Source organism: Ostrea edulis, chromosome 3 (genome assembly GCF_947568905.1).
Source record: "Ostrea edulis chromosome 3, xbOstEdul1.1, whole genome shotgun sequence".
Lineage (NCBI taxonomy): Eukaryota > Metazoa > Mollusca > Bivalvia > Ostreida > Ostreidae > Ostrea > Ostrea edulis.
In genome coordinates, this window is record NC_079166.1 from 49,226,406 (window position 1) to 49,298,494 (window position 72,089).

The window sequence follows — 72,089 nt, forward strand, 5'->3', positions numbered from 1 at the left end:
TTGTTGTTTTGGCATGCCCGTTCTTCATTTTGGGCAAATCTCCAATTACTTGGACACAAGGCTTCAGTGTTTCGGAAAAAAGGAGAGGGGGGGGGGGGGAGGAGGAGGAGGGGCATGAAATGGAAGAAAGTCTTCCCCCATGCAGGTAAAAACTTGAAAATCTAGGAACCACCCCACTACCTACTAATACATTGCGGGGGGATTGACATTGGACAAGAGGATACAGGTGTAATACTTCGCAATCCAATGAAAAAGAACCTAGTCAAACTGCCCAAGTTGCATTGCAACCCCTTCATTCTAAGGTTAAGGGGAGGGGGTATGTATGATATCAATTCAAAGCCCTGATCTTTTCAAGGATCAAGTTAACTAAATTTGTGGGCAATTGTTTGTTTCTCCATAGAATACAACAATAATTTTCCTGTCGGACCCCATAGTATCCGTTGGTGATCTCGGACCATGGCTGCTCTGTTACACCCTAAATCGTCGCCCCATCCCAAATCGTCTCTGGCGACGATTTGGGACTAGATTGCACTATCATTAGGGGCGACGATTTGGGATGTACTATTGTCGCCCGTCCTAAATCGTCGCCCGCTAATATTTTATTGAGGTTTTAAGGATAGATTAAACAGAAGTTATTTTATTGTACCCCTTCTTATATAGGGGTACATAGGTTTCACTTGGTCTGTTTGTCTGTCTGTCCGCACCCATATCTCTGGTATTTGTCGACCTAATGGACTGCAATTTTGTATGTAGATTACAAGTGACCCTCTGACATACCCTCCTCCTCCCCCCCCCCCCCCCCCCGAAATGAGAATTCTGGAACGAGAGCTTAAAGCATCGCGAACTGTGCACAATTTTCAGCAACTCTGCAATATTCCTGGTGTTTGTGAACCGATATGTGGGTTACATTTGTTCCTGGCATGTGCTTCCGGTCACATGAAATATCTTGATCGCGAGCTCAGAGCACCGCGAGCTGTAATCATAGCGAACAATTTTCGACTGTCACTCTGGTGTTTGTGAACCGATTGAGCTAAAATTTTGTATGTAGGTTATGTGGGACTAATCACATAGGTTTCATTTATTTGTTTGTTTACTTGTTTGTTCATTTACTTATTGAAAGAGAGAGAGAGAGAGAGAGAGAGAGAGAGAGAGAGAGAGAGAGAGAGAGAGAGAGAGAGGCAGGCAGTAAAACGTGTAAAGTGCGGACAAATTTCAACCAATGGACAGACGTTGTGAGGACAAGAATTGCACTATGAGGACAAATAAATAACCTCACAATTACGTCCTCATAAATGTGACCTACAGCATGTGAAAGATATAGATAAAAAATATTAGCTTAGTGAGGACAAGTGGTGTTAGGACATATCCTTTTCTCTCTCAAAAACCTTTTCTTCATAATTCAAAAGAGAGTATTAGATAAACTTTTATATATATCCCTATAGCTATACCTAACATAGTACTTTTTTGCCTTTAGAATAATATGTGTGTATTCTCCTCTACACATTGTGAGGACGTCCTCATTTAGTAGGTTTGGTCGGAGAGAGAGAGAGAGAGAGAGAGAGAGAGAGAGAGAGAGAGAGAGAGAGAGAGAGAGAGAGAGAGAGAGAGAAACGAGTTAAATTAACAAAAAATAGAGAAATAAAGAAGAAGCGTGGGTGTTTCTCGAGGTTTTCACGAGTGTCCAAACGGCAGGAGAGTGTCCAAACGGCGTCTAACAGGCGTAAATTAACATAATCTGAGGTCACTAACAAATCTGCGGTGCACAAGACTTAACAACCCCATGTTCAACAGAATGACCCTATAACAAAAGGCAAAACGATTTATTGATCAACACTACCAACAAATACAACTCTTTCAATAATAACAAAACTATTACCACCCAAAACAACAATAACAAATACTGTGATCATCATAAATCTTCTTCTTTTTTTTTTAAATATACAACAGAACAAGTAGAAGACGAAGTAGAAGATTAAAATGCTTGTAAGGTCCAGAGAACCTGAGCCACAGAAGAAGAAGGAGGAGGGGGAGGAGAAGTTAACAAACAGGGTCAGTTTGTATGTAAATGATGTTTCCAAATAGTTGCAGCAAGGGGGACAACAATTTGGGGTGTGGGGTTATGCTTCACGCTGGTGCACTTTCCATGTACCGTATTAATATTTGATAAATGAACTGTTCAAGAAATCTTGAACAATACAGATATTCATTATAATGAAATGCAACCCTAACTTTCCTTGAACGTCTAACTTCTGTCCTCTCACTCCCATTAATGTCTTCAACGAGCGCATTTATGATGAAGCGGCTGGCCATCTGTTCAAACTCATGTTCAGTTGCATAGTACTGCAAAGTTCCAAGATTCCAAGCCTTGATCTGTTAAACCTATCATCTCCCAAATGATGATTTGATTACTACGCAAAATGTAAAAGGGGTACTGGGAACCAGGTTTTTGTAGACCCCCCCCCCCCCCCCCCCCACTGTTTTCAACCCCCATTTGGCCTAAGATAAAAGAGGAGTTTGAGGAAGAAGAAAATGTGACAGACGGATTGACGGACCAGGGGTAAGGACAATATACCCGAACTTTCTTAAGAAAGTGCGAGTACGGTTAAAATGTGAACACGTGTATTTACATGTATGTGGTTTTTACCCAGATGCAAGTCGATACCGATGATGGATAGCAGGATAGGCAATCCTCTCAACTTATATCATAAAAGATGTTCTGTAAATCCAAATTAGCTTATATTATAAAACATGTTCTGTAAATCCGAATCAGCTTTTGATGTTATCGATTGCAATTCAGTTCATGCGTTAATCATAAAATCGAGCTCGTAAAAACGAAACCTCTGGAGTCTAAAAATCATCGACACAGATTCACATTTACAATGTCTAATAACCCCACGCACAATAAAACGTCAAACAGTGATTTAAAAAGTGAAACCTGCAATAAATACCTGGCAGACTTCTCACGAATCTGCTTGAAAACGCCACTTTTAATCTCTTGTTCCTGATAGCTGAAAGTAAATTTACCTTTAATTTAAGGGTCAACAATGATACATATGTACATAGATCTCGTGCTACAGGCAAATATCTTCTAGATCGAAGCTGTAACCTCCATCACGCATGCGTACTCTAAAAGGGTGCTTGCCAACGAAAAAGCCGATTAACAATTTTAATCCAGTTGTAAAAAATCCCCTAATATTTGTATCTTTACAGTATTTGGCATTTACGTTTGTTTGAATCCTTAGTAATACATGTTCATTGCTGTGCCTCAAAGTATGCATACGCTGTGTTTGCCTGGTTGAAATAGTTCTGTGAAAATTAAAACTTGTACATCTTTGCGCTAAAAATTTCAGTGAGATTTTAAAAGTCCCTATTGATGTATATCAAAAGGATTTAAAATGAAGCACGTGTTAAACAAGTGGTTTGTCGGGTTCAGGAGCATTCTGGTACATAAAAATCAATCAAAATTCTTTGCTTAAACCATGGAGGTAGAAACAAATAAACGAATGGATTCTAATGTGGGAATTAAAATACTGAACAAAACTAAAAGTACGCCATTTCAGAAAAGAATAGCGTCGATTGCTTTTAAAACTGGAGATGATGTCACGGACTGGATGAACGCTGGTAACAGAGCTACCGCCAGCATCAAGACACCAAAGTATGGACTGCGCAGACGCCCGCCTAAACTTCCATCACCGCTGGTTCGACTACCACCCAGTAGCATCAGCGATACACCAACAACAATGACTACAGACTCCGCATCACGTTCTACGTATGTAACTCTCCGCGGGTCAAGCATAACTCCTTATGCATTTTTGAATTCAGAGACATCTCGAACAAAATCAACTATTGTTACAGACAACGAGATTTTGTCGAAAAAAGATGCAACGAACACAGACAGATCAACGAAAGCCAGCTTGAGTCAGAAGGAAGTTCTGGGACCAATAAAACCTGATGGAAAGCGGCTACCTCTCAAATCTCACACATCAATGGACAGACATTCCAATGGTTCTCTGGAAATCGCCAAAATTAGTGAGTCTGCACCGTTACAACGAATGGAGTCCAAAAAAAGCCTGGTCCACCCCACGGTAAGACTGCAAGTTTTGTAGAATATACAGGTTAATAAAATCGTGGATATACAGGCAAATAAAATCGTGGATATTAAGGCAAATCAAATCGTGGATATACCGGCTATTAATCAAATCGTGGATATACCGGCTAATCAAATCATGGATATACCGGCTAATCAAATCATGGATATACCGGCTAATCAAATCATGGATATACCGGCTAATCAAATCATGGATATACCGGCTAATCAAATCATGGATATTAAAATTTTCCAACTCTCATGTTTCATCTAAATTACGCACATGGTCTTGTATAGATAAGTAAGTTGTAAGAATGAGAATGATAGCTGTCAGATCGTTGAGTAAATAATTGTAGAAGGTCAAATAGTGTATCGCAGTGGCTTAATGGAAACAGTGTGTATCGCCAAGTATTCCACAACTCAAATCAATTGCTATTGATAAAAACACAGGTAATATATCTGGTCTGCACTGATAAAATGAAATAGACATTCTAAGTCTTGGGTTTTCGATAAGTAAAGCCCCATGGCCTCCCGCAGGGACACAGCCTAATCCAAGTGTGTTGCATTGGTGGTCAAAGAATTACAAGTACACTATTGTCAACAAAGGGAACAGATTTATCCAATCAAGTCTTGCTTTAGGACGGTTCAATGTTGACAAACGGAATTCAGATTTACCAAGTGTTTGTAACGATCCTTGGTCTTAAAAGAGTTTTAATACGCGATTATCCAATTACTACCAATAGTCTGAGTGGGCTCCCGACCTTTTGATTCGATGCAATTAGGAAATTGTTTACTTCGGTTGGTAATAAATTGTCACACATGCAGCAATTTTCATTTTATAGACATACAGTAAGGTAATAAATGAGGGTGCGATGAATTAAACTGCACCAATCTTACATTAATAACTATCTCATAATAGCTAATTGCAAGTAGTGTACACGAATAATAGTCAGTTGAAGTAGAAATTTGATCACATTGTGGTACAATTATAATACATTGGACTAAAGTACATGATTCAGACACAGCTGGTGTATTCACAATTAATAAAACAACAAATGAATTCGTCTGTTTGATGGTCAGCTGCCAATAGCATGGCGTTTTTCATTATTGCTCAATCTTCGGTCTATATAACAAGGTTACTGGTATTTAATTAATTAATTCTTATTTGATTAACATGTATCAGGTTGCACATAGCTTGTGAATTTGTATGGAAATATATATTATTTTTTATGCCACTTTTAAATTTTTGACTATCTTCGAGATAATATTCAAGATTGTCTGACACAAAATCTCAGATGGCGCACTTCAAAGCTCCTATTTCAGGTAAGGAAAACAGGACGGGTTTTAACAATTTAATCTGCAAGTGAAAAGTTTCAGACAGTTCGGTTTAAAAATAGCCTTCATGTGGATGGGTTGTTTTTTTTAAATTTTGAAATCCTTTTATTGTTAAAGGCGTGGTACAAAATTTAATCACAACTTTTTTTCAATCGTTTAAAAACATTCAGATAAGTCCTTTGTGACTTCATTGAACTGTGTACATGAAGACAAGTGTGATTTGATGATCATTTGGATTGAAATTGGGCACACGTAAAGTATTATATGTATGATAATAAAGCTTTTCACATTTTAGATGAATGACATACTGGGACATTAATTATAAATCTGTGTACTGATTATTCATTACCTTGATGCAAAATGTCAGAGTGGGTACTACAATTATTTTTACGGGGTTAACTCCCTTTGCTCAAACATTTCATCAGATTGACCCGTGTAACCTCTTTTATAGATTATGATAAGCAATTGTTTTATCATCATTTCACCATGAGCTGTAAGTGTTGTGAAATTGACATTTGTACTATTTTATACAACAACATGCATTTCCTATAGGGTTGAATGTTAAATTAATTAGGCAATATTTGTAAAGTACATAAATTTTCAAAACGTCCCTAATGAATAATTTTCTGTTACTGTTACATAGATCGAAATATTTCCTATGGAATGAAGGAGAATCGTTGATAAAGTTTGAAGTGCCATCTGTGTGGTTTTGATTTTAACATCTGCGACTTAATTTAAGATACAACAACTCTAACCTTGTTTCATCATTTTAAAGTCCAACGTTGAGAAAATGTTGCATTCAACGTTAAAATAGGTCTTGATTTCAATTTTGTTTGTACGTTCAACGTTAAAAAGATGTTGAATTTTCAATTTTGTTTCAATGTTGAATACTTGTTTATATATCAACGTGTATGTATTTCAACATTGGATAAACATTTAATTGCTAATGTTGGACATTCATTTCATATTTTCAACTTTGAAACCACGACGTTGTTTGTCTGCTGGGTGTTGAGTTCTTTAAAATGCTTGAGTTGAGTTTTTTTTCGTGTTTTTCATTAGATTAGCAAACATTGATTTACCTATCTTGAGGATTAAAATGCCATCATTAGATAGCAGAGTCAAAACACAAGTCGTCAAAGACGTCGGTGGTTTAAAAATCGGTTTTCGATCATTAATATGAAGGTTTTTCCTTTAGTTTGCGCATTTATCTCTCGGTTTCCATAAAAAGCACAGCATGGCACGCGTAACCTGGCCGCATATTGAGATTGCTTTGGTAGAAAAACGGGTCCAAATTCGTTTAGAAATTAAAATCGGTGTCTCATAAAACTTTAAATGAAGTTTGAATAGAGTCAATTTACTTATTCGTCCTCAACACTGCCAAGTCGCTACACGGAGTTATAAATAAATGCAATATGCACGGATAAAACAGTGAGCGTTTGTGACAATCCATCTCGTCATAAATCAAAATGGATACTAAGGAGGCTTTCTTGGTTGTGGAGAGTTCTAGAGCTGTATTATATGATACTAACAATCGCTGTCCGGAGTGCGTTCTACATAAATCACGGACTATGTTCCCGGATCTACCCTCACAGTATAACCCATCACTCACCACACCCGGATCTAAGGTACCCGTTTTAACTGTTTTTACAGTCAGCTTTTATTTGACCTTGTTATTTGAAATCCTAGATACTAAATATTCAATTGTAATTGATTTATACATGTTCAGTTCCTAAAACATGTACACGTTATCAATGCTGTTAGAATCTGTTTCAGTCCATATAGAATATGTAATTAAGTACAATATGTCTTCTTACAGCCCGTCATTTATACCCCAAGTCTTAGAACCTGTCATTTATATCCTGAGTCTTATAACCTGTCATTTATATCCCAAGTCTTATAACTCTTCATTTATATCCTGAGTCTTAAAACCTGTTATTTATATCCTGAGTCTTAAAACCTGTCATTTATATCTTGAGTCTTATAACCTGTCATTTATATCCTGAGTCTTATAACTCTTCATTCATATCCTGAGTCTTATAACTCTTCATTCATATCCTGAGTCTTATAACCTGTCATTTATATCCTGAGTCTTATAACATGTCATTTATATCCTGAGTCTTATAACCTGTCATTTATATCCCAAGTCTTATAACCCATCATTTATATTCCAAGTGTTATAACTCGTCATTTATATCCTGAATCTTATAACCTGTCATTTATATCCCAAGTCTTATAACCCATCATTTATATTCCAAGTGTTATAACTCGTCATTTATATCTTGAGTCTTATAACCCATCATTTATATCCCAAGTCTTATAACTCGTCATTTATATCCCAAGTCTTATAACTCTTCAGTTATATCCTGAGTCTTATAACCTGTCATTTATATCTTGAGTCTTATAACCTGTCATTTATATCCCAAGTCTTATAACCCATCATTTATATCCCAAGTCTTATAACTCGTCATTTATATCCTGAGTCTTATAACCTGTCATTTATATCCTGAGTCTTAAAACCTGTCATTTATATCCTGAGTCTTATAACCCGTCATTTATATCTTGAGTCTTATAACTCGTCATTTATATCCCAAGTCTTATAACTCTTCAGTTATATCCTGAGTCTTATAACCTGTCATTTATATCCTGAGTCTTAAAACCTGTCATTTATATCTTGAGTCTTATAACCTGTCATTTATATCTTGAGTCTTATAACTCGTCATTTATATCCCAAGTCTTATAACTCTTCAGTTATATCCTGAGTCTTATAACCTGTCATTTATATCTTGAGTCTTATAACTCGTCATTTATATCCCAAGTCTTATAACTCTTCATTTATATCCTGAGTCTTATAACCTGTCATTTATATCCTGAGTCTTATAACCTGTCATTTATATCCCAAGTCTTATAACCCATCATTTATATTCCAAGTGTTGTAACTCGTCATTTATATCTTGAGTCTTATAACCCATCATTTATATCTTGAGTCTTATAACTCGTCATTTATATCCCAAGTCTTATAACACTTCATTTATATCTTGAGTCTTATAACCTGTCATTTATATCCCAAGTCTTATAACCCATCATTTATATCCCAAGTCTTATAACTCGTCATTTATATCCTGAGTCTTATAACCTGTCATTTATATCCTGAGTCTTAAAACCTGTCATTTATGTCTTGAGTCTTATAACCTGTCATTTATATCCCAAGTCTTATAACTCGTCATTTATATCCCAAGTCTTATAACTCTTCATTTATATCCCAAGTCTTATAACTCTTCATTTATATCCTGAGTCTTATAACCTGTCATTTATATCTTGAGTCTTATAACTCGTCATTTATATCCCAAGTCTTATAACTCGTCATTTATATCCCAAGTCTTATAACCTGTCATTTATATCCTGAGTCTTATAACCTGGCATTTATATCCCAAGTCTTATAACCTGTCATTTATATCCCGAGTTTTGTAACATGTCATTTATATCCTGAGTCATATCACCCATCAGTTAATCAAGTTTCATTATGTTAAACCGCATCTTGCTAAATTATGTACAGTGCGTCATCATTTCAACTTTATCATACATGTATACTTGGTAATGATTATGCAGATTCTACACTGCGTGATACGGGTGACGTTACAATACCAACGACCGGTCCGAAAATCCATATCACATATCAAACCGGTGTGCAAAAATGCATATCAAGCCGGAAATTACGTATTCGCTCGTAATGACCAGTGTATCAAAGTTTTTACCTTAGTAAATCAATGTATCTAGGTGTTTACTGTAGAAAAACAATAAATCAAAAGTATTTACCTTACCCGTAGTTAGCTAATGTACAGTTATGTATGTATCAAATTAAGGTTTTACTGTTGTCAATCAAGTTTTTACCATTATAGTAAGTCAAAGTTTTTACCATAGTAAATCAAAGTAGGCAATGTGTCAGCTACATTGTATTTCTTGATATATCTTTAAAGTGCAATATATTGACCTGCATGTGACAAAAAGAACAGTACCATCATGTAAAATCAACCCTCTAACCCTATATCAGATTACCACCACATCCCCCCCCCAAACAATATTTATCAATAAGTATAAAAAAGTGCAGTATATGATAAATAAATTATTGCATGCTTAAATCCATATCATGTGTCATATCAGCCCTTGGGCTCCATATCAATCAACCCTCGGGCCTTCGGTGGTCGGGCTGATATGGGGCCACTCGGGCTGCTATGACATACGATATGGATTTTAGCATGTAATATTTTCTATGTATCAGATATTTTAAAAATGTTGTCAATGAATAATTTCCCACTGTACTTGATTATTTTGGATAATTTCAACGATTTTTTAGTCTCAAAGTTTCATGCTGTTTTAATAATTTAAACCATGTGACAACTTTGATTTGGTGATTTCTGAAGAGATAATTAGTATAAAATGTATTAATTCAACAGGTGGCATTTCCCGTTACTTAGTAATCTAGCCAGTAACACGATCTTGAACTTTGGAAAGCAATTAAATAATTTCTTTAATTTGCCGTGTGTTTCTACAAAGAATATTTAAGAGCTGAATGCCTCTTTAAATTCATTTCTTTTTGAAGTGCTCTTTTTCTATCTCTCTGCTGTGTGTAAAACGACACGTGCATTAGAAAATGTCCCATGCGTTATGAAATACACGTTAATCGCCTTGAATCGATTGAAATCAACCCGTTAGAAACTATTGTTACTTTGTACATATATAAAATGCTCCGTTTTATTTTTGAAAGCATATTGACCGTTATCTCTTTGGCGGTGGTAGTGTGTCGCCCCTAAACAAGTCTCGGAAACACCAATCTTTCCTACTGAAAGGGTTAATGACATAAACTCGTGTTCTGTAGCGGCGTTTGGGGTACTGCCTTGATACGGCGTACCACAGAACAACATGACCTCTGTTAAACCACACATATTAATTCTTAGTACGAGACGTTTTATCGAATATGTTGCGTAATAAATGCAATTCACCAATAGATAAGTTAGATTTATTCAGACCAATTGCATTGTAAAATCATAGCATGAAATTGTTGAACGAAGCCGAAAATGTGTTTAAATACTGAAGTTATATGGAAACTTTACATATCAAACATTAAACAATTATAGAAAAGGTGAAGTGCATAGAGGACATATATGGAGGAAATGTTTCATGAAAATATCTAATAAATCTTTAAGTAGACCGGTTACAAGCAAGCTAGAAATTAAGTTGCGCATTTCAATCAATATTTCCTTTGAAGTTTCGCCGTGATGTTTACATTCCTGGCAGTAACAACAAACGTCACTAGCAACTTTAAAATGAAAAGAAACTCGAAGGTCGCTTGGAAAATTTTCAGCTCTGTAATAATCTGTGTTAGAAATTATTCTTCTGTACATGTACATGCGGAAAGTTCCTAAATGAAACATTGTTTCATTGGTCTAATAGAATATAAAGATTAATAATAGCTTTGTTTCGTTTTCTTTGCATGTGAAAATTTACTGCATAAGAAAAAAAGAAGAAAAAAAAAGACGGACTTTTAAAATTATCTTTATCTGCTAATGATTTCTGAAAGCTTTCATTTTAACGTTCCTAATGTAATGAAACCAAAGTATATAAACACACAGGATTACCGAACTGAACCGATCCCAAAATATCTCTATGATACGACCGTGCAGGCATTAAAACTACGATTATCAATGTTGTTTACCTGCGGAGATTCTAGAAAGAAAAAAAAAATCAATCGATGGATCCTTGGTTAAAGATGCATCAAGCGTTAAAGTTCTGAAATATTTACATTTAAATTAAAGACCCCGGGTCTTATTCAAGACTATATGCACATATATATTGAAAAAGTTATTCAAAATATTTGCATACAACGATTTTTAAATAAATTCAGTTGGCAAAATTCCCCCAAGTGTTGAAAAGACGGCAAACTGAAAAGAGCCTTACACTCAACGGAATAAATGTTCTAGTAGATAAAACTTGAACCATACATCAATTTATAAAACAGTACATTATTGTAAGCCGCCATTCGATAACAGATATTTAACATTCGTCACAATCCATCGGTTTTAAAAACTTAAGATGTATGCTGAATGAGCAGGGAGGATAGCAGCGTTCAGTAGGGTCTGCGTTGTTAAGGGTTGCCGCTCGGAACAATGGTGATTTAGCACAAACAATGCAACTCCGATCTTGTTTCATCTCCTATCTTCATTGAACAAAGAACTTCATCACGATACGGTTGATAATCTAATCGTTTTATTTATGCACCGATTGTGTTCAAAGTTTTCATAGAGTCCACGTCTACTTTTGCAAAGGAATGGTTCGTTAGAAGACTTTTATTTTGAAGTATGGACTGGTATTCCATGTAAAAAAATATATACTAAAGGATGGATGAAGACGTGATTTTACGAAGAAAACTTACATTCAGAGTGAATCGTAATTCCATGAGATTTTCGGATTTAAACTACTGAACAAATTACTGAACGGATTCAGGGAAAATCTGATCAGAATGGAAGGTGGTGAGCTGGCCCTGAGTGTTTATGACTTGTATCCCACCAACGTGAATTCCAGCGGACCCATCACTAGCTTTATTCTAGAGGGAACTAAACTAAAAGTACCGGAGGTATATCTCGTACAACAGTAATAACATCTTAAAATACTCAAGTTAATTCCTGTTGATTATTAGAGTGAATTATAATAATGTGAAGATCTTTAAGTTCTGAATCATTCAACGCAAGTCCACTGAACTGGTGACCTTAGAAAGTACGCTAAATCTCTTCGCTTAATATTTCTTAGGATCTTTGGTCGTCCCATAGAACTAATCTGAAATCATTTAAATCCTTGAAGCCTATGTGCTTCAGACATGTACGAGTTTACTTATTATGACACTGTTTATTGAAACTCATAACATGCGGTTACTACATTTATGTATGCATGGCGAGAGTACATGTGCATGTATAGCTGAATATTTAAACTGAGTGACCTTGGGCGTGTCAAAGACCCTGTCTCACTACAATGTCTTAATTAAGCAACTTCTACCGAGGTATAAAGATTTTATGTAATACGCTAGCATGAAATTAACTAAAACAAGTTAAGAGCCTGTGAATACGCTGTTTAAAAGTTACGTATAATGTGTTCTAAACACGCTTTAAGTAAGTAGAGTAATTCTGAGGTCGTCTAGCAAACGTTAGAGACATCCACACATTTTAAAGAAACGTCCAATATAAGTCACAGATATGTTAGAAATAGGTTGCAAATAGGTTAGACATAAGTCCTACCTACGCTACACGAATTCCCAGCAGTTTTATGCATGCACAAAGTTTTGGTTTTGCATAACTTATATCACCTTATTTCAGCGAGCTTGTAACTTGTTGAAAACTTATTCATAACATAAAACAGCGTGTGTGCTCTTCATGCTATACATCGTAGTGGGACAGCCGCATAAACGCTCAATACCTTCACTGCAGCTCATTGATAGAACGCTCGCTTCATAACTAGATTCAAGCCCCTAAAACAAATGACCTTAATCGTGTAAAAAGTGTCCCGGCAAGCAATGACGAAGTGAATGACACCTTAAAAACTGAAATCTCACTTTAATGTTAAGCGTTGAGGTACCACCTCACGTAGGGTAGGCGTTGCCACGATACAAAATCCTCACTGCATTGGCCTGTAAAGTAAAATTTAATACTATAGCTAATTGTAATAAAAATTTTGATACTATAATTAGCTATAGTAAAAACTATAATTATCTGTAGTAAAACTGTTATACTATAATTAACTACATGTAGCAATAGTAAAAACATTGATACAGCAATTTAACCATAGCGCCAACTCAAAGCCTTCTTATCAGCCAATAATAATGTTAAATATGTTTATAGGAAATAGATTTTCTGTCCATTTTGAATACAGATGAAAAATGACAGAAACGTATTTCATATAGATGTACCATTATCATATAGATGTACCATTATCATATAGGTGTTCCATTATCATATAGGTGTACCATTATCATATAGATGTACCATTATCATATAGGTGTACCATTATCATATAGATGTACCATTATCATATTATAGGTGTACCATTATCATATAGATGTACCATTATCATATAGGTGTACCATTATCATATAGATGTACCATTATCATATAGGTGTACCATTATCATATAGGTGTACCATTATCATATAGATGTACCATTATCATATTATAGGTGTACCATTATCATATAGATGTACCATTATCACATGATGTTCTTTACAGTTTCGTCATATGTCCTACACCAATAGGACACGAACGTCCGTGGATGATGGAGAGTTTAATATTAACCCAGAGCCGGTGCCTTACCAACCTCAGAATTTTATGTATGTATATATCTATTTGTCTGCTGAAGAAACGGTCAATAGTGCATATTCGATAGGTAGAAATGGTAATCGAAACGGAGAAATGTGTAGGCAATCATGATCAGATACACTTATTCTTTATGATGTCTGTAGAGTTTTTTATATAGCTGTACAAGCCTCGTGGTTAATTTGATTATATTGAAGATATTCTGCAAAAAGCATCCAAATGAAATAATAATTTAGTCGGATCATGTTTGAATCATAACTAACACCGCAATGAAACAATTCCTTAGAGAGCGTTTAAATGACCACGGAGAGATATCATCTTGACCACAGAAGTATTCAAAATTCGGGCATTCTATACAGTTAACATGCGTGTCTTCATTAAAGTCGTTAGTTTATATCAACCTAGATCCTTTGTTGAAGAGGAACACACGTCTGACGTCGTGAAACATTATAAGACAATTAAAGTCTATTAACATTTTATAAGGGTATTTTGCTGTGAATAGACATGTATGTCTGCATTTTAAAAACTTTTCAGTCACACCGTACAGGATCAAAATATGTACATTTTCTTAAAGGACCATAACTTTGGTGGGGTTTTTTTGCTCTAAGAATAAGTTCAGAATTAAGTGGTGTAAAATATGGTGGGGGTGAAAAATTGTATAGATTTGGACTTTTTAAGTTTGTAATTTTAAAAAAGTATGTTCTCTACACTAGGTTTTGAATGTAATTTTATCTTATTTTACCAATGCGAGAATTGCATTGTTGACGGGTTTAGTAAACACCCTGTATGTACTAAGCCTTTCGATCTCTACCAGACAGCCCCAACTGCCCCGCATAGGGACGGAGTGAGTATAGCGCCTGACATGATTACATGTTGGATAGTTTGGTATTTAAGGTTTTAATAATCAAATGTTGTTCATGCCTGCATGTGTAAACGTCTGTAAGGGGAGGATGTTTTGGGGGTCAAAAAGTGATTTTATTTTCTGTACTAATATACAATGAATTAAAAGAAAAGATATATCTCAAGTTTTATTAACCCAAAAACAAATTAATTGCATCCGCATTGAAATTCATGTAAGCATTAGGCATGAGATTTTAAACTAAAATGCATGGTTTGATGTTCACCATACATGTACTGATAAACTGTAGTTGTTTGTCGTGAAAATAATCATTAGATTTTCTTTCAAAATGTTTTTTGTAAACTTTGATATTCTTCTTTATCCTATACATGTTTTTGTTGTCATTGCTGAAAAAAGAGGACTGATATTCTTGTTTTTTTGTTTCGTAAAATTATGTATGAATGACGCTTTTCAGAGACATTTTGCGTTTCTGCAGGTCTTCCACATTACTTAAGAAGGTTCCTATACCAAAACGTCATTTAGATTCCTTTGGAGGCTATGAATATTCATTAGGTTCTAAACGCGGGGTGATCCTACACACAGATCGCTACCAGGTGAGTGGTTTGTTTTATTATCCTCCTACAATGGAGTGGGAACGGATATAGCAAGTGACGGTCTGAGTGAGTGAATTCATAACGCCCAAATATTTCAAAAGCATCGGGCTCGATGTAACTTTCAGTTCTGAATATATCCAGTTGCCAGAGGATGCTTCTCTTTGCGCTGCTCATGTACAGTTAAAGAAGAAGAAAACATTATAATATTGAATTATCACGATTTTATTTCCAATCCTTGTGTTTCATAGAGAGACGGTGCTCTTGTGGTAAATATATGAATATGCTAGAATATTCCGTTAGTTCTTCGTAAAAGTTTACACTTATTTCGGGCGTTGTTGTGTTTTAGAGCTTGCTCTTAGACTTGCATGTTGTGACTCCGGCAGCTTTCAGAAAATATATGAATAGGACTTAATTCCCCGTCTGATAAAATAATCAAAACACAGCGAAAAATTTGTGATGAAATTCAGAATAATGTCTGTTTCTAAACTACATATGTAGTATTTATATACTTTCATGTATACCAATAACACATTTAAACAACATTTTTATCAAAGTTTAGACACCGTTTACACGCTCACAAGTACATAAGATTTTCATCCCTACAATGTGCCTGATACTTTAGTAAAGGTTAATGATAAAAAAAATAATCCACCGATATTTAACGTATCATTTGCGAATGTGGAACTACGACTCGTCCATCCGTTATTGATATAATGCTGACAATTTAGTTCACATGACCAAAAGTTCACATGACCATTATCCTAAACACAATGAGTCCCGCTTAATTCCCCCTCGTTTGATGTAATCAAAATACAGTGAACACTTTGTTGTTTGTAATTACATGTAAACTTAAATATAGAATAATTATCTGCTTTTGAACTTATGATGGTGCATGCCAATAATTACATAACTTTGCTGTAGAGTCTCCATAATCATTATAACTATGTACATAGACAGACTGTCTGACAGAAGGGCGTGTTTTACTATATGGCTCATAAATGTCCGCCCTAGCACTGCTCATGGATTCCAAACTGTCAACTCCCCTGTTAATTATTAATAGGTACCCGTTAGTATATAGTTGTTCTGTCAAGGAGTTGTGGAGAATACTCTTAACGATTCACTGCATGTACATACAGCCCCACCCTGGCTATAATGTCTTTGACGTAGAGACAATGACATGTTCAGTTGTTTGATATCCAGGGATAATGAAGGATTTGCCTCCTACAACCGGTCCCTAGCTTGAAGTCATTCGGAAACGCGGAATTTGCAATTTGTGTTGCCTCTAACTCCATCAATGCTATCTTTTGAATTTGGAAAAAATTGATCCAGCGGTATTTGAGAGAGAAAAAAGCTGAAACGTTAATGCTGGACGGACAAAATCAAATACCGATGTTTCAAAAAAGACCTAAGCCATGCAATAGAGTAACAATAAAAATGTCTAAAAATAGAAAGACAAAACATACATGTACAAGTACATGACACAAAGTGGATTTTGTTTTGGTTAAATAATACAATTTGAATATTCCATGTATATGAACATGATCGACGTTGTATCTCGTAACTAACAGAATTGATGGAATTAATGAATTCAATGCCATCTTATATATGTTAAATCAATTTTATCATTATTTCAAAGACAGAAAAAAACATTTTCTTCCCATTCACGAGAGAAATTGAACTTTTCTCCATCCAGTGCATGCTTTAACTATCATTTGACCTTTATATATTAATTCAATATTATCTTTGATCTAGCACAGGTCTTTGACAATAATTGTGAGAATGGACTCAAACATCTCCCGTTAAATAAAGTAAATTACATGTATTTCCAATTTATAATTTCTTTGTAACTTGTATATTAATAATTTCTTTTAAATTATGATATGGAATACATGAGACATCATCCTCTCCATTTCATTTGTAGTGGGATGCTCCAAAGTCCTTCGAGGGGTAGGTAGATGTCCGTGTTTTTGATGTGATTTTTAAGTGCCAATTTGGGTATTTATTACCATTGATTGATATTACCTACTCAAATAAGTGATATCACATATTCAATAGGAGAGATTACCTCACCAACTCCAATAGAAGATTACCACTTATTTAAGTTAGGAATAAATAATATTACATTTTCCTATAGGTAATGTTATCATTACTCATTGGAATACGTGATAACACCTACAGGACTTTATTTTAAATTGATGATATCACTTTTTGAAACAAGTGATACCATTTATTGAATAGGCGATGTTACATATTCAGATATGCGATATCACTTAATGGTACATGTAATAAATATCAAAACAACCACTGTGGGTTCCTTCTTCTGAGTCTCTTAGATGTTTCATTTCTTCAGCATGAGCCAGAGGGACAGACTAAAGGCAGAGTTAGAGTACATGGAAAGGTTGCGAGGGATCAAAAGACGGCGGGAAATGTTACCTCACCGAGCACAGCTGGACCTGCTAATGGGAGGAAAGAAAGTGGAATTCTCAGAGAGGTCAGTGCTATAGTGAAGTTTTCTAGAAAGACTATGGAACTTATACATGTATATAACACCAATACAGGACTACAGTTAAACACTTATCATATGTATACATGTATATAACACCAATACAGGACTACAGTTAAACACTTATCATATGTATACATGTATATAACACCAATACAGGACTACAGTTAAACACTTATCATATCTATACATGTATATAACACCAATACAGGACTACAGTTAAACACTTATCATATGTATACATGTATATAACACCAATACAGGACTACAGTTAAACACTTATCATATGAGAAAATTTGATAAATTACAATTCAACAAGTAAAATGTTGATCATCAATTTAACAAGTGGTTGGAAATGTTATGGCTTTTGTATAGCTTCTGAGATTAATGATTAACTTGCAGATTTGACATACAGAGGGAAATTCAGAAATTGAAGTCCCTGATTATGCCCAAAAACGCGAGAGATTTATTTCATGGAAGAGGTTTTCAGTTGCCAGAGTAAGTTTATTTCAATATTTTGTTTTTGAAAATTGTGAGACGATGTATCGTATATCCCAGTAATGTGAACTACATAAAATGGACACTTTCTGTATGTACAGTCAGCATTCCTCACTGAGGCCGCGTCAACCTCCAATTCTGGACTATGACAGCGACGAAGATAGTAAGTATACATCCTAATATATAATGACGTCATAAAACAATCCCTATGATAATATACAATATCTTGTTTTTATTAATTCTAAAGTTAACTACATTTTCATTGCATCTGCTACATTTCTTGTCTAAAACTTTAATCACTGTAAAAATCTGATAACTTTCTTTTCTCTAGAAATATAAGAAGTACATATCTTGTCTTGAACATAGAATAGTCTTCCATATTTCTCTTTAAAGGGACTGATTCACGATTTTCCTCCAAATTTTGTTTTCCCCTTTAAATGGTCAAAATGTTTAGAAGGTTTCACAAAAAATTAAGGTGATTCATCATGACAGAAGTTCATTATAGAGAGTTTATTATTTGTTTTGAAAACAAAAATTGAGGTGTGTTATTGTTTACGGGGTTTTCAAAATAAATGGACATTGATCCAAATTTATTATATATATATCACATCTCAAATATACTTTAGGTAAAATGTGTCATTTAAAAGTTAACATTTGTGATTGTACAAAATGAAGATGCTTTAAATTACAAAATTAACGTTTCACTGGTTTGTTTGTTTACGTAAAAAGACTGGAGTCAATGTTTACATGACACAGAATCAAAGCTAAAATATTGCTCGTATCCTTGCATCCAGACGGTCCAAATTTTGGTTATCAACATTAAATGAGCAATAGTTTTAATTTTCAACATCAAAAATGAAAAACATTTCTTTCGAAAAACGTGAACCAGTCCCTTTAATATCTACTCTTATTTTTAGTAGCAAACCTTTTCTTATGTAGAAGTGTAATTTCATGTTGTTTGTATAATTTTTTATCACCCAGCCCACCAAATACCATGTCTTGTGCATGTCTTATGTAAATATCACCCTAATTTTATATCATTAATATCATACATATTAATTAATTAGAAATAAATGCCCATAATCGACTCCAGAGGACATCTATTTTGATTTGAATTTTGTACAGAATTGCCAAAATTATGTATTAAATTTGACAATTGATGCTTTCAGCCTCGGTACCATCTAGTCACCGTCTAGGCAAACAGGTCATTGACCCAGATACTGGGTTACCGAAACCGAGACTGAAGCCAAACGCTGGTCAGCTTCCCAGAATAGTAAACAGGAATGTTATAGGTACTATATCAGTTTGTGACTTCCACGTTTCTTGAAGTGTTGATACAATAATGTTTGATATTTGTCCTCTTTAACCACACAAACGGTAACTACTGTCCTATTTCAATTTCAGTTTTTAATGCAGATCATACGCTTTGATTGTGCTTTACATTTAGTTCATTCAGAATGCAGCTCATGCTTCTTATGTGTCGTTTCGTATTGCTTTAGTTAAGTCTTGTTTTGTTTGAGCATCTTCAAAGAAGTACGTGTAGAAAAATCAAGATTCTTTAAAACACATGTATATTCATTGAGTTATGACTGTATGAGATCAATGCAGACGACAGATATTGTCACAGCTTTGAAGTTGAAGGTAGTATGAAATAATATCCCATCGATCATAGACGACTTAACCAAACGAAATTGAATAAACATCTAATGTAAATCGACAAGTATGCACACTCTTTTTAAAAACTGCATGTTAATGTCGTTGTCAAACAAATTGCTGTGTATTTGGACGACAAATAATACCAATAAGTTTGCAATAACCATGATGCTTTAAAAAGTAATGACATTAAAAATACTTATGATTTCATATTTATAGCAATAAATAGAATTTCAATGATTTTTTTTACAATCCACAATTCAATTAAAATTGATTTGTTGTAGTAGCACTGTTACATGTTTTGAGTAGCACGTGACTGACACGTGACTGTTCTCCTCCTTCAGGTTCTACTGAATCACCTCTTCTTCTAGCCAGAGAAAAGCGCACTGTAGATCAAATTAAGGCTAGAATTAGCATTCCCGCAGGTTTGATCACATGAACACACTTTTTTGACATTTTTTGCTTCCGAAGCACATTTGCCTTATTTTCACTGTTGATGAATTATGTAAATCATGTATGCATATTAATGATAATTATATAAATGCTTAATTACTCTTAAAATCTAATGTAATTTAAAAGTTAGTAGTCTTATTATAGCAATAGATTTTTTTTCATTATGTTGCGATAGTATACGATTGATGTGACAATAACACGGACATTGATCATCTAATATCATCCCACTCAGATGACTTAAGCACACGCCAAACAGACGGAGAGTGACCAAGCTGACTTCATTACTGTGTGATATACTTACGATTTGATTGTATTGGAACCTGAAACTGACCACTCCCTTTAGTTTGTGACGTCATTTCCTGTGTGTCTCCTTGTGAAGCTTGCTTCTGCTTTATTCATATGCAGCTTTGTTTCTTTTTGAATTCGAGATTTGTACAGTACATGTCGAGAGAGGAGACACATAACATCGTGTGCTGTGTGCTGTTTGAGGGTTAAAAGTGTATTGTATGATACGCTTGCTTACTGTCGGATCCTCTATCAACAAGTATAGCATACACATCATTCTGGTAACTCTTCACGTAATCACGGGAAAAGTATAACGATTCTATCGATGTAAAGTGATTGGACGACTAGCAAATCAAATTCCATTTCGATTTCAATGAGAAAATTGCGCATAACTCTGCAAAGATTGAGGCAACGTATTTTGCATAGTATGTGGTTTGACTACAGAGCTACAGAGAGGCCGGAGGCCGATATCTATAAAAACACACGATATGGCGCAGGAGGCACCCCGATTCTCGGAGGACGGTCCGTGGGGCACCCATGAACTCTTTGCTCGCCAAGGTACACTCATTTCATATTTTCCGAGACTTTGAAAGATGTGACGTGTAAAAGAAATGTAATTCCCCATGAAAAAATGTTTTCAAGTGATCTTTGTATCTATATATGTATATTGCAACATAGATGTATGGTGGTTTAAATACTTTTTTGTATGTAGAGATATATGTGATTAATAGAAAAATAATCTTCAAAGACAATTGATGATAGTTGCATTTCTTTTATATATTTATTTATGACTGTATATATGTAACTGTCTTTTGATATTGAAATTGTTATGTGAAACATCAAAATTAAATGCAAATTCATATCAGTGAAGTTTTCGTGCTTCCAAAGACGATTTCATGTAGTATTTTTTAAATAGGTCGAAAATATGGTAAGGCCGAACTTGTGTTCATTGTGTACAAGTGTTTTTAATGCAAGTTATTTGGATACATGTATCATCCATGAATTCCATATCTGCATGCTGAATGACCAAGCCTCACTAATCAGACATCTCTTGAATTTCTTTTCACCTAAATCATGCTGAAACGGAGAGATTCATTAACACTGCATGTACTTTGAATTCATCCTTTCGGATTGTTAAATCGTCTTTCAATTAGACGTCATTTTAATTGGAGTAAAAAGTAAATGTTTGGAAGTGTTCATTGAAAGTGTTCGTTGTATGTTCAGGTAACACCCTAACCTCCACCTCTGTATAGGACGTGGCTTCAATACAAAGCAGCATGTCATGCATGGATTCCAAATAACTCTGCAGTACTAACACTTAAGCTTCACTGTAGCTATCAACCTATTTGTATTTCTTTTTTGGTAGAAGTATTTTTGTACAGTTTTTGTTTTTAATACAATACAAATGAATATTTTGAAGGAAAAAATATATCATGTACATGTAAGTCATAGTACTTTTACATACTCGACCTAAATTCCTTTACAATCTTATAATCCTCAAATTCTTTTAGGTTTGGGGTATTTATAATGTTGTAAATTCAGATGGAAAAAAAAACAAAACAAAAAAAAAAACACCCAAAAAAGCTTGAACGTAGACGCCTAATAATTCCAATATTACAAGTTAGTAAATATTTTCAATAACTTTTAAAGCAAAGCGGTGATTTTTAAAATATAATTTTACTATTAATTCAGTAGAGTATTTTCAATCACTTTTTAAGTAAAGCAAGGTAAATGATATTTCTTTAATTGTCATTGGTTAAGTAATTCTTGATATGGTGATCAGATGTCGTTGTGCTCCAGCACTTTGAGTTGCCGATGTTGTTACAGCATGCATCTAAGCTTTTAAGTATGAATTGTCTGAAGGTGTTTTATAATCAGTTATACACAATATTGTACAAATTATCAATGTTCATGTAACTTGATGTATTAACATTATACTATATGGAATCTGGTGATAATGAAAAATACTTCTTTACAAGTGCATGAATGTTTTTCGGCACAATTGGATCAATATCTCGTAGTCTAACCTCTAGAAAACCTTATCCATTATTTAAGAAAGAAATCCTTTTAACTACTTGCATGGCCGCTGATTTAAAAATGTCTAATTAACCCTTCGATTTATACGCTTAACGGATTATAGTCACTCCATAATGCATTTAACCCGTGTTAAATCCAATAAATACTGCTAGACCAAATTCACAAGTGTCAGAAGGCCAGCCAGATGTCATGAAATGCGGAAGACGTTTGCAAGCATTTTCTGGAAAACATGAACAAGATGTCCAACTCTGAAAACGAGAAGAAGGGAGGGACCGCCGCATTAAGTAAACACGTAATTCTACTTCAGTTGTCTAGATGTAAGTATTGGCCTTTGTTTTTGACTGTTCAGAAGCATTCAATCATTCCACGCGCAAGTCTGCTACTGCGAAAGATTGCTTGGCTGAATACATCAACTTAGAGCTATGACTTCAGAGTAATAATTCCGCCATTACCAGTGCATGCTTTCCATGTTGCATTTAACCAAAGTAATAATTAATACAGTATCTATATTTAACAATATCCCATATTTATACTCCATTTAATGCTTGAATACTAACTATTCAATTAACATTGATCAAGTTACATCGCTTACCCTAACACTGGTGCTGGGTGAACCATCAGAGATGGAGAACGATTGTGTTCTCTCTAAAACTTCTTTACTTTTTCATAGAACAACGAGTGCGTATACATTTACTCTGGTCGTTGTTAGGTATGAGTCCTGCACATTTGAAGCGGTCAAGAACTAACATCCAATCAAAGATAGACTCCGTGGTAAATAGAAGTGCTACCTTACCTGAAACCACGAATAGTCAGCTCAAGTAAGTTAATGTATTATTTACATGTACATGTACCCCTATCTGAGAAATCAAATATATAGTGTGGTATTTAGTACGAGCAGCTAAAAAGAAATTAATAAAAGAAAAATTGTAAAGTAAACATTCCAAGGAACATTGTATATGATGAATTTGCAGCCTTACCACGAAAAATGACGCCGTGAAAAGAGTGGAGATTCCTTCTGCTGTTCATCCAAAATCACGTGGTACGGAGAAAGCGGAACCGATGTTAAATTACGGGAAAAATCCACTTGACATTGACAACTTGAAAGAAAACTTGTAAGTCTGCAAGTTCAGACACTTACAATTGCAATCTAAATCCATTGCACTTTTTTAAAGTATGTCATTATACTATAAGCTAAGCGTGCGCTTGACCTTGTATGGAATCAGAAAAAACCACATTCAATTTCATTTGTAACCTACTGACGACTAAATTCAATTTCATTTGTAACCCACTGATTGTAATTGTTTCCCTAACAGACCGGAGCAGGACGTGGCTGATCTGGAGAGAATAGAATCCCGGCTTTCGGGAAGGTCTAAACTTGCAGACAGTCCAATGAAGGCAGCCACACCAAATCCTCTTAAAGTACAGTAACCTTATGTATATAGCTTGTTAAAGCCAAGGACGTGTCTTAAAACAGATAGACTCATTCAGAATTGTAATAGTTTTGTTCAATAAATAAATCATGGTATTGTTAATAATTACAAAATGATTTATTATCTAAATTTATTAAGCTTCCATTCAAACAAAATTTGAATTGTTTACAATAGGGAAGTGAACTCTCTCGCTTACTGCCAGAAGAGCAGAAAGATGAGCTCAAGAAAGCATTTCACAAACTGGACACTGATGCAGACGGGTGTGTATTTGCATTTTGTGCATATAGTTACATTGTACTTTCATTTTAATATCTTCACTGTGTGTTCTCCGCTTCATTTCTATTGAAATCCATCGTTTGTCATTTGCGACTATGAAGACACGTTTTTCTTGTTTTGATACCTTTAGATTCGGTTTTTAGTGACATCTAACCACGCGTGAATATATACTTTTCAAAAACTCCGTATTGTTGAAATTGTTGGAAAATATGTTTTCTGGTTTATTTTTTATTTTACCTTTGATTTGAATAAGTATTATGAATAACACTTATTTACATGTACATGCATATTACATAATGGTTTATTTTATTTGTTTCGAGTTTGTCCTATTTCACTTTACCATCGTTCAAATATGAAAATCATAGATATGAAGACAAGTCAAAGTCAGGTGATTTTCAGCCGTTACGTTTTAAATAATTTAGGCCCTATAGGTCAATTTGTACATGAAAGTATTTGTATATATTTTTTAAAAATGCAGAAAAATATAATTGACAAAATGTCTTTCTTTGGTTTGTTAAATGTGTTGTCTGACTGTTTCATACCGATTGTAAGGCTGTTCTTTACATACTGATTTTGACTACGGATTACTCCTTTTACCTAATCAAGATAAATGTCTCACAGCGGGTAAGACTAATCAACAGGACATGCCTGGTCCTCCTATGCACGTGATCCCACCACCGGTGTGTCCAGGGTCCGGGTTTGTCCTACTCTTAATTTGTATTCTTTTTAGGAATTATGAGATTGATCATCGTCCGTTATCTGGGCCCAAAATTGGAATAAACTTATCTTATCGTATCTTCACTTTTTCGTTTACATTCACTGTGCGTATTCTGCTTAATTTCATTGTTTGTCATTTGCAACAATGAAAGTTCTGTTTCAATCTAGTTAAATCTGGTTTTTGGTGCCGTCTGTCCGCGTGTGAATATGCACATCCCACGAACTTCGCGACCTATTTCGCGGCATTAATGAAATTGTTGGAAAATATGTTTTCAGGTGTATTTTCATGTTTTTTTTGTTTTTGTTTTTGGTTTTTAAATGTAGAATAGAGAAGGCATACCTATATTATAAATGTAGAATAGAGAAGGCATACCTATATTATAAATGTAGAATAGAGAAGGCATACCTATATTATACGATGGTTTATTTTTCGAGTCTCCTTTTTGGACCATTTCTTTTTCCCATCGTTCAAATATGAATATCATTACCAAATATGAAGACTAGTCAAAGTCAGCTGTTATGTTTAAAGAACTTACAGGTCAATAATATCTTCTTTTACGTACTTGAAAATATGTATATATTTTTATTTTAAAAAATGCAGATAAATATACTTAATACAATGTCGTGTTTTGGTTTGTTAAACGGGGGATGAAGATCGCAAAAATTGCTAACGCGGGTTATGCATTTGAGATCTTTATATCTCGTTTAACAAACAAAATGAAGCATTTTTATAATTTATTACAAAAGTATTTGGACATAATTCAACTATGTAGATCAATTTAACTTATTTGCAGTCATTTGATGTACCAGCAATTGAAATCCCAACTTCCTCCACAGATGACGTCCCAACAAGAGAGGTTCTTGAAACAGGTGAACATAAGTGGTTTCTGATGTCGTGAATATAAGTGGTTTCTGATGTCATGAACATAAGTGGTTTCTGATATCGTGAATATAAGTGGTTTCTGATGTCGTGAACATAAGTGGTTTCTGATGTCGTTGAATATATGTACTGAAAAATGCCTAGAATATTTTGTAACAGAAATACATATGTAACATGAAGAGCGATACTATAGCAGTTGAGGGAATGTGGTGCATCATCGTCAGTGTAGTTATACATGACTTTTCCTTTCTTGAAATGTATAAAGGTTAAAAACTAGTAAATAAATACCTCAAAATAGATTAACAGACTTAAGATATGAAAATCTGTTTCTAGGTGTATGACATCACAAGTTCAAGCACATTTTTTGGAGTAGATGAATTTATGACTATGTCAACACTGACCAAAAAAGTACAGAATCTCAGGTAAGCCTAGGACCGAGTTAGCCGAAATTGTTTATCAGCTACACTGTTTGAACATTATAATGGAAATTCTCGCCGTTATGTAGTATTTCTTTCACGACGTGGGCCGTTTCTGTATGGAAGGTGTACTCAATTGATTTAAAACGTCGTATATCAGTTCTTTTGTAATTATAATATATCGACAAGATATATACCTTCGACAATGGTCGACTCTTACTGTGGCAAATTTTGGCATTACTTTTGACCTTGACCTCTGATACGCACGTCATACTATCTGACTTTTCATGTCTTTCCAAAGACCTGACCAAGTTATAGTCACTCATAGACGGAGAGACAGACAAGCTAGACTGACCTCAAAATACACCCCTCCCCATCATTCGATATAGATACATGTATTTAGGTATTCATATTTTGATGTTTTTCTATTGTAAATTATTCGACTTAAGCAATTGGCAACACATATTCATTATCTTAACATCTTCACTTTCATTTCAGAGACGAAGCAGCAGACAGCTTCAACAGCCTCGATTTCTCCTTGTTACATAACAACATTATCAAATACGTGGTGAGGACAAGGCAAATTCGCTATAGTCAACGTTTATATAGAGTGTCGTATTTTACCCATGGTGTAAAATTGAAGTTTACTAAGCATTATTAGGCAGCAAAATGAGGAAATATAGCCTCAGTATATCGGTAGATGAAATTGAAAATTAGAATTTTACATGCTGTGTAAAAGAAAAGTGATATAGATTGTGCAGTAAAACTGAAATTTGGCACACGAAAAATACGTTGTAAACTTTGCCAACACCCTTTCACGACTGACAAATTTCCATAATAACTTTTATTGCAGGATCTGTTCCAGTCTGTGGACCGAAATCAGCGCGGGAAAATTTCTCTGGACTCACTTCAAGAGGTCCTGTCGACAGCGCTGGAGGCCGATCTGTCAGCAGACGACAAACTCTGGAGCAAAACTCTTGACATCGTAGACCCTGTAAGTTTCCATGAACATATACATCGATAGCTATAACGTGCACTGACACTAATTGAAATTTGGAACGCTGTGGTTCGGTATGTTTTCATTTTAGCTTATGTAATAGAATAATGCGTAATAGGTCTCTGATGTTATTTGTTTCAGGATGAAGGCGGGAAAATTACCAAGATCGAATATTTAGCACATATACCATACTTTCTGACTTTAAAACTAAACCCCGAACCAGGGTCTGTGCCGAATGCTGGGAGATTCCAATGACCCCTGTAGCCTCACCTGTACTTGTATAACGCAACGAATATCAGCTGTAGATTTCCTTTCCAATGAAATAAACAAGTATTCATCACGTAAAGCCAATCTGTGATACTGAAATAAACAAGTATTCATCACGTAAAGCCAATCTGTGATACTGGAACAAACGTGCGTCCAATGAATGTTTTTGTTGTATATGTGCTTATACATGTATCTACATTTGATTTGTTGATGACAAATCTACAACGTGTGCATTATACATGCATCTTCATACTTAAAATGTAATGCCAATCCATTGTACATGTGATGTCTCGGTAGATGTAACGTTCAGGTCATTTTAACGCGTAAGAATTTAAAAAATTGCAAATTCAAGTAATGACTGTCCAGCAATTTGGATGTATGAGGATGGGATATAGATTTGTACATTAAAGCACATGATTATTTTTGCTAATCACGTGTTCTATTACATACATCATTTCACATACCCTGAACCTAGACACATTATTGAGTGAAGTACCTTGTACATAAACATGACATCTTATTCAGTTACATGTATGAAATGAATATTGTCTTACTGTGAAAAATGTAATGTAATAAAGGAAATTTGACAAATATACATGCATTTCTGATTTACATGAGAAAAGGGCAGCAACTCTATCCAAAACGCCATGAGGCTCACTCATTCTGGTATATATATCCCCCATGGAAATTAATCGTCAGTGGCCTAGATTGATACTGTGTGTCAGTTTTCAATTTCACATTCACACGTTACGTTTTCAGGTTAGGTGTCTGGAAGTCGTTTATGTGATGCAGGAAAAATCTGACACAGAAAAGACATATGAATTTATATGACATATGGAAAACATTTATCCAACACAGGAAAAATATTTCAGTTAGATCGATCCTCATGTGATGCCAAAGGGTTTTGCAAAAACCTTTATTAAATTAAACTCTCACATGATAGAAATATATATTTTTCAAAGGAATTTTATGGATAATTTTATTTTTAAATGTTAAAATATTGATTGTGAAAGTAGATATTTTCCATAGGTAATCATTTATTGATAATCACTGGCAATTATATCGCCTTGGTTCGAATTTACTATTAAAGAGTAATCTAATAAATGAATAATGAAAATTAATTATATATAAGAAATAGGCAATAACATATCGCAGGGTCGCTGTTTTGTTGCAAACAACACAAAACTGGGTCGGTCTCAGACAATTATTTTATTTCAATAGAAGGGAAAAAATATGAAAGCATACTCACAAACATGCACACAAGACAATAGACATACATAAAACTCAAGACGTAAACTAACAGACATTAAAACATTTATGATAAACGATGATCCTAATATTAATACGACTGCCAGTATAATTACATATATTTAACTAGTAAATGAATTACAAGGTAAATGTAAATCTTACCAGGCATCCAGTATTATAAATGAAAAATATATTTACGTTACATCGAGTGAATCGATATGTTACCAAGGACTGTCCAATATAACCGTATTGGTACAAGGCTTAGAGAGCGGATTTTAGCGGGGTTTATAACTTTATATAGTGCACGGGTTAGTAACACATGCATAATTAATTAGTATTCGGTAAAATTCATTGGTCCGCAGTATTATGAACTCAGACCACTAGTCAATCAAACGTAAAGTTGAACTAAAAATATATATAATATATATATATATATATATATATATATATATATATATATATATATGCACACAGGGGTGCATGAGCCGAGTTGCATGGGATACATTGTAAAGTCAGGAATGATGTGGCATATTTATAATTGTGAAGAACTAATTTCAGTTTTAAACTTTTCGAGTTACTGTCCAGAAACCATATTTGTCTGAAGTCTTCAATCTATTTTCTGTCACTGTGACCTTGACATTTTCCCTCCAAAATCAATAGGGGCCTTGCTTTGTTGGTATCCAACAATATATCAAAGTTTCATTTGATTCAAATTAAAAATTTTCGAGTTATCCTCCGGAAACCAATTGTTTTTTGGAATTTAAAATCTATTTTCGGTCACTGTGACCATGACTTTTGACCTATTTTCTCCAAAATCAATAGGGGTCTTCCTTACCTGGTACACAACAATATCTTTATGTATCATTTGATTCGGATTTAAAATGTCTGAGTTATCACCCGGAAACCAAATTTTTCTGAAATTTTCATTCTGTATTCGGTCACTGTGACCTTGACCTTTGTTCCTCCAAAATCAATAGGGGTCTTCCTTACCTGGTACCCAACAATATATCAAAGTTTTATTTGATTCCGATTTAAACTTTCTGAGTTATCATTCGGAAACCAAATCTTTCTGAAATTTTCATTCTATTTTCGGTCACTGTGACCTTGACCTTTGACCATTTTTTCCAAAATCAATAGGGGTCTTCCTTACCTGGTACCCAACAATATATCAAAGTTTCATTTGATTAGATTGCAAACTTTTCGAGTTATCATCCGGAAACCAATTGTTGACGCCCAACCGCCCGCCCGCCTCACCAAACCAATAGCAGAGTTCAACTTCGTTGCAACTCGGCTAATAATTACCACCTGTACAATACAAAACGTTCACACTGACTCTCACATACATGAAAACTAGTTTGCATTCATTGCAACATAATGCCAAGGGCAATAACTCCTATGCTGGTATCGCCTCTGCATGTCTATCATATTATCCACAATTCATTGATACTTGATACAAGTATACGAATATTTGTCATTTCAACAAGTTTTTATTTATCTTTATATTCTGTTTTACGAAAACGTGTGATTTTCTAGAGTTGACCTACACTTCTGTTTTTGTATGTCTAGCATCTTTAAAAAGGTGGCAACATACTCATTTTCTTTGTTTATTAATTGGATTTAACTATATAAAGTGGAAATTAATAGTTTTTCCACTTCCAACCATTATTATTGATAAGTCACATGAGGTTGGAGCTACCTTAAGAAATAAGGAATTTCATCTTAGAAAAAATTCATGAGGGCACGAATTACGGCTCTTTCGTCCGCGTTCTTTTTGATGTGCGTTAGCTCTCTATAAAAAGTACGAATAATCTGGTGTGAAGCGTTGCAATTCATACACTCATGTGTTTTTCTAAAATTAGATTTATTACCTTCTATATTTACGTTTGTCTTTAATATCTGTTGAATTCCCAGCCGTTAAAATAGCGCATATTGTTTAAATATCAAAGGCAAACACTTTGGAAATGTATATATTTGCGTTCATCTGAAATTTGTACTGTAAATTTCGTTCTTTAATAACACATACACTATGGATGAATGTATTCTAAACAATCAGGATTAAATGCGTTTGACGCTATCATCACTAAAATTGTGCGTATATTCTAATAGTAAGCATGTAGAATCGGAAGTTGGGGTCCCTCCACCTTTGTTGACAATGATCATTTCTGTTATTTTCATATGCAAATAAAGATTATAAGACTCTCTTATGAGTAGCCATAAAATATAAGGTGATTCTACCTGAGGGTTGCAAAAAAAGCTGTGAAACCCGCGTAACAACTGTTGACCGGTTATTTTTTTTTTGACGTAGGCCTGACCTTCTGATAAAAGTTTGATGTCGTCATTTTGAAATAAACATGTGTAACAACGATCAATGAAAGTAATATATTAATGCAGCGTTATTAGAATGTTCAACAGTTTACAATGAAAACTAGAAGTGTTTGTGCATTTGGATTTTATTTACGTTGTTTCTTTGGATCCGAGGACGAGAGGAAATCCTGAAGCACTTTAAATAGGCCTAGCCTAGTAAGTAAAGCTGTTGAGATCTGTTACATTCAATATCCCCCCCCCCCCCCCCAAAAAAAAAATAAGAAACTGTGCTTGTGAATACTTGGTATCGCAGCATGTCGAGGTACTTTCGATTATATGCTTGTCCAGTAGGCGGTCGATTCCTTGTCGATGATAATAGTGTGCACATATTTCTGTTTTCTGATAGTAATTTTTGAGTAGTTATTGACCGAGTTGGCATTTTTATGGCCGGTAACTTGCATGATTATATGTCAGTGGGGGGCAACATCATTTTAATTTTGCTATAAAATGAATTCTAAATAAATACAGAAATACAAGTTTTACGCTTTATTTCATACACCGATATGCATAAACACAGAAAATATGTCATCCAAGCGGGGACAGTGTCAAAAGTATTTCGGACCGGAAGTGCTTTATCAAACGGGCATGTGATAAAGCTAATGTTTTATCTCACTTTCAATATACACCACACGTATGAGATAATTATTACATCATGGGATATGAAAGATAAACGTCACGTGATATGAAAGGTAGAAATATATTTCATACCTTTCTTTCATAGAATATCTGTATCTTATGAGAGAAATAATGGGTAACTGATGAAAGTAAGTGAATCGGACACTTGGCTTGCGAAGATATTCATATCATGCATCAAATCACAGCGCAATTTGGACTCTAGAATCTCTTATTTGCAAACAAAACACTTTATTTATCATTCTAGAAAGAATCACAAAAAAGTGAGAGCTTACAGTATCACTCAATCATACTTTTAAAGAGCCATCAAATAAATTTTTGGTGTAATGAGCTACCTTAGATACAAAAATATGTAACTGCCCTCAGTGAAGAAAAATTGAACTTCAAGCAAGAAGAAATTTACTGCTTTGGAAATTGAAGAGGGCATGTAATGCGACGCTTCACGCTGGCATACTTCATATTACACACACTTAATCTCAGTTTATGTAAATTAAGAGCGTCAGATGCCTAAGTGGAGTAAGCGTCCCCTGTTGACTGGTCACACTTGCCGCGGTGAGCCCGATAAGTCATGCGTTGAATTGTTATAAACAAATTAAAGCGAGTCAACCAAAAATGGACTTGAATGAATGACCGATTTTAGAATTTTAATTGCTCATGCTGTTGGTCATATTAGTGCTTTAGATAATTTTTGACCTTGTATCCACTTTGTTGACCCGACACTTTCATGTAGCGTGTGTTTTGGGAGTCTCGTTTATATAATGTTAATGTCATAATGTTCTCTATTATTAAGAGCTTACCATTGGTCAGTAGTGATAGTTGTTCAAAACAATGCTTTGCACTATGATATCAGCTCTCACTTCACAATATAATGAATGTTTATTGTAATGTTCTAATTATAGCTATTCTGCAGTCCTAAGGCCGTGGCCACGTTTGCCAACAAAATAAATCACACGATAACATTTTACATTTGCCTTCATTATCTATGATAAATAATTTGACAGTTTCCACTTTGTTTCGTTGGGGCATTTTTAAAGCTTCATATAATTTATCCTATAACTTTTTATCTAGTGTATGACATTATCCATTTACCCATGAATGACTGTTTAGGCGAGTTCTAAGCTCTCATGGTGCTGCTCATCGTCGAAAACCACGGTTTTGAGTCCACTCACGCTCCGATGGAGAGAATCGAATAGAAGCACCCGTGGGTAACCGACGATGGGTGCTGCTTTGGAAAGCATTAGTGTCCGAGCGACGGCTCGGGATTTATCATGTAATGCACCAGTATATGATGTAATAACTTGACTACGAACCACATTATGTAATATTTACATTCACTGAATCTTTTCTCTTATATTTCTATTGAAATTGCCTTCAAGGACAATGAATGCATGTTTGTTGCAAACAAGTTCGATCCAGTTTTTTAGTGCCACCTGACTGTAATCATTACCAAATATGGAGCGTCATCAAGCTCAAAGGGTACATTGGCTGGGACAGTTAAGCCTAATTTTAGCAATTAAATCTTGTTTATATTTTAAAACAATACATAACAAGAGACCCATGGGCCTAGAATCACTCTTCTGATACATTGTAAAAGAGGCAAAAATTCTCACTAACCAAGATTCATCAATTAACAAATTTTGATGATGTTAAGTCAAATAGTACCTGAAAATTTTAATGTAACTGTCCAAAAGTAGGTCACGGTGACCTACTTTTGGTCGACACACTGAAGACTCAAGATGCATCAATACGCCAGTTTCGAGATACGAACTCTCCTGTGTAGGAGGTGCATTTAGTGCAACTTTGAATGACTAAGTGGGACAGAGTGGACCTACAGTCAACGAGGAAGACGATGAAATGTATTAAAAGCGGCTTCTCTTTTAATATGTAAATGTAGGAAATACAAAATAATATCGAAAGAAATGTTTTACTAAAGTGGAAACATAAAAACAATGTCAATTTGTAAGTAATATCTTTGATCTGGTACTTATGATCAACGAAATAACGTGATATGATAAGAATTTTATGTATCTAATTACTCCCTAAATACTTATAACTTACTTAGTTTGTGTATCAGTCGAATTCGGGCGATCTAATAGTGTATGAAAAACTCACAGAGTACATTAACTTACGCAGTGATGAATATTAGTCCCACTCCCGCGTGTAAACAAATTGTTTCGCGTCTCACTATATACGAGAGTTCTCCAAAGGGAAATAACTCGGGTGTATCTCGAAACCGGCGTATTGATAAGTCAAATAGTATTCAAATATAGCAGTAAAATTCCAAAAGAAGGCCACAGTGACCTACTTTTTGGTCGACACACTCCAAAGACTAAAGATGCATCAACTGACAAAGTTTGATAATGAAGTCAAATAGTATCCGAAATATTCAGATATAAACGTCAAATTCCAAAAGTAGGTCACAGTAACCTACTTTTTGGTCGACACACTCTGAAGACTCAAGAACTGACAAAGTTTGATGATTGCAAGTCAAATAGTATCCGAAATATTCAAATACAGCCGTCAAAATCCAAAAATAGGTCACGGTGACCTACTTTTTAGTCAACACACTCTGGAGACTCAACATGCATCAACTGACAAAGTTTGATGATCCTAGCTTTCAGTGTCCAAAATATACATATAAAATTGAAAATGTGAAATTTGAATGTCCGCAAAATTCAAAAAGTAGGTAACAGTGACCTACTTTTTTTTTTAAATAAATATGTTTCTAGGCCTCTAGACACATCAACTTACAAGGTTTGATGATTCTAAACCTCTCGGTATCTGAAATAACAACCCAAAATGTATTCATAAATGATTAGCCATAAAATTCAGAAAGTAGGTCATGGTGACATACTTTCCACATGACGCAGTTCAAGTTCCATGATCCATCAACTGACAACTTTTGATGATCATAGGCTCAAAAGTGTCCAAGATATGCATCAAAATCCATTTAATAATAATTCCGTACAAAATTCAAAAAGTAGGTCACCATGACCTACTTTTGAGACAACATGATATTAAATCCTAAAAGGCACCAACTGACAAAATTTGATAATCCTTGTCCTTATAATAAGCAAAATATCAAAGTTTTAACAAAACAAAATTTAAGGCCAACTTTGAAGCGACCTCAAGACCAAATCCTTTACCCCAGGATGATGCCTTGAACATTTTTTTTATCTACAACCTATCCTCATCCTTATGCATAAGTTTGGTGATGATTTGCCCAGTGGTTCTTGAGAAGATTTTTTTAGCAACCACTGCTTCTGTTTGTATTTTCATAATTATCTCCCCTTGTTAAAGGGTCACAACCCTAGTTTTAGTACAAATAAAAGCCCTTGGGCCGAGGATACCCTGTGACAAAAATTGACCAAGGGGTTCTTGAGATATAGCCCTTTTCCCAAAAAGTTGACGCACACTGCACGCCAGACATGGCCATAGGATTAGCTCTTTGAGCCTTCGGCTCAGAAGAGCTAAAAATATAAATAATAAAATGTCTTTCTTTGTTGTTTCATCGGGTGATGAAGGTACATGTAGCAATCATTGCATTTTTTTTTTTATTATACATAACCTGTTTAAATTTTTCTGCAATGCTAGCTACATTCATCACCCGGTGAAACAACAAAGAAAGCATTTTATTGTTTAAATAACATGATCACACCCTTATATATCACTCTAATTGATTTGATTTATTAAAACTGAAAAGAACACGTTCTGTGGTAATTTAATCACATTTGAAAACATTCCAGTCACAAAGGTAATGAATCTTTGAAATTAAAGATGAATGATTATATAAAATTAATGTATGGTTACATAAAATGATGCTACACACATTTTTCATTCAATTCTTCAACATTACAATTATCCTGGTCATACTTCATTTTCTCAATGATAAAGTGTTTAGTATTTTGTAAAAAGCCCAATGCTTGACTAGGTTCCATAGAATTTTAAAAACAATTAATATGCATGCTGCCACATGAAACAAAACTAGATGTCCTTGAGGGACTACTACCTCTAAGGAGTGAACAAAAAACTGTATGCTTGAAAAACTACATTCAAACTGAAAATGAACATTACTGTTCCAAGCTACCCAATCCTGAAATAGAAATACTTTTCTCCTTCCAGTATTTCAAATTATTCTTACTGAGCATCATGACACACTGCAAATCAAAAGATATGTTTGTGTCAATCTTGTGACAAGATGGTAACATACCTACTAGCTGCAGAACTGTAGCTCTCTGAAAATTATTGGGACAGTCCTAATACCTTTTCAGAGAGCTACAGTTCTGCAGCTACCTACCTACATGCATTAATAATTAAACAGCATTTGAAGCTATAGGCAAGTTTTGGTGATATTTAATTTAGAAAGCTGGGAAAAGACATAAATGGTATCCTGAAGTTAACAATAGTCAGGTGCAGTGCAAAATATAGGTCAGATGCACAACAAGACCATGAATTGGAAAAATATCAACTGTGTCATATGAGCAAGTTAATTTTGTATTTATAAACAGGTCCTTAACCAGTCACTGAAGAACAAACATATGCAAAATGCAGCTCCTGGATCACAAGTTGGAAAACCATTTCAGGATGTGCTATGTGAGCATTTTCTTAGAATTCCACTTGTAGTAAGGTGAGACAAACTGACATGATTATTCCAGTATACCCCCAACTTTATTGTAAGGGGTATAACATGATGAAGCCATTACTTACGTGCACCATTACCTACACATACAGTAAAACTCGAATATAGCAAACACGGATAAAGTGAAATTATGGCTATAGCGAAGAGAAATAGATTTCCCAGGCAAATTCTTTATATATTCTATATAAAAATCTGCATTTATAACGAACACGGACATAGCGAATTTACAGATATAACAAAGTAAGTTCACATTTCCCTTGAATTAAAAATGAACGTAAAAATCATCTTTTATAACGATTTTTTTCCTTTTAAACTCGTCAATTTTAACAATTGCTTATTACGAAATTTCTTTTTGTATTTTTTCACAAAGAGTTTGTTAACGCAAAACAATACTTACACATACATTTAGCAAATATACTGTCGGTATTGTTTACTATTCTCGTTAATTAATTTTGAAGTTTGATTGCATTTATTATATCGTACACTCGTTTATCTGTGTAAAGCAACAAGTAAATGACAACTGTGATAGACTGTTTGTATGTATTGCACATAATTTTGTTGATATTTTTCTTTCGACATGTTCTTGCGTGACTTAACAATCCCTAAAGCTAAATTATCATATATAAATCAGTGTGTATATATCTTGTACAAAAATATTTCTTCTCGAAAATACATGGGCTTAATTTTTCTTAGAGACAATATAAACTCAAGTATATCAATTGCTGCTTTCTTATGCAACTGATATGCATGTAGAACAAATCAGTTTTACAACGAATTTGTTATATTTTAATCATGAATTCGCTATAAACGTTTAGCGAATTACGCTTATAGTGAATTTTTACAGAGTGTCCGCAGAAATTCGCTATATCAGAGTTTTACTGTATAATTATTCACGTACGTGCAAATTTCATGTATGTACTAGAATTACAAATATTCAAATTGCTATGGCAGCAGACACTGTGTTTACTCGGTATTCTTGTCAGTGATTCTATTCAGCTGGATCCCATAGTGGAGTGGTAGTACATCCCAAAGGCTGAGGTAGTGAACCAGGAGGTGCAGACCCACCATGTAACAAAAGATATTAGTCCACGATACCACTGAGCAGAGAACACCTGGCGCAAGTTCACCAGACTTAAAGAAAATTGTGCAGCGGTCTCACTGATTGACTCAATAGTGGTTGAGTTCAGACTTCCTGTGATCACTGAGTCTGAATCTGTGGTTTTGCTGAGAGAGGTGAAGTATTCCTCCAAATCTTTTCCCAAAATGGATGACCAAGAGTATTCACCAAGTGTCTTCTGCAAAAACATCAGGAACAAAAGCAGAATTACGGGAGTTAAATATTGCAGGGTCACAACACACAAGTAGTAGAAGATCCTGGCAATGAGTTTCTGGAACTCCATGCCACTGATCCTACCACTTTCCTTCTTCAAGTTCTCCACTTTTTCATACGCTGTATTTAGATGAGCTTGAAGATGAGTTGGCATCAAACATAGTCTTAGCAAAAACATGATTCCAATCAGCAACAGTCGCAGAATGTCAAACTGAGATTCTTGCAAATGTTTGTATGTGGCTTGCCAGTGTTTTCCACATAACATTGTGCGTCCTAATGGTTTGATCCACATTACAATAATCACTAATGGCAAGATGAAATTAAGGTGCAAAAAGAGCTGTTTAATTCTATTTTCTCTTGAGTATTTCAATGCATCAATATGAAGTTTTCCATATCGAAGTCCAGGAAAAGTTAACAAAGCTCCTACAACGGAACAAACGAATGCAAGAATTATCTTGAAGGTCAAAAAGCTCACAGGTCCTTCATAATCTACATCCTGGTGTTTCAGAAAATTTTTAGCACCAGTGGAGAAGTTTTCATACCCTTCCACCAAACCAAACTCAAGAATGGATTCATCCACCACTAGAACACCCATGGCCGCCACAAGGAAGAAGAAAGCAAATGTCACACACAGAATCCTCTCCCCTCCATTCTCTAGCTTAAAGTACATTGCTGTTTGGGCAAACAGAACTCGCAGTGAAAACCCAATGACCAACATGCACCACAGTATGCTAATATTGAACTCAGACCGAGGACCTATGGTGTAATACATTTCTGTGAGGAAGTACACAACTCCAGCAGAAAGAGAAAAGTCCACAAGCCACTGATAGTCAGGATAGAATCTCAACTGTAGTAAATCCACAGCTTCAACACGTGCAGTGTCCAATGCAATGTCGATCTGACGTGGAATCGTGAAGTTGTTGTCAGTAGAGTCTTTGTGATTCTTCTTATTGTCTCCTCTTTTCCCTACAATAAATAAAAATATATTTTTTAAAAATTTCAAATACACAAGACCTTCAGACAACAAACGATATTTATTCACATTTCTAAATGTTATATATACTATTACGTGTTAAAATTCTCCAAGTTCCTGCACAGGTATGTGTACAATGCATAACGTACCATACACTCACCACACACTCTTAACTCTTTATTAACAAAAAATATCAAGTGGGAAGGCTACCTCAGAAAAAAAGCATATCATGTCAGATAATTTAATTTGCACAAATGTAAATTGTAAATTCTTCATATCACTTATCAATAACCCCCCCCCCCCCAAGTTAACACACTAGGATCATACGCTCGTCTGGAACTACATGTGGGTGGTTAAAAAAAAACCAATAAAAAGAAGAGGCCCATGGGCCACATCGCTCACCTGAGCCCATATCTGAAGACTTTCAATATAAAACCTTAGTCCCTATTATGGCCCAAACTACCCTTTGCAAACTTGAATCTACACTATGTCAGAAAGCTTTCATGTAAATGTCAACTTCTTTGGCCCAATGGTTCTTGAGAAGAAGATTTTTAAAGCTCTTTCCTATATTTGTATGTAAAACTTTGACCACTTGTGGCCCCATCCTACCCCCCGTGGGCCATGATTTGAACAAACTTGAATCTGCACTATGTCAGAAAGTTTTCTTGTAAATATCAGCTTTTCTGACTCAGTGGTTCTTGAGAAAAAGATTTTAACTATATATTTGTATGTAAAACTTTGATCCCCCTTGTGGCCCCATCCTACCCCCGGGGGCCATGATTTGAACAAATTTGAATCTGCACTATGTCAGAAAGTTTTCATGTAAAAATCAGCTTTTCTGGCTTAGTGGTTCTTGAGAAGAAGATTTTTAAAGTTTTCTCCTATATATTTGTATGTAAAACTTTGATCCCCTATTGTGGCCCCATCCAACCCCAGGGGCCCATGATTTGAACAAACTTGAATCTGCATTATGTCAGGAAGCTTTCATGTAAATCTCAGCTTTTCTGGCTTAGTGGTTCTTGAGAAGAAGATTTTAAAGTTTTCCCCTATATATTTGTGTGTAAAACTTTGATCCCCCCTTGTGGCCCCATCTTATCCCCGGGGGCCATGATTTGAACAAACTTGAATCTGCACTATGTCAGAAAGCTTTCATGTAAAAATCAGCTTTTCTGACTCATTGGTTCTTGAGAAGATTTTTAAAGATTTTTCCTATATATTTGTATGTAAAACTTTGATCCCCTATTGTGGCCCCATCCAACCCCAGGGGCCCATGATTTGAACTTGAATCTGCATTATGTCAGGAAGCTTTCATGTAAATCTCAGGTTTTCTGGATTAGTGGTTCTTGAGAAGATTTTTAAAGTTTTTCCCTATATATTTGTGTGTAAAACTTTGATCCCCCCTTGGGGCCCCATCTTATCCCCAAGGGCCCATGATTTGAACAAACCTGAATCTGCACTATGTCAGAAAGTTTTCATGTAAAAATCAGCTTTTCTGACTCATTGGTTCTTGAGAAGAAGATTTTTAAAGATTTTTTCCTATATATTTGTATGTAAAACTTTGATCCCCTATTGTGGCCCCATCCAACCCCCGGAGCCCATGATTTGAACAAACTTGAATCTGCATTATGTCAAGACGCTTTCATGTAAATCTCAGCTTTTCTGGCTTAGTGGTTCTTGAGAAGAAGATTTTTAAATGACCCCACCCTATTTTTGCATTTTTGTGATTATCTCCCCTTTGAAAGGGACATGGCCCTTCATTTGAACAAAGTTGAAAGCCCTTCACCCAAGGATGCTTTGGCCATGTTTGATTGAAATTGGCCCAGTGGTTCTGGAGAAGAAGTCGAAAATGGGAAAAGTTTAACAGACAGACGGATGGACAGACAGACAGACAGACGACGGACAAAAAGCGATCAGAAAAGCTCACTTGAGCTTTCAGCTCAGGTGAGCTAAAAACGAAGCAAAAATGTGACGAAGGGGGTCAAATTTCAAAGTGGTCTGATTGATAAAAAATTGTTATAGAAATGTTAGTGCTACATTACATTTTTCTAATTCAGATAGTCAATATAATAACTAAAGACGTTTCTAGTAAAATCAACTTTAAATAACAACAAAATCTATAAAAAAAAAAAAAGAAAAAAAAGAAAAAAAAAAAGAAAAATGTTAGTAAAACACATATGCCCCCATGGTGCAAAATCTTAATCGCAGCAGTAACAAGTTGGAAAAGGAAGCTTGCTCATTACGCATGCTCTGAAAATGTGCATGTCACTCTCATTACATGAGAGTTATCTTTCTTTGTATATGTTGATGATGAGTTGCTGGTCGGCATAAAAGGAGTTAACTCTGATTAATTGAGAGTAGTATCATCAATTCAAAATATTGAGCAGACAATATCTTCCTATGTCAAGAGTGGATTAAACATGTGACATAAAAATCAATAGGGGTCATCAACTCCTGAAGATGTACCAGTGTACCAAGTTTGATGTCTGTCAAGCAAGGGGTTCTCAAGATACCTTTAACCATCTGACCTCAAAATCATTAGTAGTCATCTTCTCCTGAAGATGTACAAGTGTACCAAGTTTGATGTCTGTCAAGCAAAGGGTTCTCAAGATATTGAGCGGATAGTATATTCTTGTCCAGTTTCACCCTTGACCTTTGACTATGTGACCTCAAAATCAATAGGTGTCATCTTCTCCTGATGATGTACTGGTGTACCAAGTTTGATGTCTGTCAAGCAAAGGGATCTCTAGATATTGAATGGTCAGTATATTCCTATGCCCAGTTTGACCCTTGGCCTTTGACCATATGACCTCAAAATCAATAGGGGTCATCTACTCCTTAGAATGTACCAGTGTGCCAAGTTTGATGTCTTTCAAGCAAAGGGTTCTCAAGATATTGAGAGGACATTATATTCCTATGTCCAGACTAGATTGACCCTCGACCTGAAAAACAATAGGGGTCCTCTTCTACTCATAACCAACCCACATATGAAATATCATTATCATCAAGTGAATGGTTCTCAAGATATTGAGCGGACGACATGTGGTCTACCGACCGACCGACCAAACAGGTGAAAACCAATATGCCCCTCTTCTTTGAATAACAATATTATATTCTTATAATATAATATAATATAATATAATAATATTCTTTGAAGGGGGGGGGGGGGGGGCATAACAATCTAAAACAAAGTAGTAGGTGTATAAGTTCATTATTCACATAAGATATAATAAAATCTGTTCATTGATGTTAAAGATATACTCTGAACAAATCATGTCTACCAACAGATGAACAAGGTGATTTCAGTGTTAAATAATCATAATAATGTTAAATATTATAATTATGTCACATTTTTCATATATCATGCCAAAATAGTAGTCTGGATTTTGACCCTTCACATTGTGCACTTAGTATTTGTCAAAACCCTGACTCCTATTTAAGCATTGTATGTACTCAAAATGTGCAATCATTATATAAATCTTGATATAGTGCATCCCACAGACCCACTAATAGGTAGATGAAGACAGATTCTTGTTCTTTTTGTGTTTTTAAAAAAAATAATGAAATGAAATCAAAATGTTTAATTGAAAAAAAAAATCTGTAATTTAACGAGGATCACAGAATATGGACAAATCTCTTTAAAAATATCCTTTATATGTTTACTTGCAGACAAAAATAAGAACAAGAGGCCCATGGGCCACAACACTCACCTGAGTCACCTTGTCCCTGCTATTCTTCAGAAGATTTTAAGATAATTTTTTAACTTCTTTATTCCAACAAAAAATTTGACCTCGTATTATGACCCCAGAGGGTCATGACTTATCCAGACTATTCACATGGTTTAAATGTTTCAGTAATGTTTAAGTTTTCATGAGATCAAGACATTATTTACTGTCATTATTTAACGACAGTTTCATTTTCATTATAACTAGATTAAGTAACGCCATTGAGGCTGATTTGGTGAAAGTTTTAGAAAAAGCAAATAACAAAATGCTGTTGTTATTGCCCAGATATGGGTTCATTAAAGCTAAAAATTATTATGCTCAGACTATCAAACTTCAGAGACCACTTGCCAGAGGGACAAGTTAATGTCTATCGCTGGATTGACACAAATTCATTAAATTATAATTCCATATGTTAGCACCTCCCCTGATAGTATTCTGATGTCAAATTCAGATGAACTGTGCAGCAGTAGCAATATGGTAAAAAGCTCTTACAGATTACTACTTTTAATTTTTAAAAATATAATTGTGTCTTTGTCAATTTTATTTATACATGTATATATTTTCATTGTTGCTGTCATTGATCATTTTTAGTGAAAGAAAGAAATAGCAACACACACACACTTATCAAGACAGAGCTGTAAATTGAGTAAATGTACTTTACCTTTGCCTCTCCCTTGGTAGTTGCTGGGGGTACCTGCTGCCCTCTTCAGATCCTCCTCACTCGGATGGAGGTAGCGGACTAATCTCCCCACCAACAACCAGCGACCAAACGATAAGTATGGTGATAGCTTCTGTAGGAAACTGAAGATGATCAGGCTAAAGACAAGCTGGGCTCCCAACACAGCCATACTTCTGTGACTGAATTTACCTGAAATTATTTTTCAGACACTAATTAAACCTGTATACAATGTATGCACTGCCTAAGACAATGCTGATGTCAATTCAGAAAGTTAACATAGATTACTTCTTTGTCCCAAGTCAATTACAATATGTTGTGTACATATGCTAACCTTAGGCCATACTATGTGACAAAGGACTTAGATATTTATTTACCAAACACACAATAAAATTGTCCCTTGGTAATACTGTTCAACATGTGTAAACTGTTCCTCAGATTTCTACACAACTTATCTAAGAGGCTTTTCCCCCTATCCTTTGATAACAGCAGCAGGGACTTTTAATGGAAATTTTTACCTACATTTTGTAGATAATTATCATATCACGCATGCACATTTGCATCTCAGTTCAAATTGTAATATTTAGACACAATAGGTACAAAAAATTATCTTAAATTCTTTATTGAATGAACTATGTGTATAAATGCACATTACATGTGTGTAAATATTTTTTCCTATGAAGTAGCAACTTACGAATCATGCAATATTGGATATAAAGTGACTCATCCTAAAATTAAACATTTTCAAGTTTTTATTGCACCATGTGTGTAAATATACATTACATGTGCGTAAATATTTTTTCCTCAGTCTATGCGAAAATTATTTATGGTATCACAGAGTTCGGGCCCAAAACGGGCTTAGCCGCTGTGACACAGGGCATTCGGTCCTATGTAATCATATTCTCTTTAGAGAAGTCGAGAGGCACAGCCTTCATGATGAAGGCTATGCCGCTCGACTTCTCTAAAGAGAAAAGTGTAATCAATGAACACACAGGACCGAATAAAATTTTGTCAGTCCGAAAAAGTGAAACAAAAATTTCCAAACCGTACGTATTGAATCTTCTCGCAGGCCGTTAAAAAAAATCGACTGATAGTCCATATTCTTCTCGAGTAGGCCTAATACCGGAGATCGCTCCCGCCTAATACTTTAGACGCGACGGTCACATTCTCTCACCAGAGGACGCGCCACGCAAGCTTCACTTTCACCTCTGTTATCGGTGGGCGGTAAATCTAGTACTGACGACTCCCGATGGTCCCGGATTGCGATGTTTTATAGATAATATTAAAACCGGCGAACAAAATTACTTCATACTTCTCGGGAACAATATTTATGTCCAAATTGATTCACACAATTAAAAAAAACCCCAATAATAATAAGTATTAATTCTTAAACTTGAAATGTCACCTTCAAAAGCGGTACTGTGTTATAAATACAAAAACCGAAAATGGACACCGATACAGGTACGGTTAACAAACATAGAGATATAACACAATATGAAACAAAGAAAAATACCATTAAAATGGAAACAAATTACTTTTAAAAATCAATAAAATTTACCATTATTAGGCATTCTTTGTGTTTCTAAATTATGGCAGAACTCATAAATTATATGTTTTCCCCGATTCTACGACGTGGACATAGTTCTACCACAGATCCCTAATTACAAATTAAATTTAATTTGATTAATTTTAATTCACATCTATTACTAATTGTCTTGAAGAAATACTCCATTTTACATATTGCCCGATTTGTTATGGCTTTTTAGTCAAACGTACTAAATCATGTGTTCTGTTTTGGTTCAATGTACGTTTATTTATCGCAAAAAATAATTCTATTTAAGAATAAAAATAAAAGATACGGTATTTAATTTTAATTTTTTTTTAAATATAATAATAGAAAATATTCAAAATGTATGTGATTTTGTTGATATATGATTTTTAACAATGTTTTGATTATTTGATTATACAACAAATTCTGAGGTTTAATATGTGTAACTTAATCATTAGAAAATCAAGATAAATTGATTTCTTTTTGTACATGTAAAATTGGTCCTTTAAAATTCTTATTAGATATTGTTTTGCTGGGGAAGAAAGAAAATCCAAACCCGATTTTAGAAAATATAATGAAAATATTTGATTTTAGATACAAATATATATATATATTTAAAAATTGTTAGTAATATATTTTCTCTTAAATACTAGAACATCCCCTTGGAATTTCGAAATGTCATTTTTTTTTTTATTGATTTGCCCCTATTAACACCCCCCCTCCCCGACAAATTTTAATTCACACCTAGGATTTGTTGTTCAAAATCAGATGGTAATTAAACTAATTTGCTATGTACTGGTTTTCACTTTCATCCGAAGTGGAAAATTGGTTATAAATGACCACTTTTGAGTAGGCGACATTTCAAGTTTAAGAATTTATCTATATTATTGGGTTTTTTATTGTGTGGATCAATTTGGACATGAAGATTGTTCCCGAGAAGAATGAAGTTATTCTGTTCGCCGGTTTTGATATTATCTATAAATCATGGTGATAATCATCGATCGCAATCCAGGACCATCGGGAGTACACTACATAGGCCTACATGTATATTTTGGAATCATTAAAACTATGAAAAAGAAGAAATACTTCTAGTTAAACATAAAGATTTGTTCAACATCGTTTTTTGTTTTTATTATCTTTTTAAAGTATCTTTATAAATCATGCATTGAATGAAAAGTGTCCGTTTTCGGTGTTTGTAATTACAACACAGTACTAAATTTACGGCTTTTGAGTATGCGACATTTCAAGTTTAAGAATTTATACTTATTATTATTGGGTTTTTTTTAATTGTGTGAATCAATTTGAACATGAAGATTGTTCCCGAGAAGTATGAAGTAATTCTGTTCGCCGGTTTAAATATTAACTATAAAACATCGCAATCCGGGACCATCGGGAGTCGGCAGTACTAGATTTACCGCCCACCTCCGTTATCGCTAGTTTTTCTAATGTAGGTCCATAGTTACGAAGTGAAATGAATACATTTGACAAGACAAAATAGTTCCATAAATATGGAGGTTGCATTAGTACAGTAGTAGCGCAATACAGTGTTTCGATACCTACCAATGTGTTTTTAACTCATAAATTTATGTTTTATTTATGAAAATGATGCAGATTAATTTTATTTTCAAAGACGCTCTGTTTTACAAAAATTCTTGTAAATCAGACGATAACAGAGGTGTTGTGGAGCGTAGCGTAACGCCCTCTGGTGAGAGATTGGCGACGGTCAATGCGGTTTTAATCGCACTCATTTACGTATTTGGATTTGTGCGATAATTTTTTACTTATAACAAACATTTAAATGACTCCGCGTCAAAATAGTTAGGTTCAAAACTGGACACTGAGACATCGGACATTCCGGTTCGGTGTAAAAAATGACGCATCGGACCTGAGGCACTGCACATCGGTCAGGTCCGACGTCTTTCGCATAGTTTTCCTATGAAATTGTCATACATTTTTAATGTTTTCTAAATGTATTTTATCAGAAAACACAGAGTTATCTGCCCTTTATCAGGGATTGAAATTAAACTTTTTTCACTAATAGCAAATTTTAGCAAGTGGATCATTTTCGGACTAGCAAAATTAAGCTTTTACTAGCATTTTTCAATCGATTACTGTTTTACAGGAATTTAAGAAAACAAGCATGTATCTATATCAAAATATAGGGAGAATCTTTTAAAGTCTTCTTTAAAGTGCAATAATAAAAATAATATTGAGAATTTTTTCATTTAATATTCAATGAACTATCAGACAACATACATGTACCATTGGTGCATAATGAGGGTCATAGGGTACACTTGTGCTGCGAACTCGCTGTCCAGAGATCTACCACCTATTTACATCATGTGGTTTTAAATCTTGAAGACTGTTTGCGCCAATTCAAACTATATGTTCAAAACTTGTGGGAATTTCATCGAAAAAATTCTACTTGAAAAAAAACACACCGCGGACTCCTTTAAGTGTTTGACTAGGCCTATAGACTACAGAAGGACACCGCGAGAAGCGATGACACTAACTTTCATGTGTTGTTTCATGTAAACACGGACGAGATCAACATGCTTGCTATTTAAATCAAACGTCTCTAGGACGCCTAAAGTGTGCATGAAGTAAGTCATCTTCGACATCACTGACTGAGATGACCTTGGCCTTAGTTATTTATTCAATACTTTTTCAATACTTGTATATTCATTCTGTAAAACGTTTCTATGCACAAGACAAAATTATTGTAAACTTCAAAGTACAAACCAAAGAAATCCGGAAAAAGATCTTTTTTTCACTCGCAAAAAGTTGCGATCACGTGATTTTTTTACTCACAATTACAATTTTTAACTCGCATTTAGCGAGTATTTCCCCTTAATTTCGTTGCCTGCTTTATGAAATAAAATGCTGCAATTATCATATCATGCATGCACATTTGTATCTCAGTTGAAATTGTAATATTTAAGCACAACAGGTACAAAATACAAGTACCACCTGTTAAGCTTTTAGTTCATATATTCTGGATACAAGACCTGAATCATGTGCAGACAAAGTACTGTAAATCAAGACTCTTTAAAGGCTCCCTCATCTATTTCAAAATTTCCCAGAGAACTACAGTTCTGCAGCTACCCTTGAAAAGACTTGATCAATTTTGGGAACACTAAATTAAATGAAGTTCTAGTACTTTCTTAGTGGGTCCCCAGGGTTCCAACTTCGACTAAATACCTTAGGGGCCAATAATAAAAGAAATCATTTCAGCCCACATAAAATTGTAGTAGCTCACACATATGAAATTGAATAACATGAATTTTTTTTATCAAGAAAAAAGAAACATCAGGTCCCATTGCAATTTATTTAGAAAAATCAAAACATCAATATTCAAATTCTGTTTCCCTTTCCGTATTGTTTCAAACCTTTCTCATTTCGTTAACCTAGCAAAAATATTAGAGTTCATGGACTCTCTCATTTCGTTAACCTAGCAAAAATATCAGAGTTCATGGACCTGATGATCTTCGTGGCGTCCGACTTTAACCCACGGTCCTTCAGGCTTTTTATGTCATCCCCTTTACGCCGTCATCGGTGATCTAATATGATAATTAGACCCCTACCATTTAGAAGCAACTCTGTCGAGGTCTTACCTCTCGCATTGTCATGGTGAACTGGAAATAAAGTCAATTTATTCATTTTGGCATGTATCCTGAGTAAATTACGCATTAGATTTGCTCAGGACGCATGATTTCAATAAATATGCATCCCAATGGATGTAACAAATTTTGAAATAAATGTATAGTGTTCAGTACAAAATTTGAACTGTGGGATGTACATGACACCTGAGATATTCTGAAGGACAAAAATTGTAAGTTGTAAACTTATTGATCAATGCGCACTGCATTAACATGATCAACGCATACTGCATTAACCACTGAAACAAAATGATGTGACATTATGTCGAGTAGACAAAACTTCCCCTTGACGGTTGTAACAATGCCACCATAAAGATAATTAATTTTTACATAATCAGGGAAAGTTAGGGTAAAAATTACAAAGTGACACAAATAATAACGTTGACAGTAAGCATGGGAAAAACAAACGTCAAGTCCCCCAGGTCAATTGTTGATCCAGCAGAGGTCAAGAAAATTCGAAAGGTTTCAAAGAAAATCACTATTGTTTGAAAGAATAAACTTTGGAGTCATTGATTTTAGCTTGGGACTCATTGTTATAATCATGGGGGTTGGGGTGGAGTTCCGCTGTATCAATGATAACCATTTTCAAAATGAATCGCTGATTTATTGGCTATAATCAACCGTCAAACATCGTCTACTGCTTCTCAAATGTGACATAATATCATGATAGCCCTTTTTCATAGGTCGATCAAATCAAAAATAGCAGTAAATATAGCAACTTAGCAAGGTAATAGATCTTGAACAATGTCAATACGTAATAAGAAAAGTTCATAATACTGAATCAACATCCACACACGTGTACATGTGGGCATACTCTCAAATGTTGTCACAGTGACATTTCTACAGCCAAATGTCTCAAATTTTTCAGTGTTGTCACAAAATGGGTGACAAAACTTAGTGAGTTGTGAGTCAAAGCAATAGGGAGGGGTGTGTGTGTGTGTGTTCACAAGCAATTCCAAAGTTGTTTCCACATTGTGATAGATTTACTAAACTTCTTATGCCAGTCTGTTCCAAAACCAAACAAGTTTTGCCCAAATTTCATTCTTTACAGGGCTGCATACTACCCTGCATTCGGTGCCATCCCCTTTTTTCCATGCACAAGTATCAGTAAGGGAATTCTCATCTGCATAATTGTGTCAACTCCCCCCCCCCCCCCTTTCACCGGGTTTTTGCATTTAAGAAGCAGTAGATGGTGTTTTGATGGTTGATTATAGCTGATAGATGGACTAAGTATTTCCAGTGCACCATGACGATGGAAGAGGTAAGATCTTGAAAAAGTTACCTCTATATGGCAGGGGTCTAATTATCATAATGCACCTGGTAAAAAAGACAACTAAGATGGTGGCATGATATACCTTCTGAATAGTTTGTTTACATGAAGACAATATTTTTGAAAACGTGGAGTGGCTGTGTAGTGTGTGTCCAAATTCCATTTCAGTAAGTATTGCAATACTATACAGAATTTTCCGGCAATATCAAATCCTATATAATTATGTTTGATGTGATTAGCACGTGAGCAAGTTAGATAAATAAATGCAAATAAAATATAAAGTTCTTCTACTTCCAATAATGTACACGACTCCATCTGGAGCCTAGTCGTACAAGTTCACCTCTAGGGTACATGATATGCCCATCTGGAACGATGTCTACATACTGTCCTTGTCTGCAAACTAAAAGTCACAGGTAGTGACACTGAAAAGCCCACAGTCAGGCACTTAAAAATCATGTACTATTTTAAACTTTTAAGATGCTGAGGAAATTCGCGTTAATCCTGACTTGCCAGTCCTCAAACAGTTAATTACTCCCTTATTAAAAGAAATAAATATTTGAAACATGGCTATCAACATACATACCCCTTGCAGTTTATCAGGCTACTCGGAAGGTGAATTTATTTGGGGGGAAAAAAATAATATAACGGTAACCTCGCCAGGCCGCGTTGCGTTGGATGTTAGACAATTCAGACTTATAATGCTCGTAGCGATAAACCGCTTTTACCTACAGAAGCTAAAAAATTGAATTTGAAATAACGAATTCCAAAATTCGTTATTACAGATTTAATTTGTTATTTCAAACTTTTAAATTCGTCATAACAGATTAAATTTGTTATAACAAATTATTAATCTGTTATAACAAGTTATTACAGCGAATTACAAAACACAGGTTGAGTTTTCTATTGCCTGGATTGATCAATAGACTTTACAATTTGGTCAGCCAAGAATCACATTTGGTCTGAATTTAGGTCACAAAGTTACTCAAGCGTAGATTGCTTTTACAGGTAAATCTGAGTTGATTTCAGTGTCTTTTGCAGCTATTTCCCTAGTTTTTTTTAAAAAGTGAATATCAATTAAAATCAAATTTGATTATATTTCTCTCAAATTTACATTTGAATACTTTAACATGTTTAAGTAAAAAAAAAAGTTGCACTCTCTTTCTCTTTCATATTTGAAACATTATTTCTAGTCTTTCTAAATCAATAAATTTGGAATAAAATCAAATTTGATTATATTTCTCTTTCAAAAATACCTTTGATTAGTCCTACTTTAGTAAAGAAAAGGGTGCATTCTCTCTCTCTCTCTCTCTCTCTCTCTCTCTCTCTCTCTCTCTCTCTCTCTCTCTCTCATAATTTTTTTAATTATTTATTAAATTGAACTTTACTAAACTCTCACCAATTTCACTTTAGAAATTTTCATTAGACATCTCACAAAGTGTCCACATGTACCATTCATCTGTTTGTCAATCTATATTTGAGGTCAGTCCATGATTCATATCACACAAAGAAAACTTCCAGAATACTCTTCTATTGTTACTCACGGTTTCTGACCAATAGAATTCATGTTATTCTAGCTAAACCATTCAGGTTCAGTCTTCTATTGTTTAGTTATTCTATTTATAGTTTTCAGGGTTGGTAAGTGCACATCTACCTAGCAGTGTCTTTCTTTGGGAATTTTACAACACCTATTCAGCTTATAACCATGAAAAAAATAAGATGGAGAGATATTTTAGAAATAGAAAGGAAATTTCTGAAGAAACAAACGGCATTATCATGTTATTTGATTCGCGAGAAAGTGTAAGTTATTTGCTCTTTAAATTTGGTTTATTCCGTTGAATTACTATAGGATTATGCAAATTTTCAAACATTTGCATATGGCAGAGGTGAAAGAAGTATAAATTAAAACAACCTTGTAGGGTGATGGTGGGGGATCTCTTAAATTACGGAATAAACAGTATATTGATTATGCCAAACAAACAAAGAAATTATTGCTGAAATTATTACTGAAATAATCAGTAAAACTAGATGGGGTTATTGTCACTCACACTGAGAGAAAAAAGTTGTCAATTCTTTGTCATACCTGAATAACTCTGTGACCTAAATTCAGACCAAATGTGATACTTTGCTGACCAAATTGTATATTATATTGATCAATCCAGCAAGCAATTGAAAACTCAACCGGTCTTTTGTAATTCGCTGTAATTTGTTGTACTGTTAGCGGTCAGCCGGGTTCGATCGCCGGTGGCCAGTTCAGTTGGTAGAGCACCTGACTAGAGATTCACTTCAGGGGGCCCGGGTTCGAATCCCGGTCTGGTCCGTTGCATTTTCTCCCTTCCTGTTACATTTGGTACCGTAGACCAACCCCTGGAACTGACAGGTGAAAATGCCTGCCAGGGGATAAAGATCCTGGGTTGATGGTGTCCGAGTTCAGTTGTGAAGACATTTAAGGAGGGAGGAATGTAGCGGTCAGCCGGGTTCGCCAGTGGCCAGTTACCTCAGTTGGTAGAGCACCTGACTAGAGATTCAGGGGGCCCGGGTTCGAATCCCGGTCTGGTCCGTTGCATTTTCTCCCTTCTTGTTACATAACAAACTTAAAAAAAAAGATACTGCCGCGGCCCTAACATACTTCCGCATATCATTTAGCTGGGTCCCAAATTCTATACATTGTTCACAAAACAATCCATCTGTAGATATCATGGACTTGATCACCAATTTTACGCTGATGACTCTCAGCTTTTTTAGCCTACGGGCATAGCCGGCGGCTACACAGGCATGCAGACATTATGTACATCGTATTGAGCGTTGTCTATACGACATCGTGTTTTGGATGCATAGCAATACATGTATGTTGAAACTCAACACAAATAAGACCGAGGTCATTGTGTTTGCATCTGATCGTAATGCAAATCTCATTAGAAACATTTCAGTGACAGTAGGTGACTCACAAATTAATCCTTCAACCTGCGTTCGAAATCTTGGTGTCATGTTTGACTCTAAGATGGATATGTTGCAACAAGTGAACTCTGTCAGCAGATCTTGTTATGCACAGTTGTGGCAAATCAAATAGGCCACACCAGAAACTATTTAACAACAGAAGCAGCTAAATCTCTTGTAAACTCCCGAGTTACATCAAGGTTAGATTTCTGTAATGCTCTCATGGTTGGTGTTCCAAAGACAGTCCTGAGCAAGCTCCAACATATTCAGAACACTGAATTTATATATATTCAATAAATTCTTTTTTCTTGTTATTGGGGTAGAATAAAGTCAAAAAATAAAATCCAATACTCAAACTTTTATCTATAGCGCTTTCGCCCTGCGGGCTCGTCAGTAGATTTTTAAACAATGTAAACAAGTTCCATTATGACGTCATCCTCGTGACGTTATGTGGGCCTCGTGACGTTATGTGGGCAACGTTAAACATAATACAGTCATGATTGTGACGTCAGAACATTATATAATGTTAATGTTAGGCACTTTTAAAAATACAGTTAAAAAATAGTTCAGTCTATAAATTTTAAGCGCCTCTGAATTCCTGTACATTAAAGGAGACATTCTATGTAAAATATTAATAAAAATATTAACATAAACAGTTTAGTTTCGGCTTAAACAGTTTTATGAAATAGTTTTCCTTGGCTCTGCGTAATTGTTCATTTTCCTCTTTTACTTTCTAAAATGGAAAAATATAAAAAATGCCTTCCCCGCACGAATCAAAATGTCCGCTACACTGTGTGTTTCTTATTGTAGGATCTCTGATCTGTTGTTTATGTACACGAACACGGTCAGCCAATTTGGTTCCTGTTTGACCTATATAGTTTTCTCCACAAATGTTGCATTATCAGTAATGATATCATGTTTCCAGGGCCGTAAATTAACCTTCAATTTGGAGGAGGCAGGAAATTAGGCGGGGGTCTGGGGGCCGCCCAGGCCCCCAGACGCTGAGCACATTTTGTGCACACTGAACACGTTTCGTGCAAAATCCTTGATGACTAACTCATTCTAAAAGAAAGATTTGGAATGCTTTTTAAGGGAGGTATCATGTTCTTAGTTATTGGAAACAACATAAATTCTAATGAACTTTAAATTTTAATTTTTTTTGGCTCAAAAGTTGGAGGAGACAGCTGCCTCCTCCGCCTCCATGTAATTTACGGCCCTGGTTTCTGAAACTCACCTATTTTATGCAATTTATTAACTAAATAAAACATGACGAAACATTTTCCTAGTTCTCTATTCCAAGAAAGACCAATTTTTAAAAGTTCAAGAAAATAAAAAGAAATTAAACCTATACTTCCATATTATTTACCTGGGAAATATCACCTGAAGTATGAATACTAATTACCCCCCCCCCCCTTTGATAATTTTTTTTTTCGCAGCGATAGTTTCGGAGAAACGTTTGGATTCCCTCTTTCGGTTTATGTAATCGTTACATGCTTTTTGTAAGCTTGAGATTGACCTTCTACCGGGTTAATACATGTAAATTTAACTCTGCAAAAAAAAAAAAAACAAAAAAAAAAAACAAAAAAAAAAAAAAAAAAAAGGGGGGGGGATCTATGCCTCATTCTCTACCCAAAGTTTCCGTGCGGTACTCACACTACTTGCGTAACGCACCCTCTGGTGAGAGAATGATCTATGCCTGTGGGAAATATGGGAGGTCACAGATCTATGATTGATTTCCTTTGTCCTCCTCCTGTGCACCATTCCCACCTAGCCAAATCAGTTTACCTACAGAAATTTCAGAATTTTGGCTAAGTGGGAAGACACCTCAGTGGCAGATTTAAAGGGAGTGGGGGGAGCCCCCCCCCCCTAAAATTTTCAAATTTAAGGCAAATCGTGGTATCTTAAGTTTGTTAAAAAAAATTTTACTAAACGATGAAAGATTTAAGCAGTAATTTCTTCCATTCCCGGAGAAATAAATGTCACTTGAAAATCCTTTGATTTCTTGAATTACTTTATTGGGAGAATTTAATTTTTTTCCAAAAACCTTAAAATTTGCGTCATTTTAATAATTTTACCTGAAAAATTTATTTTTCTTTTATTCGCCCTGTTTTTTAATATGGTAATTTAGTTTGGGATAATTGTACAGAAAGAGAATCTAATTTACTAGAGAATATTCAGGTTTCTGCAGCAAGAATAATCACTGGAATGAGAGTAAATTCTTCCAGGTCAGCACTATATGATGAATTGGGCTGGGATAGCTTATCAACTAGAAGAAAAGTTCATAAACTTATTTTATTTTACAAAATAGTATATGGAATTGCCCCTCAATATCTTCAAGAACTTTTGATGCCTTTCACTCCTCCACAAAATTTATATCAATTGAGAAACTATGATAATCTTAAATTTATTCTTCCTCAAGTTAGGACCTCATCATATATGAATAGCTTTGTACCTTCAACAATTAAACTATGGAATGACCTACCTGCCCATATTAGAAACCTTCCTACTTTAACATAATTTAAAACTGCTATAAAAAATATGTACTACAATAAACCAAATAAACTGTTTAATCATGGTAAACGCAATGCAAACATCTGGCATTGCCAATTGAGAAATAATGCTAGTAATCTAAATTTTGACTTACATAGTCAATTTCTACGAGATGATGCTACTTGTGATTTGTGTGGTCACCCTGCTGAAAATGCTTATCATTTTTTTCTTTGAATGTGTACAAGTTCCCATATCATTAAAGTTATTGCTGAGTGGTGATGAGACTATTAGTTGAATATGTTCAGAAATATATTATAGAAAGCAACAGATTTTAAAAATGCATTTAATACAAGTGTATTTGTTATGTATGTCTATTCTTATCATGTTGAGTCGGTACTCTCAATCTTTTTTTTTTTTCTCTCCTGTTGTACTCATTCATTTTTCTTCCACTGTTTTTATTTGATTTCATTTTTTCTCTTTTGTATATGTCATTTAGATCCCATTAACCACCCCACATTTCTATTTTGTTAGCCAATTATTCATATCAAGAAATCATAATACTTATATATAATCATTATATTTGGAATGACTTAATTATTATATCCTTTTACTTCATATCTGTATTGTGTAATATCTTAATTGTGTGTATAATTATGTGGACTTTACCTTGTACCTTAAAGGAGAAGGCTTATATAGGCATTGCCTATTATATGTTATTCATAATAAAATACTGTTTAAATTAAATTTTACCTGATCAAAAATGATAGAAAATAGTACAAATGACTAAATAGGAGACATATTTCAAACCCTATAAAATCCAGGAGCATCCGGGGGCTTCGCCCCCTAGACCCCCAACAGGGCGAAGCCATGGACCCAATTGGGGCCTCAAGGCGGCCCCCAGACCCCCTGCCACATAAAGTGGCACCCCCTGTAACCGCAATTCCTGGATCCACCCCTGCACCTGACAAACAGTAACCTTTTACAGAAATTATGGAAGCACTTATTTGGGACTTTCGACCTTTACCACCCTATTTATAGAGAGAAAAACCCTAGTCTTAAAATAGCTTACAACGGAAAAGGGCGAAGAGATCCGATTGGACGCGTTTGTATAGGCCATTAGGCCGGGGCATATTGGGAACGAGATTGATAAATCATATGCACCATATACACAATGTAAAATATGTATTAAAAAAAAAAATCCTCCTAATTGCCCAAAGTAAAACTGTAGTTACCTTCTTGTATAATTGTACATGTATGTGTGTAGTGTCTTTCTCTTTCCATTCAATCTATTTATAAATCCCGAAACCGGAAAAGCAAACAATTTTCCAACTTTATTTTTAGCTCATTAGATATATATATATATATAGAATATCTCTCTACTGATCTATACTGCAAGTCACTTTGGTTGTGTCACTTTGGTTGTGCCAGGTTTTGAATAATTTCCGCAAGAAAATGCAGGGAAACAGTAAAAAAACAGCGCTGGAGCAGCTGGGGGTCTCCTTCGACAAACCCAAGTACCCCACCTACTCAGTTTTAGCAACGCGGATCACTACATTTTCAAATTGGACCCATCACCAACCCATGGACAAAATGGCGAAGGCCGGATTCTACTATACAGGTAAATAATTTTGTTTCATCAATGACCTGACCTGAGCTGAACAACCTAGAATATATTAGAGAGAGAGATAGAATAGTAGGGAGAGCTAGAATAATAGGACTGGAGGAGCTGGATTAGAGGGAGAGCTAGAATAATAGGACTGGTGGAGCTGGATTAGAGAGAGAGCTAGAATAATAGGACTGGAGGAGCTGGATTAGAGGGAGAGCTTGAATAATAGAGGAGAGCTGACTGAAGGAGCTGGAATAGTAGGGAGAGCTAGAATAGGGAGAGAGCTAGAATAGGGAGAGAGCTAAATAGTAGGGAGAGAGCTAGAATAGGCTGTGTCTACTGCCGTATCATCCCATTCTCTTATTTTGTAAATTAAATATTGTAATGAAATTAACTCAAAGTAAATAAAAGAATGGTCATTTCCACGACCACTAAATAATTCATTTGAAAACTTTTATTAAAATTCTCAACTAGTATAATGCCGGAATATTAATGCAACTGCATTTTCTGTTTAAAACTATATTATTATTATATTATATTGTTTCTATATTATTAGATTATATTATATTCTATATAATGTATATATATTAAGCATTTTCTATCTTTCTATGCTTATATACAGATATTTAAATGAATTTTCTATTTCTCAAATCCGCTGGTCTTATCAAGTTAATAATTTTCAACAGTCCGACTTTATAAATTTAGATTATAATCAAATGGTGGGCATGAGACAGCTCGGTTGTTTGTACTGAATGCAGTGTTCCAATTTGCAGGCAATGGAGATAATGTCCGGTGTTTTTTCTGTGGAAATGGTTTAGAGAATTGGGAAAAGGAAGATGACCCATGGGTAGAGCATGCGCATTGGTTCCCAAAATGTGTATTCCTTCTCCAATGTAAAGGCAACAGTTTTGTCCAAAAAGTTCAACAAATCCTGGCACAACGACAGTCTTCACAGGTGTGTTAAAGTGTTCAATATGGCACAAGTCATTTCTACTAGAATTAACAATTATGATTTAATCATATATAGATGCAAATTTGTACGATCTGCATGAGAAGGGACTACTCTAGTCCATTTATAAATTTATGATTGTTTTAATGCATGAACTATTCCCCCTTGGTCAGTATTGCTATTTAAATGAACCAAAATAAATTAAGCATTTTTGTTCAGGACTGTCTTGATATCATTTAATATCAATGCATATTTTGGTATATAAAATAAGTTTTAGATGAAGTTGAAAGGTCAATGTTTTTAACGAGAAATAAGATACACAATAGAGCAGCGTACGTTTATTACTGACAAGACTGGTACTTAAATGCAAATGTATTGGACTATTATCAATATTATATATTCATGGACAGACAAAGAACTACGAAACGGGAAATTACCAACAGTACCAGGAAGAGAGGGGCGTGGTTAGTTCTCCTAGCTCTCCCGAGTGTTCACTACAAAGCGTGGCGGCAATCACAGCCCTACAAATGGGATATTCAGAAGTGTTAGTCAGGAAAGCTATTAGCGTATGGAACTCCCGACAGAGTTCGGAGAGTTTCACTGTGACAGAAATTGTCAATGTCATTTTAGATTTACAAAACAGTGACTCTGGGTATGGCTCATTAGAGGATTTGCAACAAAAAAATGTATCTGAAGGTGAGAATGTGACAAAAACTTCTGAATCAAATGCAAGTGACTTATTAGAAAACATTGAAAACAAATCTGTGGAAAACGTCAAATCAAAATCAACAGACCGTGAAAACTGTGACTCGGGTTATAATTCCGAAGATGAAAACGAAAGGACTGATAGTTCTGCGAATTCGAATGGAGAAACGGAGAAACTTCGAGCTGAGAACAAACAACTACGAGACACACTGATCTGTAAAGTTTGTATGGACAACACGGTCAGCGTCATTTTTCTGCCATGCACTCATATGGTAACATGTTCACAGTGTTTTCCCGCCATGAAGCAGTGTCCAATTTGTAGGTCAGACATTAAAGCTATTGTCAAAGCGTATTTAGTTTAGGCAAGTTTTATATTTGATCTGGTATGAATGTTTACTTACAAAGTTACAACGGACAATGTTCTTATATCTACTATTTGTAAAAAAAACAAAACAACTTTAATGTCTCATGCAATTGCTATTATGTCAGTGCATAGCAATTATATGCCTTATTAAAAAAAAGTCAGGAAATGGTGGAACAATATCAAATTCATGTGTTTATTATTATCATTCATTATTATTAGAAATATATATATATATATATATATATATATATATATATATATATATATATATATATATATATATATATTATGTCTGACCTATATATATATATATATATATAATATACACATGGCAGGAAGTACTAGACTGATAACAATCATTGCTGATTGTATATTTTTTACGGCATACAGAATTATCTTTTCCTGGGGACTGAGTACAGGCTATTCTTATTTACATCATGGAAGGTAATGATTTATGAAGCCGTATGACATATCATGCATTATTTCACCCGTTTTAACCAGAATTACACTTTGAAAACATAATAATAGATGAACATCAGACAATACTGCTTAAGCTTCTTCCCACAAATATTTTTTTTTTCCTCGACAGTCAATATATATTTATTTTCGGATGGAATTATTTTTTTTCAATTGAGAAATTAATTGTATAAAAATCTAGAGGTTTGAATATTAGATTTACTTTTCAACACCCAATGACTCATTATCCATCTAACTGGGAGAACTATTTTTCTTCATTTGATATAAATTGTTGTAAGATAAAACAGGTATTGTAAAATCAACGGTGTTCGAAATGTCTTGGGAACCTAACATGGCCACGTGAACAGACGAACTTTATGGAAACTGAGTTTGAAGGGGGCTTAAATGAATGTCTTGATAAAAGTTTTCTGAAAAGATACGATTTTTTAAAATTTTTATTTTTGCTTTTATAATCTTGTGACAGTTGAACAAGAAAACATATTGACACAAACATCAAATTCGGCAGCAACTATCAAATCTGTAAAGCAAACCATTTAGTTACTTTTATATCGAAATTTTGTATTTTTAACCAAGATATACTTTTCAAAGACCGAATAATAGCAATTATATAATATATTAAGAGTATGACGTACTTTCAAGGTTAACTTTTAAGACATATTCCAAAAACGGTACTGTATCATACAAAAGTTAGAATAGTATAGTTGTTTTATTTCTAGAGTTGAAAATAATTGTAATGGTTATATTTTATACTTGCACATTCTATACATGCAAATTATTTGCCATGTGTGTGTGTTTTAAATGAAATTTATCAAACTTGTTTAAACAAATCGATTAAATAGAATACTTAAACAACAATGATGACTTTTTAAAACATTATCATGATTCATAATGTAGGTGTCTATCAGTGCTCCCACTGGAGCAAAATTCCCTTTCGCCACTTTTTCTCATGCTTTACAATTATTTCCATCATATTATTTTATTCATTACACTGATTTTAGCATTTTGAATCAGTTACATTACTTAATCATATTCAGCTACCATACCTAAACACTTCTTTCTGAAATAATAAGAAGTTGATTTGTTTGATAAATTCTATTATGGAAATCAAAAATCAGATAATAAATCATATAAATATAAACTTCATGATGCTACACCCCTTAGTGAAAACATTGTGTACATTGCCCGAAATGCAGATGTCACAAAACATCAAGCCCAATATAGAATCGTATCTCAACCATTCCCTATTAGATTTCCGTTTTGGTATGGAAGATTTTGCAATTTGGTCAGAATCAGATGTTTGAGCAGGTGGGATTGACTGTAAAAATAGAATGGGTGCATATAGTCTTATGAGATTAACATTTTTATACTGTTGCGCACCGAACTTCAAAGAAAATTATTTATCAAAATTGCTATGTCCATGTCAATGGTGACCGACCACATTGTTTATGAAATATTCGAACTAAAATCAAACACATCAAAATCAAAATCTTGTAATCAACGAGCTTGGCCGCAAAAACAAACAATTGATGAATATCCATTATACACAATAATACGGCCAATTTAATTACGTCGGTTCTGTGGTTAAGAATTGACATTAATGTGGAGATGATAACACGATAATGAATAAGACTTTAAATAAATGTTAAACAATTGACCACAGCAGGGTACACAGCTGTCCGATGTACTTTATTACATAATCACCGACTTTTTTGCAGTCATACAGTATCCGAGGCTATTATATGGTCTTCATGACCAGCTCTGTGTGCTCTGGAGCGACGCGAGATTTCCAGTCACACGCATTGACTGAATAAACATATTTTGACTGCATAAACAAACAGGCGATAATGTGTCATTGACAAAGGAAAATACACGACAGATCTTAAAATACAAATTATTGCAAAAAGGGATTTCCGCCACTTTATTTTTTTTCCCGCCAGTTTTGAAAAAAATTCGCCATTGGCGAAAATGGCGAAGCCCAGCTCGAGCACTGAGTGTCTATAACACGCATATAATCGTCCCCCTCCTGTCGGTTGATAATACGATTGTAGTGTATACTGTTATTTCAAAGATTTACCGAGTTCTCCAAAAAAAAAAAAAAAATGTTTTGGACAAAACTTAAGAATTGCGGTGAAATCTAATTGAATGTTTTTTTCCTTCGCCCATTAGACATTTTATTAAAGTTTGCATTCTATAAATCTGGCTATTAAAGTGGCGTAATACATTGGAGTACATTAGAAATATATTCAAATGCATTCTAAGGTGTTTACAAACGCACCCAAAGTCGCTACCAATGTCAATTCAAAATTCTCAAAAACTGGTTATTTTCAAATCATTAAATGCACTTATGATCGTCATGCATTCAACATGTATTACATCACCGGGAGGATGAATGAGAGGTCCACCGATAATTGGATACTAAAGAATTATCAATTTCGTACAATTGACAAAAATTGCATATCTGAAAAAAAATAATCGAAACCTACAGTTGCTTTTAGAGAATGGAGCAAATTTTATGTAAGATAAGATTTTATATATATATATATATCTTGGCTTAATGGTCGACATAAACAAATAACACTATTTGCTCCTTTTCAACATTAATTAATTATTGCAATAGTACCATTCACTGTAAATATCACGCAGCCTTTTCAGGAACCTTGACATCAGTTCCGTAGAATTAACTATAGATGTGCAAAATTTGTAGAGAAAATAACACTCGTCAAGAGGAATTGTTTGTTTACAAGTTACTTCACGCATGACAGAATTAGCTTTCCTTCAATCAGGTGAATGGAATTACTGTACATGGCTTTTAATAAACTGAATCTTTGGATAAACCCAGTGATTTTCTAATTATAGATCCTGCTACGTAACTTTGGATATCCCCTGTTTTATTTTCCTTGCTATTTTTACTATACGGATCGGAGTGGGTAGAATTCTTATGTGTCCTATTATATTATGACTAAATATGTACATTTAGTAATGTAGACGATCCGGAACTTTTAAAGTAGAAATATCTTGAAATGATCTATCGCACTGTGTAGATGAAAAGTGTTGTACGTGAGCGTGGGATTTCCCTATACAGAATTCCCCGCTGAATACTGGATTTTTTTTTTAACTGTCCGTGACGTTACATGGGGTCGTTCAAGGTGGCTCATTACACCAAACTTTTATTTAATGGCTCTTTAAAGGGACTGGTTCACGATTTGTCCCAAAATTTTCATTTTCACTTTTAATGATCAAAATCTACTACTGTCTAATGTGTTTAAAAGATTTTACATAAAAATTATGGTTATACATTATCACAAGCTCATTTTAGATTATTTGTTTTATAAACAAAGATTGCGGTATGTTATTGTTTACGAAATTTTCAAAAGAAATGGATATCGATCTAAGTTTATCATATCTTTCACATTTCAAGCATTTTCTGGGGTAAAATATGTCATATAAAAGTTCAAATTTGTGACTATGCAAAATTAAGATGCTTTATATTACAAAATCAATATTTCACTTGTTTGTTTGTATACATAAAAAGACTCGAGTCTTTGTTTACATAACACAGATTTAAGGCTAAAATATTGCTTTTATTCTTGCATTCAGAACGTCAAAAGTTTGGCTGTCAACATTAAATGAGTTATATTTTTAAGGTTTAACATCGAAAATGAAAAATATTTCTATCAAAAATCGTGAAGCAGTCACTATGATTTCACCATTGAAAGAGTGATACATCATACAAGCTCTCAATTATTTTAGATGCATTTCTTGATATTTTTTCCTGGGAATGGTAAAAAGGTTGTTTTGTTTGAGTGCAGATTTCGCTGTGATTTGATGTATGATATGAATAATAAATATAAAATATGCGTAAAAGATTCAACAAAAAAAAGTTATGAAAATTGAAAACGTTATTTGTTGATATTTTGTAAATATACTGTTAAATCTCAAAAAATCATGCCAGTACGGTCTAAATTGTTCGATGAAAAATGCATAAGATTAGCAACAGTATGAATATTTTTTGTAATCTCAATCAATTTTTATCGTGTTCGGTAAATTGTTCTCTGGTTTGGTTCAAACTGAAATTTCTTCATTTCATTTCATTTGTTTTTTTAAAAATTCTAGATGAAACCCCGTGCAATCGCGGGAAATCATAAATAATACTGCACAGAGGAAGGACTTTTTAAATGCTCATTTGAATTGTTGCGCACATGAATTGAATGAACAATATCTTTAATTCAAATTATTTAAGAACAATGTTTGAATAATTACGTGCATTAGTTATGTTATATTTACCGGTATTAGTATCATATACAGCACATACAATTTGATTATTAGGAAATCACGTGGAGCTCCAAATTAAATGTTCCTTGCATAACAAATGATCTCTCTCTCTCTCTCTCTCTCTCTCTCTCTCTCTCTCTCTCTCTCTGAAAATTAGATAATGATTTTACGAACGCAATCGTAATCCGTTGACCAAAGATAAAATGAACGGTCGTTCATAATTTCAAAATTTGAAACTCAGTATCGCGAATGTGTTTGCAATGGTAGGTTTTGCCCAGTGCAACAATTTAAGGGCAAATTTATGAATACACATCACGTGTTTTTCCTTGGCAAGCGCAATAATCGAAAACATAACGCACTATATGAATGACAAACAGAAAACCTGCTACTGTATGTTACAACCAGTGGCCTGGTGATTTGTTGGACATTACCAGGTAGTGTACTACCTAATTTCTGTAAAATGTTTTAACTTTAAATTTATAAGACGCAAACTTCCTGAACAGTCCCGGACCATTCGATTTCTGACACATTGGACAGTTTTCGACTTATTAATTACTTTCAAAATAAGTGTCATCACCAAAGATGTTCAACCCCAAAAAATTTTTTTTTTGTTTATCCAAGTTTTTGTACATATCAGTAACTGTTAATAAATTATTACAAAAAGTCGTAGCAGTGACTTATAATCACGGCAAAAATTAAGAACATCGAAAATATAGATGAATATCGTATCTAAAAAAATTATCGAAGTGTCTGATCGTTGTTCTCGGGAATATGTAGTACATATAAATAAGTAATAAAATGATAAATCTTCATTAAATGATAAATATGGGCCTTGTCAAAGTATTATAAGTATAACTACCGCTGAACACCAACGCAATCTTATGCTGATCATGTAAACCAATCGTAACTTCTCGGGTTGTTTTTCCGGCCCGAGAATCTATGAAATTTACACTTTCTGGGCGTTTCTGGGAATTTCCATAAAGCTGATTCAAGACTAAATCGCGGATTGAAGAAACGAACTGTCATATTTTATTTATTCAACAATTATAAAACTTTTTTCTGTAAGGTGATAAACAACGGATTTCTTTATATCGTATTAACTGGCTTAATCTAAATCCGCCAAAGCGTGTCCACCACTCTACTCTCATTTTTGCTATTTCAGGGTAGTTTATCGAAAACGAAAGTAGTTTTCCCCCATTAATTTTACATTATTTACTAATCATGCAAGATTCTATTATAGCTTACGGACTTCACCCAGGGTTTGACACTAAGGCACGTCCGACCGACCAAGTCTACTAAATGATAGGTCCGGTCGGGTAAAATGTCGATTCACTAGTCCGACTGGTCGTGTTGAACAAATAAACAAGAAACTTTATTTTAAACCATAAGATATCTTATTTTTAACTTAAAAAAATAACTGTAAAGAGTTTGCGAGCAATTTTGAACCGCGTGATGACAAAATCTCTATTTTTAGTTCTAATCTATAAGTCGCTGTCGGAAGTGATATTTTACGACATTTACTCTTTGTTAATGGGTGTAAAGTTATATTTCGGATAAATAGATATAAACTGTTTTATTTTCATTTGAATAAAAACAAAACAGTTTATTTTAATTGAATATAAGAACGTGTCTATCAAATGAATAAATTAAATCGTAAATAGCCATTTTTCGTTGTTGACACATGTGCGGGAATGTGTCGACTTCTCGTCCTCAAGGAAGGATGTTCCGAGAAAAAAAAGAAGAGAGGAGTAGATTGGGAAGAAACAAAGCAGGGCTTATGAAAAAGAAATTTTGAAAAAGATGTTGAGGTCATTTTATTCTAACAAAAGACTAAAAGAATTTCTGTGCCGAGTAGAATTTAAAGAATGCGTTTGAAATTAAAAGCATCACATTGAATGACGAGACTAAAGATGTTTTTGAGACAATTAAGTACGTTATAGTTTAAACTTAACGTTTGTCATTTGAATTAAGTATTTAAATATGGAGAAACCATATCAGGGTTTCTTTTCTCTGGAAAGTTGGTCAGGGCTAGTGGATGTAAGGTCAGGTCTAGTAAAAATCATTTGAAGTAGCCCACTGGTCTAGTGCTCAAGAAAGTAAATGTCAAACCCTGTCACCTCACATATGAAACAATATTAAAGGTGCTAGCAGTAACTCTGGGTCAAGCGTTTCGCAGTTTATTGGCAAAATTTGTCAATTTATAAGTATAGATTTTCGTCGAAAATATAATTTTTTCCAAATGGCATGTTCCTTGAAGAATTTAGTCCTAGATTTATAAAAAATGTATTGTTAAAAGGAAATAAGTTTTAATTTTCATAAACATTTTTTTATCTATCGCCGGAGGTTTTATTAGATATTTATAAAATGCATCAAATCAAAGCGAAGTTTGGATTTTAAATTAAAATCTCTTATTTTTAATAATAATTTGCAAACACCTTTCTAATCATTACGAAAAAAAAAAAATCACCAAAATTTCATATAAAATAATTGAGAGCTTTCAATAGTGAAATAAGATTTTAATTCAAATTTACATGATAGCTCTCTTACACAGGCACTTGTTACTGCAAATAAATAAATAAATGTTTATTCGGTATATACATACATACAAACATACATACATAGATATCAAGGATAACCCATGAAAGCTCGAAAGCTTATTTCCAATGGGGTCCTTTGATGGACGGATGTTGGTATTAAACTGATGATAGTAACGATCGTTACTATCATCCCAAGATGGCGGAAGGAAATTCCGGAAAGACCATGTTTACTTATTATATCTATTTGTATTGTTTATTTGCGAATGATATGTAGGTAAGAAATGTACACTAGCAACAATTACGATCAGGTGTTATTTTATCTTTTATACGGCTCGTATGAACAGAAAATTCGTCGTTGAAAAAAAAAAGTTCTTACGTTACTATCATCATTCATTTCCGTTACTATCATCCTCGCTGTTTTTTCAACGGCGAATTTTCTGTTCATATGAACCGTATAAAAGGTTTTTTGCTTTTCATTTTTTGGGTCGTTTTCTTGAGGGGGGGGGGGTGTTATAAATGTGATACATATATTATAACAAATATTAATCATTTTCATTATAACTTCCAATATTTTCAAGTTACTACTTAAAGTAAGGGAATTTTTTCCGAGATCACTGTAGTTCCGTTTATTTACACTATAACATGTTCCTGTGTGCATAGAATTTTCAAACCGTAATGTTGCTGACGAAAAGCCAAAACTGATACTACAAGACAAAGGGCACAGATGCACAGCATGTAATAAGTAAAAATAGGTCAAGGGAGGAAAAGAACTGTTAAACAGTTTGACTTCTCAAATTTTAATATAAAAACTCATGTAGCAATTCATTATTGTCATATGATATTTAGGCAAAGCTAAACACTCGAATTATCAACCAAAGGCAAATGAACTGATGAAATCTATTAGAGGTGCTGCAGTCATGTCATGTCAGAAAAAGACAGATAGTTAAGTAATTCCATATGTAAAAGGGTTGTTGTGTAATATGAATGCACCTATGAAAATATTGTACTGTTCATCATTCCAAATAGGAAAATGGTTTATTGATTAAAGAACGACTCATATAAATGTCAGTGATGATAAACTGCGACAGTTATTTATCTTGGTTAAAGACCCAACTTTAAGTTAACGCCCCCAAATTTTACCTGTGTCACGATCAATGATAAGCCGCTGGTCAATCAAACTTTTAACAATAGAGCTTAGGTTGATTGACATTTGCAGAGACTGTGGTCTACAGCTACCTAAGAAAGATGTTTTGATAACAATCATGGCTAATGATGACCAGCAGTCTTCAGATCTCAAGGAAAGCCCCAGTATACCTGAGTTTTGATAGCATGGACTCGCACCTAGAATATTTTAATTTCTAACGTTCCCTATACAATGCAATTTATCATCGTATTTTCTCTCTCCATCTTTATACAAGTATTACAGATTAAAAAATCAGAAATCAAACAATAATAATAATAAAAAAAAAAAACCAAACAAAGTTATTGGAATGTTTTCTATTAATGATTTATTGTGGCTTTATATTTATAAAAACATGAACAATTCTTTATTGGCGCAGCACATCAACATGTATAATGGTTATATTGCCCATGCGTAAAACTGTTACAGTAGTTTAAAAAATGCTTCTGTTTGAGATACCACATGGATTATAAATTACACAATCAGAAATCAAACAACAGTAAAAAAGCATAAATAAGTTATTGAGATATTTCTATTCATAATTTATCACGGCTTTATATTGAGAGAGAGAGAGAGAGAGAGAGAGAGAGAGAGAGAGAGAGAGAGTTACTGAGATATTTCTATTTATAATTTATCACGGATTCAAATTTATATATATATATATATAGAGAGAGAGAGAGAGAGAGAGAGAGAGAGAGAGAGAGAGAGAGAGAGAGAGAGAGTTATTGAGCTATTTATAATTTATCACGGTTTTATGTTTATAAAGAGAGAGAGAGAGAGAGAGAGAGAGAGAGAGAGAGAGAGAGAGAAATGTGTAAAACTGTAGCAATAATATAGATGAAATAATATGACATGGCAATAGTGTTACATACGTATGACAATAATTACTCATTTAGTCAATGATTGAGAGTAAGGGAGAGAGAGAGAAAGGGGGGGGGGGTAGACTAGCTATGTGTCAGCTTCTGTTTGGGATGCCATCATTACACAAACACTACGTCCACAGAAACCCTAAAGAGAGAGAGAGAGAGAGAGGAAGGGGGGAAGACTTCGTGTCAGCTTCTGTTTGGGATACCACCATTACGCAAACACTACAGCTACAGAAACCCTACAGACGGCCCATATTGAGGGGTATCTTGACCATTCTTCATTTGGTTGTACATGTACACAGATCTACTTGGATTTATTCATTCTCTCGAAACATGGATATTTTACCTACTACACCCACGACACCGCGAACTCCCAGGACACCAGGAAGTGCCTGGAAATCCCGGGTAATATTATATTTCGGAAATTATTTATATACGATATATAACAATTTAATTAGAAGTTTTAAAAAGCAAAGGTTTAGAAATGGGCTAAACCTGTCATTTGCAATACATAAATATGACCAAGTTTGAAGGTTTACGGGAAATAGAAATGCGGTATGCATGTAGGTAGAAATTTTAATTATTTTGTTGTTGTTGCACAAATCAAGACACTAGGCATAATTTGTAATAACCTGAGAAATGTCCTGTGTATATCATAAAAATATACACAACAACCGATCTCTTGGCCAGGTAAATAGCATTGACCATGGATAAGCTCCGCCCACATTCAGTCATCCGTGGAGCAACCGTACGGTGTTTTTTTTTTGGTCGTTAACGAAACATAAAAAACGTTGGCCTTATATTTAAATATAACACGCCAGTCTATTATTGGAAACTGGTGTTTTCCATTTAGATTTCTGAGTCAGCAAATGCGCTATACCTCTTTGTTCGGATTTTACGGTCTCATCCGAAAGACCTCCCCAATTAGTCGCCTCTTACGACAAGCAAGGGTACCGAGGACCTATTCTAAGCTGGATCCCCACGGTCCTTCGGATGAGACCGTAAAAACAGAGGCCCCGTCTCACAGCAGGTGTGGCACGATAAAGATCCCTCCCTGCTCAAGGCCGTAAGAGCCGAGCATAGGCTCAAATTTTGCAGCCCTTCACCGGCAATGGTGACGTCTCTGTATGAGTGAAAATTTCTCGAGAGGGACTTTAAACAATATACAACTCAACGAGACCCACTGGGTCAGGAAAAATGAAATTTGCATGAAAACTTTCTGACACAGAGAAGATTCAAGTTTGTTAAAATTATGGCCCTTGGGGTAGGGTGGGGCCATAATAGGGGGTCAAGTATTACATGCTGATAGATAGGAAACTCTACAGAAGAGCCACTGGACCAGAAAAGTTGAAATTCACATGAAAGTTTATAGACACAGACTAGATTAAAGTTTGTTCACATCATGTCCCCTGCTAAGGAGGGGCAGGAATAGGAGATTAATGTTTCACATGCAAATTTCTAGGAAACATATTTTAGAATCTTCTCAAGAACAACAGGACCATGATAAGTTTTGTCCATATGCAAACATCCTTAAGTAATGCAGATTCAAGTTTGTTTAAATTATGGCCCCCTATTTTTAAAGTAGGATGGGACCACGATAGGGGATCAAAGTTTTACAGGGGAATATAAAGGGAAACATTTTTAAACAACAACAGCAGGATAATGGTTTGTCAGGTTATGCAAGCATCTACAAGTAGTTCAAATTCAAGTTTGTTCATCAGGGGCACCAGGGGGTTTGGTGGGGCCAGATTTTATAGGAATATGCAAGAAATTAATTCGGCCCAGATCAGCAGGGCTACACTAATTGATATCTCATATTTCGACTATGCTTTACTAGTGATAAATCAATCTTTTTACGGTACCTTAACATGTTACCTTGGAGTATGACCTACTTTTAAGGAAATCTGTTAAATATCTCCAAAAACATTTTTGGTAGGGCTTTCATATTTTGTATATGAATTCATTATGACATTCAAGTTCTTTCATGGGATACAATGGTGTTGGACCTTGTAACCTCGACTTTGGAGTTTGACCTACTTTTAAGAGAACTTGACTCACTATCTAAGATAGAACTTTCATATTTTGTATATAGATTTCTCATGGCCAGATCTTTCATTTCAAACGTTTTGGCCTTGACCATCTCCAGAACAGCAAGGTTATGTTAGTCTTATCAGTGTTGAGGCATCCGTTTTGAATTGAAGTAACTCATTTACTCTGAATGTATCCACTATTAAGTTGTACATAAATCAAATTGATAGTAAAGACAACTTTTGTCATTTACTAATCTTCATAATATCTTTTTCAAATATATATCATAATAATGAAATAATATATCTACTTACAAAAATATCACCCTGTCACAACATTACTATTTCGGACCCGCCCATACATGTAATTCAGAACTCCGGGTTTACAAAATTCACAATTTTGTTACATCCCTTTCTGCTTTTCCTATATATGCATTTTTATACAGTATCAGCAAAATTAAAGAATTTTTTTCAAAATTTATAAAGAAAATAATCACTATGACAATTTTAGCCCCACCCTGAAACCAAAATTCCCTGGAATCATGAAATCTATATTTTCCTAAAGGGCAGTCTGCTCCTTTTCAACAGCCATTTAGTTTCAATTTAGGATCAATAGCTTTTAAAAAATGTTTTAGTACATATGAATACAATATTTCATGCAATTTACCATTTTGCATTAGTTCCTCTTAAAATTGTGCAGTTCTAGAGCAAATTTTTGAAAACTGATCAATTTTGCCCCTTTTAAGGAGTCTTAAAAACAATTCATGTTCCCCTCATTCCAAAGGTGCTCCATACCAAATTTGAAAAACAATTGGAAGGGTAGTTATAAAGAAATTAAAAATGTTCAATTGTACCACACACTTTTAATCAATATGACCATTTTGGCCACACCCTGAAACTTAAACACCTACATGTACACTAGAGATCAATAAATTTACAATTTTGGTAAACTTCTACTTGTTACTTCTAATAACCATTCAGTTTCAATTTACAATTGCAGTATGATTAATATTAACAACGATGTTATTCAAACATTTTACACATAAACACTGTATACTAAGTTTGACTCCGTTATATCTGTGTGTATTTGTGCTATATCTCTGTGTATTTGTGCTACATCTGTGTGTTTGTGCTATATCTGTGTGTATTTGTGCTATATCTATGTGTTTGTGCTAGATCTTTGTGTATTTGTGTTAGATCTGTGTGTGTTTGTGCTGTATCTTTGTGTATTTGTGCTATATCTGTATGTATTTGTGCTAGATCTGTGTGTATTTGTGCTGCATGTTTGTGTATTTGTGCTATATCTGTATGTATTTGTGCTAGATCTGTGTGTATTTGTGCTGCATGTTTGTGTATTTGTGCTACATCTGTGTGTATTTGTGCTATATCTGTGTGTATTTGTGCTATATCTGTGTGTGTTTGTGCTACATCTGTGTGTATTTGTGCTATATCAGTGTGTATTTGTGCTACATCTGTGTGTATTTGTGATATATCAGTGTGTATTTGTGTTATATCTGTGTGTGTTTGTGCTATATCTGTGTGTTTGTGCTGTATCTTTGTGTATTTGTGTTAGATCTTTGTGTATTTGTGCTATATCTGTGTGTGTTTGTGCTATATCTGTGTGTTTGTGCTGTATCTGTGTGTATTTGTGCTATATCTGTGTGTGTTTGTGCTATATCTGTGTGTATTTGTGCTATATCTGTGTGTTTGTGCTATATCTGTGTGTATTTGTGCTACATCTGTGTGTATTTGTGCTACATCTGTGTGTTTTTGTGCTACATCTGTGTGTATTTGTGCTATATCTGTGTGTATTTGTGCTATATCTGTGTGTATTTGTGCTACATCTGTGTGTATTTGTGCTATATCTGTGTGTATTTGTGTTATATCTCTGTGTGTTTGTGCTGTATCTGTGTGTATTTGTGCTATATCAGTGTGTATTTGTGCTATATCAGTGTGTATTTGTGCTATATCTGTGTGTA

The 72,089-nt window shown here is 34.5% G+C and overlaps 3 protein-coding genes across 18 annotated transcripts; 2 read left to right on the forward strand and 1 right to left on the reverse strand.

Annotated features, from left to right (window-relative positions):
- Nucleotides 1-3,214: 3,214 nt before the first annotated feature.
- Nucleotides 3,215-28,233, forward strand: LOC125674737 (uncharacterized). Of its 15 annotated transcripts, none has more exons than XM_056158067.1 (22): nt 3,465-4,085; nt 13,690-13,790; nt 14,591-14,620; nt 15,111-15,228; nt 15,477-15,494; nt 17,150-17,175; nt 17,579-17,719; nt 18,134-18,229; nt 18,331-18,392; nt 19,399-19,521; nt 20,227-20,307; nt 21,065-21,178; nt 21,537-21,548; nt 23,367-23,475; nt 23,629-23,769; nt 23,971-24,076; nt 24,262-24,347; nt 25,875-25,950; nt 26,294-26,382; nt 26,875-26,944; nt 27,230-27,370; nt 27,515-28,233. In XM_056158067.1, the coding sequence occupies exons 1-22, from the start codon at nt 3,480-3,482 to the stop codon at nt 27,626-27,628; spliced, it is 2,460 nt and encodes an 819-aa protein (XP_056014042.1). In that variant the 5' UTR covers nt 3,465-3,479; the 3' UTR covers nt 27,629-28,233. The 15 variants fall into 15 exon arrangements, with proteins under 15 accessions (XP_056014044.1, XP_056014045.1, XP_056014042.1 ...); XM_048912001.2 differs by lacking the exon at nt 3,465-4,085 and adding an exon at nt 6,544-7,047; XM_048912003.2 differs by lacking the exon at nt 3,465-4,085 and adding an exon at nt 8,232-12,050.
- A 7,357-nt stretch (nt 28,234-35,590) lies between these two features.
- Nucleotides 35,591-50,385, reverse strand: LOC125675637 (transmembrane protein 161B-like). Of its 2 annotated transcripts, none has more exons than XM_048913408.2 (3): nt 50,287-50,385; nt 43,211-43,417; nt 35,591-38,820 (listed from the first exon to the last, which is right to left on the reverse strand). In XM_048913408.2, exons 2-3 carry the CDS (start codon nt 43,395-43,397, stop codon nt 37,517-37,519), a joined length of 1,491 nt encoding a protein of 496 aa, XP_048769365.1. In that variant the 5' UTR covers nt 43,398-43,417; nt 50,287-50,385; the 3' UTR covers nt 35,591-37,516. The 2 variants fall into 2 exon arrangements, with proteins under 2 accessions (XP_048769365.1, XP_048769364.1); XM_048913407.2 differs by lacking the exon at nt 50,287-50,385 and adding an exon at nt 44,276-44,466.
- Nucleotides 50,386-56,471: 6,086 nt separating this feature from the next.
- On the forward strand, nt 56,472-58,935 carry LOC125673582 (baculoviral IAP repeat-containing protein 7-A-like). Its single transcript, XM_048910194.2, has 3 exons — nt 56,472-56,745; nt 57,507-57,688; nt 58,093-58,935. Exons 1-3 carry the CDS (start codon nt 56,580-56,582, stop codon nt 58,747-58,749), a joined length of 1,005 nt encoding a protein of 334 aa, XP_048766151.2. The 5' UTR covers nt 56,472-56,579; the 3' UTR covers nt 58,750-58,935.
- The last annotated feature ends 13,154 nt before the right edge of the window (nt 58,936-72,089 follow it).

What these genes read in the sequence shown, in the direction of transcription:
- LOC125674737 (XM_056158067.1), top strand. Translation starts at nt 3,480, where the DNA reads ATGGAGGTAGAAACAAATAAACGAATGGATTCTAATGTGGGAATTAAA. An exon ending in CTGCCCCGCATAGGGACGGA is followed by an intron (nt 14,621 to 15,110) that starts GTGAGTATAGCG and finishes GCGTTTCTGCAG; the next exon opens with GTCTTCCACATTACTTAAGA. An exon ending in AGAGGTTTTCAGTTGCCAGA is followed by an intron (nt 18,230 to 18,330) that starts GTAAGTTTATTT and finishes CTGTATGTACAG; the next exon opens with TCAGCATTCCTCACTGAGGC.
- LOC125675637 (XM_048913407.2), bottom strand. Translation starts at nt 44,324, where the DNA reads ATGGACTATCAGTCGATTTTTTTTAACGGCCTGCGAGAAGATTCAATA. An exon ending in CCTGCGAGAAGATTCAATAC is followed by an intron (nt 43,418 to 44,275) that starts GTACGGTTTGGA and finishes AAATAATTTCAG; the next exon opens with GTAAATTCAGTCACAGAAGT. An exon ending in CTACCAAGGGAGAGGCAAAG is followed by an intron (nt 38,821 to 43,210) that starts GTAAAGTACATT and finishes TATTTATTGTAG; the next exon opens with GGAAAAGAGGAGACAATAAG.
- LOC125673582 (XM_048910194.2), top strand. Translation starts at nt 56,580, where the DNA reads ATGCAGGGAAACAGTAAAAAAACAGCGCTGGAGCAGCTGGGGGTCTCC. An exon ending in GGCCGGATTCTACTATACAG is followed by an intron (nt 56,746 to 57,506) that starts GTAAATAATTTT and finishes TCCAATTTGCAG; the next exon opens with GCAATGGAGATAATGTCCGG. An exon ending in CACAACGACAGTCTTCACAG is followed by an intron (nt 57,689 to 58,092) that starts GTGTGTTAAAGT and finishes ATTCATGGACAG; the next exon opens with ACAAAGAACTACGAAACGGG.